Source organism: Schistocerca serialis, chromosome 9 (assembly GCF_023864345.2).
Source record: "Schistocerca serialis cubense isolate TAMUIC-IGC-003099 chromosome 9, iqSchSeri2.2, whole genome shotgun sequence".
Classification (NCBI taxonomy): Eukaryota; Metazoa; Arthropoda; class Insecta; order Orthoptera; family Acrididae; genus Schistocerca; species Schistocerca serialis.
In genome coordinates, this window is record NC_064646.1 from 136,991,426 (window position 1) to 137,063,514 (window position 72,089).

General features: G+C 39.1%; 1 protein-coding gene across 1 annotated transcript; it reads left to right on the top strand.

The window, feature by feature from the left end:
• Positions 1 to 9,399: 9,399 nt before the first annotated feature.
• Positions 9,400 to 49,793, top strand: LOC126419326 (lachesin). Its single transcript, XM_050086510.1, has 7 exons — positions 9,400 to 9,631; positions 13,481 to 13,722; positions 21,023 to 21,279; positions 33,389 to 33,652; positions 42,818 to 42,957; positions 47,927 to 48,044; positions 48,759 to 49,793. Exons 1-7 carry the CDS (start codon positions 9,586 to 9,588, stop codon positions 48,778 to 48,780), a joined length of 1,089 nt encoding a protein of 362 aa, XP_049942467.1. The 5' UTR covers positions 9,400 to 9,585; the 3' UTR covers positions 48,781 to 49,793.
• The last annotated feature ends 22,296 nt before the right edge of the window (positions 49,794 to 72,089 follow it).

Below are 72,089 nucleotides of genomic sequence, written 5' to 3' on the forward strand. Positions count from 1 at the left end.
AGAAACTGTTAGTTTGCACATGTTATCACCTTGCTGTTCTGCTGTGAAGTGCCATATTGTGCGTTGTGTACTCTGGTTTTATATCTTATGCCCTTCCTGTCTACATTGACAATATATGGTCACTGCGAACCCTGACTGGTTGAAGCTCGCAACCGACGTTTCTGGTCTGGCAAGTTAAAGGTCATCGATTCTGCCTTCAATATGTCCTGGCTGGTTGAAGGCCATCGCCGCTTCTGGGTCTCTGCTCATTCAAGGTCACTCCTGGGTCCACTTTAGATGTAGCTGTACAACGATTTTCTCGCCGCGAAAATCGACAAGTTGACTATCCTTGTCCATAATACGCAGCTTCAGATAGTCCGAAGCGAAAATTGTTATTTGGAGGTAAATAACATTGGTAGGGGTCTCAACAGTTTTGTACCCTGAGAGATGGCAGGGCACTCTCACTTTTGATACTGTGTCATGCTGCTTAATGTTCATAGGGAAGGTGATCTTTATTACTTGGTTTCTACATTTGATACGATCTGACTTTATTCATATGTTGAAACGGTTGGCGGTAGTTAATGCTCTTGCTTGTGTGCTCTGGAGAAGGCATAGCAGCAGGATTTACCTGTGTTCAAAGGAAGAGGGTGCCGAGTTAATTGGCAGCAGTAAAAGCATATGGTGGCTGAGAGCTGAGGGGAGCTTTTTTTCTGCGGAATGGATGGGTGTACCTGGGTGGAAATGTTTGATGACAACCAAGTTCCCCAGTCTAACTGTGCAGACACATGAGATGGCGCCAGTTGGTCAGTGGCCGCATCCAGATGGGCTGACTAGCGCCAAGGATTTGCTGGAGCTTTGACCAGAGCACTGTATGATCTGATGGCCAGCAATAAAGCAGAGTACGGGGCCTTGTTAGGTAGAAAGCGGATGAGATGGCTGAGAGTTTTTGCGAATTCCACGGGACAGGGTAGTGGGGCCCAAGCGTCCACGCTATGCTACAAAACATATATTTGAAGGAACGAGGCTTTTAGCGAGTTTATGGCCGTTTTTTAGAAAGTTCAAAATGGACGCAACAAGGGAGATAATGACGTTTTTATGGAGGGCTGTGGTTCAATCCAAGTCATGCTCTTAGCAAAGACACAGCGTAAATGCGTGGGAAAGAGGGCACAAAGCTGAATCTTTTTTACTTTTATCCTAATTAATTTTTAAAGTCGCTGGTTGGTCATATCTGTGTATGGAGAGCAGGTGGGAGGTCTCCCAGTTTCGAATGCCGAGCTGTAGCTCGTGATTGGCTTGTGCTAAAGTGGGTGTGGTCTAAGCATACAAATGCACTATGCTACTGAGCCGCAGAGGAAAGCTGCAGAGAAAGGGAAGAACATTCAGGTACTGGCGCATCACTAGGTCTTTACCTACATGGTGAGACTTACGTCCTTAGTTAGTGCGCCACTTAGAGCCTGTACCAGTTACCATCTGAGCTGTCAGAGGTAATGCTTCTTGCTTTACGCACACGACAAGTTGTGTGTGGGTGTACTTACTTGTTTTGAGTCGGCCGTCTATACGTTTTACATATTCCGTTACGCATAGTTGTGTCACAGAGTCAAATTGGTTTGTCAGACCAGCAGACAGGTCCACCTGTACACTGGAATCCACCGTGGTTTCAGAGGCTCTTAGGGAAGTATCTGCGTTCTGAATAGCTGCACGCAAGACCTCGTGCTTGCATATTTCCGGGCACGAGCCGTTAAGAACACATTGCTGCTGTCCGTGACTGCACTCGGCGGACGCTTTGTGCTGTGCCGCCCTCACCTGCAGAAGCGTAAAGTATTCGCTGCCTCGGCGTAGGGCTCCAATACATGCTTCTCGGCACCCCGTCCTTTGGATCCATGTTTTTCTTTGTGCAACTGTTGAGTATAGATGCTTAATAGTAGCATAGTTTTTGGACCATACCACAGATTCACTTTTATGAAGTCAGATAAAGCTATTAGTTCTGGTTAGTGCGGGTACGTTGATCCCCATTTGATCACTTTGTTAACCATAGACTATATATTATTGAAAACGATTGTCAGATAAAATGTTTGTATGGCATTTCTTTAGCCATCATTTGACAGTTGATATTAAGAAAGAATAAATCAGTTGTTATTTAGACCACAACTCCTCCCAGTATAAGTTAACATGAACCGCTTCCCCTTCCATTGCCCATTTCAGTTAGTTGTTCGAACTCCTAGATGGACTAAACCTGGTAACTTCCGACCCTAGGCGCGCCCCTAGTACACCATAAATTGAAATACATCCTCCTTATTGTACCTGATTTCCTGTTTTGTTATTTAACGGCAGCCCTGGATGCCCACTCACAAATCCTGACCGCTTGGACTCCTGCACACTGCTACCACGAGGCATATGTAACAGCCGCCTCCCCCTTTTCCCAAACCCTGTATACATTTATAATTGGTGACCAGAAGTGGGGTCATATACATTTACAGTTTAAAATAAGATACGTAATAAATTAACAACGAACAGCTGGTAGCAGAAATCTATGTAAACATATTTCAAATCGAGCGAGGTGGCGCAGTGGTTGGCACACTGGAGTCATATCCGGGAGGACGACAGTTCAAACCCACGTCTGGCCATCCTGATTTAGGTTTTCTGTGATTGCCCTAAATTGCTTCAGGCAGATGCTAGGATGGTTCCTTCGAAAAGGCAAGGCTGACTTCCTTCCCCATCATTCCCTACTTTGATGGAACCGATGATCTCACTGTTTGGTCCTCTCCTCTGAATCCACCAAACGTACACTGGTGGTGTCGAAAATTAAAGAAACAAACCGCTCTTTCCCCGTCCTGTGTTTAATTCACGATATAATCATACAAACTGTCTACAAAATTTCCATATGATCGTGTTCTGCACGGAACATGGCATTCTGGTCAATGGACAACCACACCTATGACGACGTCAGGCCACCCATGAAACGAGGTACTATTTTCCGGATAGCGTCGTATCCACAATCGCTGTGTACACAGCCACAGTTGGCGCAGTATGGCACAGAGAAGATGCCTACCAGACTCTCAGCGGTGGAGGGCCAGAGGAAGAAGGGAAGCAGGACAGTCGCTTACTAATGTGTCCTAATGGCTTAGTGTGAATCGTCCTGTTGTTTATCGGATTGGTGACGGTGTATAGAGACCGAAACTGTATCCAGAAGACCAGGGCAGGGCCAACCACGTGTGACTTCAAAAGAGAGGATCGTTATTTGGCTGTAAGTGCAAGACAGTACAGCCTTGGTACTGCATAACAACTGGAAAGTGAGCTCTCAGCATCCATGGACGTGTTGTAAAGAGGCAAAAGTTGTGCAGAAGGCTTCACGCAGTGCCCTTTGTTGTTGGAGACCTGCTGTATGTCTACGTCTGACGTGTCTACACAGAAGGGAACGTTTAGAGTGGGGTCATCAACATGCCACCTGGGCGGTCGAACAGTGGCCCAATGTTGTTTTCAGAGATGAGTTCTGATTTTGTCTGGAGAGATTCTCAATGGATTTGCATATGGAGGGAACGTGGAACACGATTTTGGGACCCAAAGATTGTGGAAAGAGACTCATATCAAGAAGTATCCCTAATCGTGTGGGCAGGGATTATGTTTACCACTCAAACACCTCTTCATGAAACTGTAAGTTTAAATCATCGAGCTTTAACTGCTGTCAGATATCATGACGAGATCTTGAGACCTCTTTTGCGGTTGTTGCGAGAAGCTGTGGCCCCAAACTTCGTACTGATGGACGATAATTCTCTACCTCATAGAACACAGGTGGTTGATGTTTTCTTGGAAATGGTAGGTATTGTACACATGGCGTGGCCTGCTCGCTCTCCTGGTTTGAACCCCATAGGGCATGTCTAAAAAGCACTGTGAGATGGCTTGCAACACGTCAGCATCCACCAACCACTCTCCAAAACTGGGAGCAGCTCTGTAGGAAGAATGGGCGTCATTCCCTCAACATGGGACTGATGACATCATTCATGGCATGCTCCATCATTTTCAGGCCTGTACTGGAGCCAGAGGTAGTCACACCCCACACGGAGCACATTAACCAGTTGTCAGAATGTGTGTGCAAATGCGTTAAGTCGGAAAAAAAACTAAAAACATTTTTGTCTACCATTATGCATGTTGCAATTTTCTACATTCTGTATTCTTACATAGTTTCTACTTTACTACTACCTGTTTATACTGTTCTGTGGCAAAATAAAAGCACCCTTACAAAATTTCCGTTTGTTGTATTAATTATGCACACCAGTGTAGTTCAAGTATACTAAAACCGCCCATTTAGACGTACTATAGGCAGAGGACCAACTTCCGTCGAGGTGATATTGAATGCCTAAATCTTGTATTTATCACTGTAATTTTTATTGGTATCTCGCTTAACAGGTAAAAACACTGTTGTCTAGATATTCTGAAAAATTAGAACGATGACTCCTCCTCATTCAGCTCCTTATATAAAGTGTGGAACTCTCTTTCACAGTCTCGATTTTTTAACATTTTTCCAACCCATACTGTTTTTGCTCTGTATTCCTCATCACCAATCATTCCTAACTGATTTAAACTAAATTTCGTCATTTTATGACGATCTATCATGTGATTTTGAATAGAGCTGTTTCTCAGCAACTGTATTCAATTTTTAAACAAAGGAATTTTATAGCCAACCTGTTGCAAATAACTTTGGTGCAATTGACCTAGGTTTCAACATCTACTAGGGTTTCCTTCATCATAATGAAATTATTGATGAATTCTATACATAATGCATAGAAATTAATGTATCAGAATAAAACAATCTTAACTAAGATGAAAACTCCTTATGCACAAAGGTTACTTACATAAAATTACATTACAAAAAGCAATGGTCGGAGTTTAGAGCAGCTATGCTCAAGTCAGATTTGAAATAAAATACATTCCAGCCTTGTCACGTATGTCTAGCTAGGAATAACATCTGACTGATTGGCCCAGAGGCTTATATTGCTGCCTCAAAAACAATATAAGGTAGCACTGCCAGTCGGGCGTGGATAGTGACATGTGTCAATGCGAAACATTATAACGGAAACTACTGAAAAATCACAGTTAATTATAAAACCAAATTAAAGGGAAGGGAGCTTAATGTATTTCTGATGTTACACAGTTGTGAAACAGGTGAAGTATAGTAGCCATCTATTAGGCTTTACAGAAATTACTGTTACGTAAAGGACAGAAAGTATAAAAAATTTATACAAACAGCTGTACAACCAAGAAATATCTGTATGACGTTAGCTACAGTAGTGCACATCTAAGATTCCAAGAAAATGATAATTCAGAACTAGAAGCAAAAAATATAGTAAAAAATAGGGGAATCAAAAGGCTGCAAGTAGTGGATTAAAACCTCTGAAAAAATTTTGGTTAGGTAATTGTAACTGTCCATTGAGATGAGGCCATCGTTTGGAGACATATGCTTGAAAATCTCCTGCTCTTTGAGTATGTCCAGTATATGACCTTTCTTTTCTCTATACAAAACGGAAATTTCTTCAGTTCTTTTCGGTTTCTGATTGGAAATTAGCAGGCGATCAGCTAAAGTGGAATTACATACATTAGTACCTCTTTTTCCCAATAAATTTTCTTTGTACCTGACACTAAAAGCTCTTCCAATTTGTCCTATATAAGAAACGGGACATGTTTCTCAAGTGATTTTATATGCTCCTGAATTATATATAGGAGCAACTGTTGACTTGAGATTGTGAACAAGATTTTATGCAAATTATTATTAGTGGAGAAGGTAACTTTGTATCCATATTTTTTAATAAGAAAACGAGGAATTTTATAAGAAACAGGGCCTAGAAATGGAATCGAGAAAACATTTTTGTGCTCGTTATTGTCAGAAACAGCACTGACGCCTGACGTAGTTACTTTAGTGTCACTTTTAGCTTTGAAGATCTTGTTAACTATTAAAGGATCATAGCCTCTATTAACAGCAATAGTTTTTATTATATTCGTCTCTTTAGTGAGCTTATCAGGTGTCAAAGGTACAGAAACTGCACGATGAATGGCTGACTGGAATAAAGCTTTTTATGGGACTGAGGATGCACTGAAAAGCGGCCACAATTTGATCTGTATTAGCAGCAGAATAATTACTGAGGAATTTCTTTTCTAGTGAATTGATGAAAATATCGGTTAGGATGTCTGCCAGTGTGTTACACATTGCCAAGTCGTCAGGCTGATGGTACAGTTTGCCACTGAAAACAGAATAATTGTATTTTACTATTATTCTTAGCAAACGAACTAGTCAGTGATTTGCTCATCAGAAATATCTTTTTTTAAAAGTATGCAGGTTTTTAAATGGTGTCAATGGTAATTTGAATAAACAATGTAGTTATCTTGATCACACTGCAGATCTTTGATTTTACTGACTATATTTTGACTACTGAACACGGAAAATTATTTTGAAAAACAAAGGTTTTTTTAAATTTTATCATCGAGAAACCTTGCTAACTAATGATATGCACTGTTCGTACTGTCCAGAATAGCGGATATCAATGGTGACTTTTGTGTACTTTAAACTGGGAACGCAATTTTAGGGTCTGTGGCTCTAAATTCCAATCATTGCTTTTCGGAATGCAATTTTATGTAAGTAACCTTTGCACGTCATGACAACTGTCATCTTAATCAAGGTTTTTATTTGTCATTCTTAATTTTCTGTGTAATATTTTATGGGATTCTTCAATAGTTTCATTCTGATGAAGGCACCCGTAGTAGGTGCCAGAACCTAGGTCAATTGTACCAAAGTTATTTGCAAAAGTTTGGCTGTAAAGTTCCTTTGTTTAAAGGTCTATCATATACTACGAAATAAAGTCGGTATTGCACGGTGATCCGCAGCGAACGGTACTGGTCTAGCGCGACAATCGTCTAATGGTAGAATGGATGAAACTACAGAAATTAGCAGACACATTAACCGCGCGCCAGAATAGAGAGCAATTCTAAACTGCCGTAAATCCGCCCATGCGCAGTAGGTTGCGATAACTCGCGCATTCGTAGAAGGGTGTACCACAGTACTTTCTGCTTGTTTGGTTATTGTTTGGCGGCTAGTGGCTAATTTCAGATTTTTGTGTTGAGGATTTTTCGCGTTGGGGATATTCTGCATTTTTATCAATAAGTAAGTTTCTTAAATGTAGAAAAGATTTTTTTTTTTTTTGCGGTACACTCCTTTATACCAGCTGTTTGTGAAAGAATTTTTTCTATTGACAGCTTCGTATTCTAGAAATGAAAAGGAGCAAAGAGGCATTAAGTGTCTTAAATCAGGCACACAGCGAGGAAAGGTGTGTGCATGGCACACTGTATCATAATAACATAGTCGGAAATCGTTTCTTTCCGAGTAATATACATGTAACGTCATACAGTGATTTTCGATTTGTATCGTAATGCCTTAGTTTACGAAAGTTCAGGTTTGTTTTGATTGCATCTCTTGCTTGATTTCAGCATACCAGAAAAGAGAAACTGGCAGTGAAAGGGAGAAAGTCCTTGCAGTTTGCCCCGGTGCGATGGACGATGGCATAGTCCAAACTTGGAAAAATAACACAAGTTCACCTTTAAGTATTGGTCCTTTTGAACTGTTGCAAATTGCAGTGCATGTATCCACAGCAACTTTTGACTTTTGAAATGATGGGCTGTGCTATTCTGTGGCTAAAAGCCAGACTCTTAAAATATTCTCCATTCACCAGGAAAATGTTACAACCAGCCTGCAACATAACAGGACGTTCACCGGTATTTTATCAGTGATCTAGGCTGGTATGATCACAAAACGTATAAACATATAATTTATACTTTCGAGAAGATGAGATAGCCTCCCTCATGACCATGTTACACTTTCTGATTCCATCTTCTATCATAGACAGCAGCTTCTCATAACAGGACATGTCCATCCTAACGGAGTACCAAAATTCTTGCAGATCTTCGGGCCTCAGTTCTTTCAGTAACAGTGAATATATTCCCCTGTCCTCGTCCCTTCTTTTCAGCCAGGGTCGAACCCAACAACGGCTGACTTTTCGTTTTCGTCGCCGTTGTGCTCTAATCCGAATATTTATCGTCAATACCAGGGCAATAGCTCCAAAAACAAGTGGATCCTACATGTGAAATATGTTGTATAAATGTAAATTTCTATATACCGGGTGATCAAAAAGTCAGTATAAATTTGAAAACTTAATAAACCACGGAATAATGTAGATAGAGGGGATTGATTGAGTAACGTGTTGTGGACCGACGAAGCTCATTTCACGCTCCGAAGGTCTGTCAACGCCCACAACTGCAGAATTTGCCTACCGAAAATCCTAGAACTGTCGTGGAAACTCCATTGCACGACGAGAAAGTCATGGTATGGGTTGGATTTCCCACATCTACCGTTATCGGGCTTTTTTTTCTTCGAGGAAATGCGTGATTCTGGTTTTGTAACTTCTACTGTGACGGGTGAGAGGTACGCCAATATGTTACAGAATCGCATCATCCCCAGCCTGGCTGATAAACACCTGCTGGAATGTACGATGTTTATGCAAGATGACGATCCACCCCATATTGCTAGACGCGTGAAAGATCTCTTGCGCGCGTCGTTTGGTGATGATCGTGTGCTCAGCCGCCACTTTCGTCATGCTTGGCCTCCCAGGTCCCCAGATCTCATTCCGTGCGATTATTGGCTTTGGGGTTACCTGATGTCGCAAGTGTATCGTGATCGACGACATCTCTAGGGATGCTGAAAGACAACATCCGACGCAAATGCCTCACCATAACTCCGGACGTGCTTTAAGTGCTGTTCACAACATTGTTCCTCGACTACAGCTATTGTTGCGGAATGATGGTGGACATATTGAGCATTTCCTGTAAAGAACATCATCTTTGTTTTGTCTTACTTTGTTATGCTAATTATTGCTATTCTGATCAGATGAAGCACCATCTGTCCGACATTTTTTTGAACGTTTGTATTTTTCTGGTTCTAATAAAACCCTATGTCATTCCAAGCATTTGTGTCAGGTTGTACCTCTGTATCTACATTATTCCGTGATTTATTCAGTTTTCAAAAATATACTGACTTTTTGATCACCTGGTACATGTACGTGTGTAACCAAGAGTCGTAATATAAAACTGTCGAGTCTGTAATTCAGAACAGTACTAATATACATAAGCGAAAAACAAAGGCTTCTGGTGAGTATGTTATGAACCAGCTGTAACAACTTGACGTTCTTTCGACTTTGACGTGCCATATAGTGTGACTACTCAGGAATTCCTCTGACCTTCGATGTTCCAAAACGTGGCAGGACGTTCAGGGAAGCGTCAATCCAGCGATATTCTTCCCTCGGACTGTCTTGGTTGTTCGCTGACATTATCTTTGATCGATCTAACATCTTTGATTTTGTCTGATGATTCAGTACTAACATCTCTGCAACTGGGTGTGTTTGGTCTCCGCCATTTGTCAAGGAAGTGTTTACTTTTGTTTTGTTGCAAAACCATAGCAACTGTTAGGAAAACTGGTGGTGTAGGTGTGGGAAGCGGTTGGTTGTTGGCTAGGTCTGTAGGTGTTGATTGACCGCATAAGAAATTTATTTTTCGATTTTGACTATTAAAATGGATTTACGGCTGTATACGATTTTCTTCGGTTTCTTCACTGTTGGTAAGTTTAGTCTTTATTTCTAGTTAACGCAACCTCTTATAAATAATTACCTGTGGCAGTCAACGAAGAAAAATTTCGCAGGTTTATGATACAATATAATATTTTCATGCACCTGGAGTTTTTTAGTTTTTATGGCTTTCGTGCTTATGTATGATTTTTGTACTTTGAACTGGACACCCGCACATGCAAATTTTTATGTATAAGAATTCCTAGGGTCATATTTTGCGAAACTATTTGTATTAGTACACTTTTTGCGACGAGGAATTTAGGCAAATAGTTGCAGACAATACTGTGATTACCAACATATCTAAATTTTTTTTCGTCTAGTGGCGCATGTTTATAAATTTCGAATCTTGTTTGCTGTGTGATAATAGAATCAGCTGTCATTTACACTATTAGCAATTGATATCATGAGTGCCTAACCACATATTTTCCCTTCTCCAACTGGTACGACACTGGGTAAAATTAGATACTAGTACGTGAACAATCATATCGGAAACAACGATGATATTAAGGTAATGGAAAGTTTATCTAATGTTAGATACTAATTAAACTTTAATCAACACATTTTCCAACTTTGAAAGCCATGGTAACATCAACGTACAGATAAATTTAAAGCTGGGGAAGTCACAGCTATGGTACTTATACATAATTGATTGACAATTCATACAGTAGAACAGTGTTTGAATAGAAGTATTAAATCTATTATAGCTAATAAAAACTGAATGAAAAGTCCAATAGTCTGCTTGAGTCGATTAGAGACTCAACACAATTTGTGTACAAATTTTAAGTTACATCTTCCATTAATGCTATGATAAAGGGAGCCACAGAGTGACAGTTGGCATAGCCAGCCAAAGTTCTAAGACCACTTCATTCGATAAAATCTGTGTCAATAATGAGTGTCTAGTCTACGAGCTTCTGGACGTTAATCACTGCACACACTCCAACAACACACAGGACGCCTCGTAACTTTCATTGTCAGCTGCTATGATTATTATTGTTATGTTTGTGACAATTACTCATACGCATGTCAGCTTTTGGACTCAATATTTTTCTGGTTAGCGTTTATGAGGGGCATTGTTTGATGCTTGACATAGGCCTACAGAGCGACTTTAATTGGTAAAGTGATGACAGTCCATAATTTTAGCAGATTGGACATCATCAGTTTTGTATCACACCGACGTAGGCAAAATGAGTAACATATTAATTAACAGAGAGGTAGCTAGTCAGAGAACTGTTATTGCAGATATTATAATTGCAAACGGATGAAAATTTTTGAAGGAAATAATAACTACTTATAGACCATGCTGAATCAGACAAAACTCATCATAAATGCCTTTACGAGGAAGTGTTAACAAGTAGTAAAAATTCAGAATAGAAAACGATAAATTTAAAGGGAAGAAAGGGGTTGACTAGACATCCTATTTCAACATATGTGTTAGGAAGCACAACAGCTGACAGCACAAACAAAATTGTCCAAGATACCAATGTAAACATTCTGATAATTCACAAGAAGAACTGAAACATTCTTAATTATGCTTACTGGAAGTAATGCAAGATGAGACATAGAGAACTATTTGAGGCCTGGAGATGGTGCCATGTCAAAGAAATGGCTGTAGCTGAGGAGTTGTGACACACAAAGGAAAATGCAGAATTATTTGCAGAATGCTTACAACAAAAAAAGTTCTTGAAAACTGGAACAATGTTGAAAGGATTTACTTCATAAGAAAGGAGACAGATAATACGTAAGTAATAATAATAATAATAAAAACCCCATTGGCCTTTTCTCCACAGTTACTCACGAAAATCATCAGAAAGTACATGAAGGGGCCCCTTTGGTTGTAGTGAGTGAGTCATTTGCAAGCCCTGGCTTGAGTGTTAAATTCAAATGGTGGCAGGTTTGTTTGGGTGGGGAGGGTGAGGTTTCATAAATGAGATTGTTTTCTATTAATTGAGGTGTGTGTTCGTATTGTTTCTGTGTTTTTAAAGTGATTTGTGAATTGTGTAATTGTATTACTGTTGTTTGGTCTCTTTTTGTGTGTTATCCATGTGTCTCAATCCCACATTCATGGGGAAGTTGGCATCTAATACATTTGATTCTTGGTTTTGTTGAACTTACTTTTGTTTTGTAAGTTTTAGTCTCTGTGTATTGGTATTAGTGTTTTAAGTTGTGCGCTATAGATTAGCTGATGTTGTCAGTACCACATTTTGTTAGTTTTCACGATTGTTTCGCCATGTGTATTGATGTTGCTTCATGGCTTTTTGTGGTATGGCCTAGGATTTTTGGGGTCTAGTGTAGCAGGGGATACAACCCGTCGGCTTTGGACAATGACGTCACAAGTCGCCAGAGAACGGTTTACCATTTTCGCTTTTGCTGTTATGTTTCAGTTTCGTTTTTTTACTGATTGCTTAATAAAGTGGATCTGTTTATTCTATCTCGTGATATTTTTTTTTTAAAGCCAAAAAACACTTATCAGCTACTGAAGGGAGCTACAACACTAAGAAGAATCGCTTCTCGTTTAGCGACTTGTGGCGTCATTGTCCAAAGCCGACGGGTTGTATCCCCTGCTACACTAGTCCCGATTTTTGTAGTGGTGTGGGTCTTTCTAGATGAGATATATAGCTTAACTGATGTTTTCAATACCAATTACCATTTGGTTGCTTGTATTGTGCATTTTTTGCTTTTTTGAATTATTGTTTGATCTTGTTTCTATCGTGGCATGTATATTTTACTATTAATGTGATTTTGCAATTGTTATCTTAGATATTTGTTCTTGCTCAAAACCCCTATTTTCCTTCAGTAGTTCCATTAGCTTCAATATTTATTAATAAGAATTTGTGTGATTCTTTACTTGATGTCTATATGATTGTACCATAGAAACATTTAAGGTTATTGGTCTCCATTTTGAAATAATATTTGTGCTGCATCTTGAGAGTTGGTATGACATTGGTCAGAGCTGACAGGTGATTTTGAACGAAATGGTTTGTTCACTAGCAGCGTATGGATATAATCAGTGACATCTATAAAAGATTAACTTTACTGTGGGGCTACATAGTCACTTAAAACATCCCTCAAATGTAAAAATTTTTTAATTCTGATCTTAATTTACTTTCCTCTTCCTATATCTTGACACATAGGTCTACTGACAGTCCATGTAGGATTCCAATGTAACTCATATCTTCTTGATTAAATTTCTTTTTACTCATTCTGTACAGGAAAAGAGGAACATTAGGACTAACATCCCATCAACAGTAATGTTATTAGAACTTGTGCATAAACTCTGATTGAGGAAGGACGAGGAACGAAGTTGGCAATCACCTTTCAAAGAAAACATCTGAGCATCCACCTTAAGCAATTTAGGAAAATCATGTAGACACTAAATCTGTTTGACTGGATTGGGATTTTTGAGCCAGTGTTATCCCTGGGACATTGTGCTAACTATTCTACATGGGAGGCATTACAGTTATCAGTTTTGTAGCCATCACTCTGTTAGTGTGCAAATCTCTAAATTTGGGTCTTCTAGTCTACACACATTTGTGTACATGTGGGGAAGTTTCTGTGAGTTTATAACATTTTTGAATAATGGTGTGCGTTGTGGGGAAATTTGTGGCCTTATTTGAGCAGCTCTTTTCTACATTGTAAACATTTCTTTAAAGGAGGATTAGTTTTGCCCCATAATGCTATTTTATAAGGTTACAAGGGACTGGAAGTACAAATATGTGACATTCTGTAGTGCATACTGTAGAAATGGCTCTCACCGCAGAATGAACTCAATTGAATTCTTGAGAAAGATTAAATATTCTCCAGGACATTCAATTTAATTAATGTTAATTGTTTTGTTTAAACAGTTTATGCTCAGCGGACACCTACAATATCATACATATCACAAGAACAAATCAAAGATATTGGTGGCACTGTGGAACTTGAATGCTCAGTGCAGTATGCCCAGGACTATCCTGTGCTATGGATGAAAGTGGATCGTAATAGGCAAGTTGATCCCTTACCTATATCAACTGGAAGTTCGTTGATTATTCGTGACAGCCGATTTGCTTTGAGGTATGATACAGCAAGTTCGACATACACCTTACAGGTAAGTACACAAAGAATGTGTATCACATACGATATGGAGATTATTACTATTATTTTTGTTAAAAATATTGGCTTCAGATACTAATGCACTGCATAGTGTGGATAACTGCTGGTGTTCCTGGCTTCACAATTACTGTATCCTCCAGATAAACTTTAAAAACAAGTACACCACATACAGAAATGACAATAAGATGTTAAATATAAGGAAAATGTGTTGTGACTGTAATCTGCTTAACCCAGGTAGTCCTGAATTATTATTATTATGGCCTGATTTTGTCCTACACACAGCAGAACATCCTGCAATTTACATAGGAGACTTCAATAGTCACCATGAACTTTGGAAGTACTCTCAAAATGATGAAAATGGGAGCATGCTTGCAGAATGGATCGAAGAGAATAATCTTCATCTAGTGTTTGATGCCAAAGATCAAGGCACTTTCAGGTCAGCTGCTTGGGACAAGGATTCAAATCCTGACTTATGCTTTGTTAGCTGCAACGAAACTGGCTTTCCCATCAACACCACAAGGAAAGTGATAGATGCCTTTCCTCACAGCCAACACAGACCTGTAATAATACAAATTGGCTGCACTGTTCCTGTCATACGATCAACTTCGCATGCTCGATGGAATTTCCAGAAAGCTGACTGGATGAAGTTTTCAACGGAACTGGATAAGACCATTCGATGGATACCTCCATCACATAATAACTATCAACGCTTTATTGGTGCAGTAACAGCAACAGCTAAAGAGTGTATGCCAAGAGGATACCGAAAAGAATATGTTCCAGGATGGAATGAGGAAAGTGAAACACTGTACCAATACTTCCAGCAAAGTGGTGACCCAGAGATAGCTACGGAACTATTGTCCAGCTTGGACGTGTCTCGGAGGCAGAAATGGGCAGAAACAGTCAAAACTATGGACTTTATCCACTCGAGCAGGAAAGCATGGAGTCTTCTGAGAAAACTGGGAGGAAGTGCACCAGCATGCAGAAAAAATTCCGAAGTAACACCAGACCAAATTGCTTCCCACATCATTACCACCTCAAGAGTACCTCCTGACAAGAAACATACAAGACACATCAGACGACAGCTTCGTGACCTTAAAAAGAAGGCATCTCCCTCATCTGAGTATACCCATCCCTTCACAGTTTCAGACATTGACTCTGGACTGAAGGACCTCAAACCTCTTAAGGCACCTGGATTCGATGGTATCCACCCAGAATTCCTGATCCATATGGGAGGAAAAGCTAAGAAATGGCTGGCAGAATTCTTCACTGACATCCTGCTGACTGGTCAAGATAATATCTGTTCTGAAACCTGGCAAACCCAGCAACAGGGTAGAAAACTATCGCCCCATTTCCCTACTCAGCTGCTGCTACAAGCTTTTTGAAAGGCTAATATATAACAGAATAAGTAGCGCTATCTTAGAGAACGTTCCAGTTGATCAGGCAGGCTTCAGACCAGGGCGTAGCTGCTGCGACCAAGTATTGTCTCTCACATCCTTCATAGAGTCAGGATACCAAATGAAGCAGAAAACATCTGTGGCATTTGTTGATCTAACTGCTGCCTTCGACACTGTGTGGAGGGAAGGCCTTATCTACAAATTTCTCCGCATCATACCCTGCAGAACAATGGCTCGACTGATTAACAGCATGCTAAGTGATCGGAAGTTCCAGGTAATCACTGGAAGCAACATAAGTAAGGAGAGGAAGCTGAACAACGGATTGCCTCAAGGATCAGTTCTCTCACCCTTACTGTTCAACCTATAGTCTATCTGATCTATCTGACACTTCGTCCAGAAAATACTGCTATGCCGATGACCTGGCTCTAGCCGTCAAACACCAGGAAATGAAGACAACAGAAGAGATTTTAGCCAATGACCTGTCTGCATTAGACAATTACTTCAAAATCTGGAGACTCCAACGCAGTGTGAGTAAAACAGAAGTGTGTTGCTTCCATCTAAATAACCAGTTGGCGAACGTAAAACCGGAGGTAAGTTTCAGAGGCAGAATTCTTCATCACAACTGGAACCCAAAATATCTTGGTGTCATCGTGGATCGTACACTATGCTCAAACAACACCTTCTTAACTTAGCTCAAAAGCTGAGGACTCGAAACAACATCCTCCATAAGCTATGCGGAACTACCTGGGGATCTTCAGCAACCACCCTGCGAACTTCAGCTCTGGGCTTGGTATACTCAAGTGCTGAGTATTGTGCACCTGTTTGGATGAATAGTCATCATACAAGGCTTGTTGATACCCAGCTGAATACGACAATGCGCATAATATCTGGCACAATCAGATCTACTCCAGTTTATTGGCTTCCACTGTTGACCGGTATAATGCCTCCTGATCTACGCAGATGTACTGCCCTTATGAGAGAATTCCACAAGATCTCCAGGAATTCTAACCTACCCGTGCATAGCGACCTGCCACTTTTAAATCGCAAGAGACTGAAATCACGTCATCCAACTCTGTGCGATGCTGCTGACATGGTTGCTAAGAATTTCAAACCTCTTGAAGAATGGAAAGGTCGGTGGGAAGCAGTGACAGATGAGCACCTGCATAACATCTTCTCAGGTGCTAAACTTCCAAGTGGATTCGACTTACCACGCAAGACGTGGTCTACTCTCAACAGAATCCTTACCAGCCATGGGCGATGCAAGGATGCTCTCTTTAAGTGGAACAAGCTGCCTGATCCAGCTTGTGACTGCGGGGCTCCGTACCAGACTGTTCACCACATTGTCAGTGAATGCAGGATTCGAGCCTATCACGGCGCCAAAGAGGACTTCCTGCTAGCAACTCCAGATGCAGTGCGCTGGATTGAAGGACTGGATATTCAGTTGTAAAGACAAACTTAAGTTTCTTGTGTGTCAATATGTACATATGTATATGTAATTTCATGATATGTCTGTATTAGCCATACGCTAAATAAAATTATTATTATTATTATTTTTTTTTTTTTTTTTTTTTTTTGGCAAAGTTGATTTATATCTTATCTACATTCATTCACAAGGTTGTAAGGAAGAAAGTAAAAACAATTTTGAGTATTTATTTTTATTTAGTATTTCCAAAAATGGGCGTCCTTTCAGAAGGACGTAAGGACAATAAGGGAATACGTTTTTGAAGTATATGACATTTCAAAATTAACTTGTTTTGGTTTTTATACTTTCAAATAAACATAAATAAATTTGAATTATGGGCTAAAACAGCTAATAAATACAAAAAACAAAGAAAATAACCTATAAACTTATTTTATGCACTAGTAGGATAAGACAAAAAGCAACAAACATGAAGTGATTCGTCACATTTTACGCACATAGTAGTAGTTTTTTTGTGGCAACTTCGACATTTCAGCTGCTTCTTCTTTTTTGTTATCTTGTCTGTTGGTAATTCAGCAACATAATGTTCTCTTCCATCAAATGTAGAATCTAAGTTTTGCCCTCTTACTAGGATGTCCTCTTCTGGTAGTGACTCTTTTGTTACTTTTAAGAATTGCAGTGACAATTTGATTACGAAACGTCAGATGATCTATGGATTCTTCGTTGTGCTTGTGAAGATCCCAGGCATTTTGCTCTGCAATGTCTATAAAATGTGCAGTGATCGGGAAATACCACTTTTTCCCTCTTATAGAGCATCTAGATTGGGATACATTTCGGTCAGCTCGATCTATGACTCCCATATGAGTATTGTAGGAGTGTAATAAGTTAGATTGAGCCAGGCTAATCCTTTTCTTTGTTCCCTGGAAAATCTTGCTACAGAGCAGAGCCAAATAATATATCCACCACTTGTGCCTCCACACCAAAATTTGAACTTCTGAACAATCGCCTAGTCTATTTCTCTTGGCTGTGTACTGATTTGTGTAAGTGACCATCATTTGAAGCACTTCGTTATCAAAAAACAGTTGGAAATATTCAAAAGTGTTCGCCCTCTCTTCATTGCAACTGTGAACATTAGAGGCCATACAGGTGTTGGATTAACTTTTTCACCACTTTTCCAGTTATATTTCTTGAGTTTTAGAACTTTATTCTTCGATAGCCTTGCTGGTTCGTTTATGGTTGTTGTTACTGTTGCCGTTTGTGTACTGCTGGAGGGTCCTGGAACATCATCAGAGGTATAGGATTGTTTCCTTGTTGCATTCACAGCATTACCATTGGTAGAAATGGTCAAATCACAAAGTGCAGTAGCATTGAGCTGACTTGCTGGTAATTTATCTACACTTGGATTTTCTTCAGCACCCGAATCTTAATCTGTTATGTCATCAGTTGAATTTAGAGGAGGGTGTAATGTTACATTCACACCAGTATTAGGTATTTCCTCATCTTTTGATTCTAATATGTCCAAAAGTTCCATCAGTGTACATCGTTTTCTGTGAATACAAAATGACAACATATTACCCTGACGTCCTTCTGGAAGGACAGTTGAAAATATTATTGAATTACAACTGACAAAAACTTTCAATCTTAATATGAACCCCTAGATAATATAGGTTAATTTTTTAAGATGTTATATGACAAGTTTCAGAATTATTGACGCAATATGAAAGAAAATATACATACCCATCAATGACAAAGTCAGTCAGTTCATCCATGGTAAAATCGGCCCTATTTTCAAGACACTGTTTCTCACTCACTATGAACGACAGTGGCAAACTGACTGTCGCAGCGTGCAACTGACTCTGCCTACTTCATATAACAATGCGTCACAGTCCGTTGCAACAGTGCATTATTCGCAAAAATAAATAATTTCAACAGTGAGTGATGTCGTCCTTCCAGAAGGACGTCAGGGTTATCTGGGTTAATGTTTGAGTTGCTTTATCCTTTCTGTAAATTCAGCCAGTACTGATGATGTTAAGGAATGATAGGTTTAAGGAGATAAAATACCGTATTTACTCGAATCTAAGCCGCACTTTTTTTCGGTTTTTGTAATCCAAAAAACCGCCTGCGGCTTAGAATCGAGTGCAAAGCAAGCGGAAGTTCTGAAAAATGTTGGTAGGTGCTGCCACATCTAACTTCTGCCGTCGAATATATGTAGCGCTACACAGGCATCCTTTGTAGGCACAAAGATAAATACTGGCGCCAAAACCTCTGCGTCAGTAAATAAAATTAAAAAAAAAAATTCAAGACGAGCTTTTTTTCTCCGTACGAGTTTCGACCACTGCATTTTCATACATTATCCAACGAAGTAAATACAAATTCCGTATTGTTCATCTTCGAATTTCAATGTACTACGAAAATCCGACTGGCAATACTGGGATTTTTGTCAATATGGCCAACTCTACGTTCTGAATTTTTTCCTGACACCTGTGAGAAGAGATGGTTGCTAATAGGAACCTGATGAAATGCGAATCACATGCAGTATTCTCTTCACCATAAGAATAATACGAATATAAACATTTTGCCATGTATTCTTTTGTGTTTGCTTCTATCTCATTTAAATCCTGACTGCCAAATAAACTACGAAACTAGAGTGAGACAACAGCAAACGCGGAAGAATATACGTATCGTGTCATGTTTATATTCGTATTACTCTTATGCCTAGTAGTGATACAGTCAGAAATGAAGCACGGCAATTGACTAGATTTTTAAATCTAAGATGACTAATTTCTGTGCAGAATTTCATATACTAAAGAAGCGGCCGCAAAGATTTTCAAACGGAGGAAAATATTCGCCAAACTCTCGTTCAGAACATGTTTTATCATACGCAGTCTATTATTTGGTTCTTGTTGATCATTATCAAAGAAAGCAGCAGTGTAAGTAACAACAAATAGCAGTGTCTTGCCATTGTTTCGCTAATGAGACGATTCCTCTCTTTTTTTTTAATTGTAGGCGGCGGTAGCGTGCACAAAAGCAAGCCATGCCGCGAGCGGCGACAAGCTGTAAACACTCATTATCAGTATGCGACAAACAATGCATGACACAGAACAGTTATGCATTTTCAGCTTAGAGTGACGTAAACACCTATAACATAGAAATCGGCACTTATCAGAGCAAAGCTAAATAAGCAGTCGATTCAAACCAGACGAAGCACGTGAAAAAGGAAGGGTATCCGCATAAATACGGACGGAGCGCCTGACGCATAGCAATGGCTACCTGGTAAAGCTTAACTGCTAAGCTTATGACTCGAACTAAACTACTGTAGCTGTATCGTCATTCATTCGACCTAAATTGTGTCTCATATTACAATGGACCAACTTTGTTTCGATTTGGAGATGCGGCCTAAAACTTTTCTCTCCCCTTGAATTTCGAGCCTCAAATTTCAGGTGCGGCTTAGATTCGGGAAAAATTTTTTTCCTTAATTTCGAGTCTCATTTTTCAGGTGCGGCTTAGATTCGAGTGCGGCTTAGATTCGAGTAAATATGGTATACACTTTTTAAAACCTGACTGCTGTCCACATTTGTGTTCCATAAAGAAGAAATTTATGTTTTTTTTTTCTGTGGAATGTGTGCTACTATATGGTTAACTTGATTCATAGTGCATGGTTCAGTTGCAGGTTACCTATCAGCTTCCAGGAGCAACAGAAAATTGATTTTAAATATTTCACATAAAAAATTAAGGTGCTGTTGTAAATTACTTATTTAGAGGTATAATCTTACGTTGGAGGTCACCTCGGTAAGACAAGTGTTACACTTATGGGCTTTGTACATAACTTGAGGCTGCATAACTCAGTGCACCAGTTACCTAGGCTATATTCATCCAGTATTTGAGAATGAGAGCACTTAGCAATTTTAAATAAATTTTATACATAATTTCAAACCTCTACAAAACTTTTTTTCTGGCATTGTCCTTCCCAGAAGACATGAAAGGGAGAAGGGTTTATTGCTTGCTGCATTTACATTGTTCATGCAGTAAAACATCAGCATTTGGGATGATGATGTAATTTAATACTAAATTTACTTACAGCACATTTTTCAGACATTATCCACGTACACCACTTAATGCACATGCAAAATTATATCATTGTATGATATGCGGGAGGTGTGACACCATAAGCATCGAGATAAGGGAGAAAATCAGCTTTTGCTTGAAACAGAGCACAAGTTGCCCAAACTATACTTGTTGGAGTTTTGACAGTGAGAGCACTTAGTGACTTCCAGCAAACTTAAACATGGTTTCAAACCATTTCTAAACTTTTTCTCAGTTACATGCTCAATGTCAAATATTCCATACATTAACTTATCTGTAAAATATTTAGCTGTATAAAACAAATTTTCTTTTCACTAGTTTTTTAGTAGTGCGTGCCACAAATTGGCACAGTTACAGGAAATAAAAATGAGCAGTTTGTAATTGTGCATGATTTTCAGATAAAGGACATTCAAGAGACTGATGCTGGTTTTTACCAGTGCCAAGTGATCATTGGTTTGAACAACAAAATAACAGCAGAAGTAGATCTTCAAGTCCGCCGTCCGCCTGTAATTTCAGACAACTCTACGCGCTCATTAGTTGTAAGTGAGGGACAGGCTGTAAGACTTGAGTGTTATGCTGGAGGCTATCCTGCACCCCGTGTTTCTTGGCGTCGTGAGAATAATGCTATCCTTCCTACTGGAGGTTCTATATATAGGTAAGAGAAACTGAAATTTCTGGTATTATTGTTATGTTCTACATATTTTTTGCCAATACTCATATGTCAACCACGTATTTCAAGAACACATGGGGAAAGGAACAGTAGTGAGTACAGAAACTAGATATGATGAGATGTAGATCAAATGTGACAAAACCTGGTTTTAAATGTATCATTGTACAATATGTGCAGTGACACGCATGTACTATAGTTTGGTTGGCACCAACTGTTGTCCTTATATTACACGTGCAGGATGTCAGTAAACTTTTTTATTGCCCCACTTACTGGATAAAAGTAAAACTGTGTCTCACAAAGTTACTTCTTCTTGTAATGTCATGACTCAGAGGTAATAACTGATACATTATAGGCTTGGTCAAAAAGTAATTGAAGATTGCATCGAAGTGTGGAAAAAACTGTTGGCTGCTGACGAAGGGACAGAACTGTGGTGGAACTGCTTCCTTTGAAAGGTGCTAGAAGCAATGAGAGTTTGTGTGGAAGGATGCATAAACTATTTGATCTGTTAGGTGTTTGTGTTTTGATGCAACACTTTCGGGTCTAAACTTTTTGGTCATGGTCCCAGTTACACACATTATTGCATCATAATCACACTCATGTCTATATCCAAAGGCAGAGTCATCAGTGAAATTCAACACTCAGCATTGAAATCACATTTATTATGAACATCAGAGCAGACCTGACCAGGACAGAGAGTGCAGCTATTTATAGAAACGTCAAATATTCCAGAGTATACAAGCATAAGATATTTCAAGAACCTTCTAGAAAAGATAAATACTAAGTAACAAATAATTGCTGGTGGTCAGGTTTGAAATGGTGAAACACTGCATGCGGCCAGCAACACCAACAACTACGCCACACTGCACACTACATACCTTGTGGCATTGCTCCTCTCCTATAGAAACAGCAGTCTGCCTTCAGAAGTTCTCATTGGAATTGATTATAGCACCCTGGGTCTAGATCTCGTCAGTGGTCCTCTGTATAGTGACGCTGTCATGTGAATGTGTTCTGGTCGTGTTGTTACATTCTCTTCACTATGGTGAGCATTAAAGGTAATACCTCCCATCGTTGACGTGCGCCTCTGGCTGTAGTAGATCTTCATCCAGAAGACGTGAACAGTGACTCTGCTCTTTTGTCTTCCTGATGAACAGTCATATTCCTTGACTTCATATGCATGTGTCCAACAGGCAAAGAATGATATGATATGGCCCAAGTTGCACTTTAGAAATTTTTCTGACAGTCCTACTTTCTGCACAGGTGTAAAAATCTGAATCAAGTCTCCTGGGCTATATCTCACTGCCCAGTGTGTGGCGTTTTAGCATTCTTTTTTTCTTATGGGTGCCCAGGATCCATATGCACTCATCTTTGCATAGGACCAATCCTCTCATGTGTAGTTTCTTGTTCTGGCAAGAGGGCCATTTTTGTGCAACGTCCAGCTCGTTGCCTAAAATTTTAAGGTGACAGTTTTAAAGTATTGTCAGGGTGGCTGGCTCACCTGTGTTTTTGAAGTGATCAGCCAGCCACATATTCCTGTGAATCTATTTATTTTTCCTCTTGTCTTACTTGTGTTTTAGTTGACAGTTTTAGAACATCTGACCATTCTTAACGTTGCCATATGTGTTAGCTAGTGTGATTGTGGAGGTGCTCATAGATGAGATTGGGAAAGAGTGTGTGATTGCTTTTTATTCTCTTTATCACATTTTCTAAGTTTAAGCCACATTAGTTTCTACTAATGTTTGTATGTCCAGTTGAAATGGGAGTAGTGTACCCATCATTGTTTCTGCCTCACGACCTTGGGGCAAAAAGAACAGTGTGAAGCTTAAATAGTGCCTTGATTTGCTGTGTTATATTTGAACGTCATGGTGAGCAGTTATTGCATCCTAATCTGTCTGTTCAGCATCAATATACACCAAAGGCATGTCTGCCAGTGTCTTATTAAAGCATTATTGTGTGGGGCCATTTGTCTATGGATGGTAGGCAGTTGTCATCCGGTTGATGTTGCAATATTAAAATTACCTCCAAACATAGTCTTGACTGGGAAAACTTCCATGCTCAGAGACCATTGCACAAGATCCTCTGTGCTTCAGAATGATCTCTTGCAAGGAGCTTCACACACTCTGTGGCCTCTTTAGATGGCACAGCTTTGGTGACAGACTATCATCCACCGATTCCCATTTGTTGAATTCGGGAACATCCCCAAGAGGTTGGTTTGAACTCCCTGAAATAGTGCTGCTGCAAGTTAGTTTGGTAATTGGGGCACATAGTTCTGTCATCGGCTTTCCTTATGTAGTGTCTAACAGACCTGACCTTCTTCTGACTGTGTCTAAAGTCTTCATGCATCCCAGGTGACCAGATGTTATAGCATCATGGAAATATAGGGTGTACATGAAGTCTGGGAACATTTTCAATTATTTATTGCACAAGAACTAAACATTGGACAGATGTCGTACATATTGCATTTTGAAGGGAAACTCTGAAAGTTTCTTTTACAAACATTTGATATGCAAACCATGAGTGACCTGGTAGATGTCAATACGGTAATTCAATTCTTGCCATACCCGACCCAGCATGGCATCATTGACTGTGGCAATCATTTTCCGTAATTCTCTCCCGGAACTGTGCAACATCATGTGATTGAAGCAGTACATACACCAGATCTTGAATGTGTCCTCTCAGAAAAAAGTCACGTGGAGTGAGATCTGGTGACCGGGGAGTCCATTTCATGAAACAGCTGTCCCCTTCTGTAGCATGGCCAATCCATCGATGCGGCAGCTCTGTGTTTAGGTTACCATGAACTTCGAGGAAAATGGGATGGGGTGTCATTGGAGCCATTTCGAGTTCATGGGATGAACGACACACCGATTTCTTTCGGTTCAGGTACCCATGAACTTCGATGAAAATGGGATGGGGTGTCATTGGAGCCATTTTGAGTTCATGGGATGCACGACACACCAATTTCTTTCGACTCCTTATGAATGTGTCTCATACGTGCTCCACATTCACTTCACTCACACTGAGACGTCCGCTTCTCTTTGCCGGGCACAAGCAACCTGTCATAGCAAATTTGTTGTGCCAGTGGTAAATGGCCTTCCTTGGTGGTGGCTTCTTACTGTACTTGGTTCTAAACATCTGTTGGACAGCTGAAGCATACTTGTTTTTGTCAAACTCCAACACACAGAAAACTTGCTCCGCACCTGAACTCGCCATGTTTGCGACTAGCGCTAACTATCAGCAAATTACCAAACTACACTGTGGTGGTATAAACTTTCCGGATTTCTCTTCAAAAGACATATGTGTGATATCTGTACAATGTTTGGATCTTGCGCAATAAACAATTGAAAGTGTTCCCGGACTTTATGTACATCCTGTACTTAAGAATAGCTGGCTGTGGATGAGCTGGGATGACAAGCAACCACTATGCCCCATGTGATTGTAGTTTCTCTTGTACAATGCTTCATTTATTAAATGGAATTTTCCTTTGCTGGCTCATGCTGCTTCATGGTTGTCTGGTTTTCAGTAGTGCTGGATCTTCCTTGCGTTCAGCAGCAAAATCATTCAGTGCAGTGATGACTGCGATTTCATCCACACTGCTGTGCTCTGCCAAAGGATTCTTTGAAATGCTGTTGACATTCTTGTATTTGCATCCAGTTTTGTATATCACTGTGATGTCATAAACTTGAAGCCTTAGTGCCCGTCTTACCAGTTGACCTGATGGATTTTTCAGGCTAGCGTAGAAAATGATGGTCCATCAGAACGGTGACTGGTTTGCCTTATAAACATAGTCAGAACTTGCCAATAGCTCAAAACATGTGCAAGGCACTCTTTACTATGGCGGGGTACAGTGGAGCCAGGAATGGATGCCCAGTAGCCATCCAATGTTTTGTTGTCAAAACATCATTGTTAAAACATCCATTTATTGTTTGTCAACTACAACAATTATGATGATACTTGGAGAAGTCAGTGCACCCACAGCATAAACTGTACATGGACTGTGAGGAGGCACGGCCGTCACCGGCCAGCCTGACAGGTTGCAGTGTTGTGCAGCCGGCGGGTGATTATGCCAGACTGGAACAAAGGTGACATGGCTCATGGCAGCAGCAGTGTTTGCCCACATGAGCAGAGGTAGACAGTAAGAAGTTTGCCTGCAAAGGCAATGGTGGCCAAATGACTACACAGCTCCAGGCTTGAATGGTAGACCTCCAGAGTAGAATGCTGGCAGCAGGTGAGGTAGGGCCGAGGGTGACCCACTGTTTGGAGGGCACTAAGTCCACAGCGTTGGACTCGGCATGAACAACAGGGCCACAGCTAGTAACAGCAGCAAGGGTGCTGATAAACTGTGATACCTCTGACTAGAAGTAAGTATTATTTATATGGGATTGGGCCATTGTTTTCTCTCTCTCTCTCACCGGTTTCTGTCACATAACCATAACCAGGACCATGGCTCAGACGTGAAGCAATCAGGTTACCAATGCCACAGTGGCTCTTCTTTTCCACTGCATCGTTGATGTCATGACTCTGGTTCCTATGCTATGTGGTAACTGCTCGGCCCAGCATTAGCTGTGGAAAGTTTCTCAATACTGTGGAAGTAATAGCTACCACATTTTCAGTGTCTTCCTGAATTTGCAACAGCCAGCTTTGGTGTAAAGTTCTGTCTCAGAATTGTTGTTATACAGTGTTAAGTGTGGAGAATACGTTAGCCTCCTTAAGGACAAGGAAAGATCTTTCTTGCACCTCATTCCAAGAAAATTGCTCCGCAGTAGTTGTTGCATGTTGCTTGTTACAGAAAACATTTATGGATTGCTGCTAGCATGAGCACATTCCGAGAAATACATGTTGCTTTCGGCAGGATGTATTTCTCATTTGCTTCTTTGAGCACAGTCACTTTTGTATCACAGAGTATGTGGTATTCTTTAAATGATGACAATAGGCATTCAACATTACGGAAAGGGAAGCCCATGAATCAACTAATTCACAGACATGTTGACTATTGACGATGACAGTAGTGAGATTTCCTTACATCTTGGTTACTGTCATTGATGGATTTGCATATGAGCTGGCTTCACCTCCATAGGTGGTCGTCTCACTCAGTTTTCCTGAAGTAGGTGGCTAGATGGGTGGCTGATACGTCTGTACAGAGACTGGGAACTGCTACAGTGTGGGAGTGAACTTGTCCAGGGTGCGGCAATGGGCTTCATCCCACAGGTTGACTATAATCGTCCGCGGTTGGCTGGCGTGAATAAAACTGTTGTGACGGTTGATGTACAAGGGTGTAGTAGTCACTGAAAACTCACCTTCTTCCTCTGGAGTAGCGTACGACACATCTGGGTTGTCCACAGTGAAGACGCACTGGTGTGGTGTTCTCTGCCCTCCAAATACCTCTTCTTCTATGGGGCATCATACGTTGTGTGAGAGTTGGTTGTACCTGTGTTAGTTGGGTACTAGGTTGTTGTTTGATAGCAGTGTCATCCAAGTTGGTATAGTCCATTCTTTCTGGCCTTTCATCTGATGGCGGAGGTAGGTGCATAAGATCGATGCACCTCTTCAGCATTCTCTGTTACCTTCTGATGTGCTGGGTCAAACACGGATGAATGCCTGATGTTCAACGGACTTAATGCCGGCTTGGAATCCATTGCTCCACTGAAAATATGCACTGCCCTGCTCATATAGATGATGGCTTTTACATTGCCTAATTGGAGTCACACTGATGTAGATGTTGATAAGTACCCAACTTCTCCACGAGACTGTGTCATATCATGACCACATTCATGTCCAAATTTGAAAGCAGGGTTGTCAGTGGAATGATGTAAAACCCGTAGCACTGAAATCACATTTATTATGAACAGTGACTGACAGCCAGATCAGAACAAAATTCCTGGACAGAAAGTGCAGCTATTTTTAGAAACATCGAATATTCCAGAAAGGTAATATTTAGATAAACATTGAATATTCCAGAATGCTGATATTTAGACATACATTTAATATTCCAGGATATACAGACATAAGATATTTCAAGAACCTTCCAGAAATAGTGAGTGTTAAACAACTGATAATTGCTGGTGGTTGGGTTTCAGCTGGTGGTGGTTGGGTTTCAACTGGCGACTTGCAGCTCCCCAGCCAGTTATGCTAACCACCATGCCACAGTGCATCATAGCTTACAACAATATTGTTAGTACGTTGTAGTTTTGAAACAGTTGTCAAGCTGAGATGTCTAAACCCAAACTGATTGTAAACCCCCTAATTACCTGCGTCACCTCTTCATTACCTTTTCTTTCATCCAGCTTCTCCTAATTTGCTCATGAAGAAAATTGTTGTTTGATGGACAGGTTCTGGCTTTATCAAGATTTTCTGATGTCTAGTTTTTCACAAAGTACAGACATATTATGTCTTCCAGTGTTATCTGTTACCCTTGTATCTATACATTTTTCTCAGGATAATGTAATGTACTCTTATCTGCATTATAAAATCCCATTCAATTAATGTGGCATATGAAATGTTCAAACTAGGAACTTACACTTAAATTTTGTTACCTACATGTACTGCTCCTTGCATACTTAAATGTGTTTGTACTGAACCCATTTACTTACTGCTCTGCTGATAATCCTTATTAATCATAGAGAAGGTGCATTATTTAATGTTAACATTAGCAACACATGGTGTATTATGTACCCATTGATGATAAGTGGCTATTTGTTGGTACTGCTTTATCATTTATTGCAATGCAGTGTTAAATCTTACAGTGATTACACATAACATTTAAGCTTGTGCTTAACAATAGTTATGTTATAAATGCCAATTTGTTACATTGGAATAACTTACTTGCAAAATAATTGTCTTCAATCTCGGGTGAATGCACACTGCATTTCTTACAGAGTATGTTTAAAAATGACTTATGCAAACAAAATCATTTTAAGAACTACATTGTTTTGTTGTGGAGCTAACTTGTCTTTCCTTGAATTCCACATCTGGCTTTTTTTCTTCATTAACTGCTCTTGTATATGTGTCGCTTAAGCTTTGCAATAATGCAGATACGTGCTAACATAATTCTTTAGAAAAACTCTACGTGGATGTTTCTCATTATTTTAAACACCATCTGTGTATTCTTATTAGCTTATATTAACTATATTCGGTAGTGCATAACATATAGCCTCTGTCCCTCTTGTCATTTGCGTCACTGAATATTTATTGGACATTTTGTGAAACAGTATCAACCCCCTTCCCCTCCCCTTCCCTGTTGTTTTATTGTAATCGGGTATAATGTGAAGCATATTAGTTCACTCATCTTCGTAGTACATTGTGAAAATTAGTACATCACATTTTTTACGTCCAAGTGCGTATGATACCATAGTATCTTTCTGGTATCCGAAAACTGCTGAACCGATTTCTCTAAATGATTTTGTTTCATAGTGGAGAGAGCACCAGCAGATAACTAATACACCAGTTGTCTATTGTCACATTTCTATTTGTGCCTTTTATCAGCTTGGTTATTCTACACACAATATCAAATGACTTATTAGAAGCACAAAATGGTCGTTTGGGCAGTTTGCCACAATAAGCTTCCAACAAACCAGTGTAAAATCACATCACACAGAGCAAATATTTTGATGCCATATTTAGCTGGTTTGTTGGGAATTTATTGTATGAAGCTGGAATGACCTCTGAATGTTTCTGTGTGCTCATTAATAGTAACAAATTCCCCAGGATTGTAACTGTTCATGCAGTTTTTCACAAATGCCTCCAGAGAGTTCCTAATACCTGTCAACCCATGTTTTACATCTCATATCCCAGTTTCTTTGTCATCAAATCTAATAGACCTGAGAAGTAATAAAAATCTCTTATAACTCTTGCAGAATCTCAAAACAACCATTCCAGTTCCATCATTTGACCAAAGTTCTAATTGTGTGGTTTCCACCTTTGAGGCCAGCCAAATGAAGAACACACAATACTGCAAATTTGATGAGTTTCTATCACACAGGAAAGGGATTATAAATGTGTGGGGATTTTAATGTATATTTCTTGAAGGAATCGGACAGGAAGAGTAATCTAGAGGTGCTTTTAGCCACTTACAATTTGGTATCAGTCATAATTTTCCTACTAGAGTTGTTCAAGACAGCAGTACCCTTAGAGATAACGTATTCACTAAACAAGAAGAAGTTAAGAAGACACATATCTATCCAGCTGTAAACAGATTGTCAGATATGATACACAGTTAATCACACTATATAACTTAGCTCCATGTACTGTACACTAAAAAACTGTGAGGCTCATTAATGACAAAACTAATGAAGATTTTAGAGAAAGCTTAAAAAAGGTAGACTACGGTGAATTTTACAAATCTAATGCTAACTCTAAGTTCAATGTACTTTTTTAATCCATTTGAATCCAATTTTTGTAAGTAATTTTCATAAAAAGATAATTAAATGTAATAACGGTGAAATATTAAAGAAACCTTGGATCACTGCAGGTTCAGAGTTTCTCCACAACAAAAAAATGGCTTGTACAAAACAGCCAGAAATACTTTCTTATTACAAACCCTACTGTAACATATTGAGAAAAGTTGTAAAAAAATCCAAGAATATGTACATCTTGTCTGAAATTGACACATCATATAACAAAATAAAATCAATGTGGAATTTTGTTAAAAGAGAGACAGGGGAAAGAAGCCACACTATTTCTGTTACAGAGAATGGGAACATTGTGAAACACAGTTCAAGTGTAGAATATTTTCCAATAATTACTTTTTACACATGGGTGACACAATTGGTGCACAAAGCTCAGCAGATAAAGCACAAAAGGACACTGAAAACAGAGGACATTTAGTGAAAAAAAAGTTAGTCTCATATCTCCATATGATATATGAAGATCATTCTGACCCTAAAAAGGAAAAGTTCATAGAGGATGGATAATATCTCCAATAAGACAGTAAAAAGTTGTGACATTACAATACATACTATTTTTAGTCACTTACATAATGCGTGACAGAGTCAGTGTGTTTTCCCAGAAAGGTTGATCAGCTATTTATACATTTATGGAGTACATAATAAATGCTTTAAATGATAAAATATTACCATTTGGTATCTTCTGTGATGTATCAAATGCATCTGATTGTGTCAATCATAACATACTAAGTTTCTACGGAATATGTAGTTGAATGACAGATTTAGTTCTTATTTAACAAAGATAATGCACAAAGTTACCATAGGCAGCTCAAGCAACACAAAGGGGAATGACAATTCATCTGTATGGAGAGTACCAAAGGGTTCAATCATTGCAGTTCTTGCTTTATGTCATTGATCTACCATTTTATTTGACTCAGGAAACAGAACTAGTCCTGTCTGCAGGTGACACAAGTATTGCGATGCCAAGCAAAGAAAACACAGAAAACAGTAAATGATGCTTCTGTTAAAATTATAGAGTGGTGTTTGCACTTTGGCGGGGGAGGACACAGTTCACCCAGTTTTGTACTATCAAAGCTATTGCACCTCCTATTAACCTAGTATACCAACAGGTAATAATAAACAGGGTAGAAAATTCTAAGTTCTTAGGTGCGTATACTGATAATAACTTAAACTGGGAAAACCATATAGTAGAGCTACTTCTGGCATAAGAATGATTGCCAACTTTGGGGATACAGAAAAGGTCAGGTATTTTGTGTATTTTAATTCACAGATGTCTTATGGAATAATGTTCTGGGTAACTCTTCACTTGGGCAAAAAGTATTCATTGCACAAAAGAAAGTACATAGAATTGTGTGTGGTGTTCACACACATACATCTTGCAGGTATTACTTCCAGCAGCTGGGAATATTAAACCACAGCCTCACAGTACATTTATTAACTTTCAAAATTTGTTATCGACACTAAACCCAACTTTGAGAGCAACAGTGATATTCTGAAGTACAATACAACAAAAATAAATGATCTGCATTATGCTTTAATGAATACAACTTTGGTACAGAAAGGGGTGAAATTGCAGCTATAAAACTCTCTGACAATCCACTTGTGGAAATAAAATGTCTGACAGATAGCAGAAATGTTTTTAAATGTAGATTAAAACTGTTTCTCTTAGATAATTCCTTCTACAATACCATACAGGAATTCTATTTTTTTTAACTGTAAATGGTAAGTGGAATGCAGAATGGCAAGTCATTCAAATGCAGAAACAGACAATGCCAAAATTAATCTGGTACTGATTACTAAGTACTGGCATGAGATACATCAATGCTCTTTAAGAGTCAAGACCAGTGAAACATGCATAATGTTCAACCATGGCTGCTACAAAAAACACTTTTACACTGGCTTGTTGGCATTCCTATTATGCAACTACAATAAGAAGAGAATGCAAACCACAGCACAATTAACTGTACAAACAGATATGATGCTAGAAATATATTACTACATCTACTCAATACAGGCTGCTCTCTGATAACTTCTACCACCATGCTGCCATGATTTTGTGTGTGTGTGTGTGTGTGTGTGTGTGTGTGTGTGTGTGTGTGTGTGTGTGTGTGTGTGAGAGAGAGAGAGAGAGAGAGAGAGAGAGAGAGAGAGAGAAACACAAGTGAGTTGGCAGTTATAAATGTGTGCATTTCACATTACATACATTGATTCATGTACAAGTGAGTTGGCAATTGTAAATGTGTGCATTTCACATTAAATACATTGATTCATGTACACATATGTTCACAGTTGCATACATCCCTACTCAGATGCCAAATTAAATTAAATAAGTTTAATGAATCAAAGAAACTTTGGTTAATCGTAGAGTTGGCACACTGGCATATTTTATACATCACAGTCACCCTCTGCCCTCTAATGGAAAAATGACATGCCTTACAGGTATCTAACTGTTCACACCTTTCTAGTCATTGTTTAGCTTATTTTTAATTGTGTCAAAGTGATTGCAGCATCAATGGGTCAAGGGCAACAATTTGTAATTTTCAAATTACCCTGTGGAGACCCATATACTATAACAATCACAAATCTTACCTCTCCCATTAGTACTCACAGGCACATACTTCTACCTCCTGATCTATACAGAATTTACTTATTTCCACATTTTTGTATTTAGATTCTGCTGCTCCTTTGTCCATATTGGATGTACATGAATATGCAGCTAAGGTTCATGATGCTGTATATCACTCAAAATACTGTTTTCTCCTCTGTTGGTGTATCTTAGTAATTCAAGCACTGATGTGCAGTTGGAGAGAATAATGATTGGATCATCCAGATGACTCTTGGTGTATGGAAGTGCTCATTGTATGACAATAATCTCTGCTGTCATTGTTATTTCTTTAGGCAGTATGAATTTCTTATGCTGTGACAACTGCTGACAATATAAGCATAATCACATCCGTCTTTATTCTTCAAAGATTACCTCTTTGCCTTTCTACAGTTGGAGGGGTGCTGAATCATTTGTGTGTTTCATAGTCAGACTGCATGTCTAATACAGCTTCTGGTTCTAAAATATTGAATTGCTAACTTGAGACATAGTGATAAAGTTATTTTTATATGTAAGCTAGTTATCGCATGTTCCACAAGAGGAGTAGTATTTTTGTTGAGGCAGTATCCGTATGTGGAACAGAAGCGAACTAAGCTATGAATATCTGGCACTATCTGATCTTGTACATGCTGCAACCATTTTAGCAAAAATTTGCATTTAATTATTTGCAGCGTAGGTGTAAAAGTGGCTCATTTACCTCAGTTAAGAGTAGTTCGTAGCAGCTTGAAGTCAATAGAAACCAAATTATTTACCCCATGCATATGTTTATGACCTATGAAAGCATGGTGATGTCTTACCGTAATAGAGTTAACTGAAGGCTTTTATTAATAGAGATAAATCACCTTGGTATTAAAAGATGGTATTTATTCTTCACCACTATATTTCTTAACTACATGAATGATGCCACTTTCTTGTACATTAGTCTAAAATTGTATTATCACTGTAATCAATTACATCTGTTCTCTATGTCTGCTGTCATAAATTAAAAGAAATTTAACATATTTTGTACAATGTTTCAGGTCAACTGTGAAGTTGTCAGTAGTTACTATTAGCAAAGATTTTCAGAAATAATTCCTCTGTATAATTTCTGTTACAGAGGGAATGTCTTGAAGATTTCCAGGATTGGGAAAGAAGATAGAGGTACTTATTATTGTGTGGCAGAAAATGGCGTTGGCAAAGGAGCACGGCGCAACATAGCTGTTGAAGTGGAGTTTCCACCTGTGATAACAGTACCAAGACCTCGTCTTGGGCAGGCTTTGCAGTATGACATGGACTTGGAATGCCATGTTGAGGCTTACCCACCTCCTGCCATTACATGGTTGAAAGATGAAACTGTCCTTTCGAACAACCAGCATTACAGGTTCGTACAGTTCACGTCATCTACTGTGTGTATTTGATTGTTTTACAGTCTGGTGATCTTGTAACAGCAAAACTGCAAACCAAGTTCTCTATGATTGTGTCCAGTGTGCCAGTGTATGATTTCCTCATGCACAACCAGTGCTCATTTACTGAGTATGTCACTGACTTTGCCCTCACTTGTCACTTCAGTGCATGTGCAGACTATGGTAGCCGAAGAAAAGAAAATCTCTAAATAAACTTTTAATCAAATAAATACCAAGCCACACTATACTTGTGAGAAGCCACCCAATCTTTACGAGACATATTGGCCTTTTGTTCTTGGAAGTCCATACATAGTGAATGAGGGAAATGTTAAATGAACTATATCTGCCCAAGGATCACGGGGAAATCAGCCAGTACTGTGTGACGAGGAGATACAACCAATCAGAAGTACAGTGAAATTGACAGAGAGAGATTAGCAACAGGCATTGGAAAAACAGACTGTAACAATGATCAGAGAGTACTGAAGTGTATACGTTGCAAAATTGAACAAAGTTGCTGGAGAACACATGAAGCAACATAAATAACATTAAAAGACTGTAAACAGCTTCAGCTGTTACTGAGATTGTGAGAAAAAAAGAGGTCACAATAAGGCTACATAATTAGAGGGAGAGAAGTACCGTATTTACTCGAATCTAAGCCGCACTTTTTTTCCGATTTTTGTAATCCAAAAAACTGCCTGCGGCTTAGAATCGAGTGCAAAGCAAGCAGAAGTTCTGAAAAATGTTGGTAGGTGCCGCTACAACTATAACTTCTGCTGTCGAATATATGTAGCGCTACACAGGTATGCTTTGTAGGCACAAAGATAAATACTTTCGCCAAAACCTCTGCGTCAGTAAAAAAAAAAATTCTCCGCCCCGAGTTTCGACCACTGCGTTTTCATACATTATCCAACGAAGTAAATACAAATTCCGTATTGTTCATCTTCGAATGTAGCAGAATTTCAATGTACTACGAAAATCCGACTGGCAAGACTGTTTAGGATGTTTGTCAATATGGCCAACTGTACGTTCTGAATTTTTTCCTATAGTTCAATTCATTTATCTTGGCGGTTCGCGCATGCCCGCCCAGACGCGGGAGATTGCAGCGTTGCCAGTTGTACGCGGCCAAGAGAAGCAGCGCCGTAGCAGTGTAGTTCTCAAACTTACGTTTTGGGGGGAGAGCGCAGTTTATGAAGTAAAGCCACCACGGCCGCATTAAACCTTTCGCTGCTACAGAGACGTGCTCCCCGCATTCCACGCCGTGCGCGATTTTGTAACCACTGCACTGCTCACCTGTGCAGACACATAGTGTTCCGACTGCTTTGACACACTTATCATTCGATTTCACAGAAACTATTTGGCCCAAAAATTTGATTTTGACACATCTTCTTGACTGATACCTTCCCCCCATAAATGACTTAATTTTGTTTCGATTTTCAATGCAGTTATATTGCAGCATTAAATGTAGTAAACCATTGCACGAAATTTTGAAGAGTTTGCAGAGGTAAAGTTCATAGCGTATACTTTCCGTATGTTCGATTGTAGTTACCACAATGTTGAGAATGAAATGTGGACAAGATACCTAAATTTCATATAAAATTTACTGTAGAACAACATCTCATTTAATTTAAGTACCAGATTGGTGTCGTATGTAATATTGAGAAATATTCCGTCTTTCGCGACTGTAATAAAAGTTTTATTTACACCGGGCGCGTTTGACTTTATTTTAAAGCACTTCAATCAATCAAAAGGAAGTACACAAAATACGTTAAACAAAACTGTGGACTTATAAAAACATTAGGACTTGAATATACTGTGTATCAGTGCTCTGAGCTATGTCGAGTATAATTTTTGTGTGTGGCACACACAAAAAGCATTTATTTGCTAAAACACTGATCGGCCGACACAAACGTTGAATATTGTGTTACCTCAGCACAAAACTACGAAAGGTGACTTGGCAATGAAGGAGACAAAATGCTGTCCAATGAAGATGCTTCAAAAGAGAAAAATGCGTCTGGTCTAAATAAGACGCTTATTACAGTTGCAGAAGAGGAATATATTTCAATACCATTGGTAAAATTGCAACTGTGGAACAAAAACAAGAAAGAGAACATGAGTATTATTGTGTATGTGCCTTACCCTTCATTGTTGTCAATCGCTGCGATAGTCTTCTGCATCGCTGTAGTCAGTGTCGCAGTCCGAATCATCAGGTCTTAGAGTTATGACGATGGGTTCAAGCAGATTGTCAATTACAATTTCCCTGTCCATGTCCTCCTCCTGTAGCCTTTGTGCATGCCGAACACATTCAGCCCATGCTGAAGAAGTAATTCTGTCAAGTGCTTCGTGCAGAAGCCTTTCTGTATCGGCAATTTTAAATGTCACGTTTCGTTCTGCGACATACCCTTTCACTTGTGCCCAAATTAACTCTATCGGATTGTATTGGCAATGGTACGGTGGCAAACGCAAAACTGTGTGTCCATGTTCCTGTGCAACACAATCGATTTCATAAACTTTTGTGCGAGGCTTATGAAGCACTACAAGATTCAACATTTCAGCACGAGTTTGATTGGCAGTATGTGGAATATTTTTACTTGCAAGCCATAACATGATATCGGCTTTTTTTGTACTTGTTGTGGGTGTCTTGTCAACAACAACAGAGTGATAACTCGCATTGTCCATTACAATCACCGAGTTTGCAGGCAAGTAAGGGAGAAACTGATTCCTAAACCACAATTTAAATGTCTCAGAGTTCATTTCGGAATGATAATCCCCTGAATTTCTCTTTTTTGCCCGGAACACTAATTTGCTTTCTGGAATGAATCCAGAAGCAGAACCAGCGTGAAGCACAATTATTCGTCCACCTTTACCAACTGGTACTTTAAACCCACCCAAACCATCACTCATTTTCCAACACGCTTTCCTTGTGTGATTTTGGTTCACCCATGTTTCGTCCAAGAAAAAAATGTTCTTATTCCCGGATTTTCTTACTTCAATAATACGTCTTAAAAACTGTGCCCTTGAAGCAGCGATATCACTACGTTCCATTAAAAACTTTCTTCCGTCATTTGTATGTACATATTTGAATCCAATGTTTTTAAGTATTCTATTCATTGAAGTCATGCTACCTTTAAAATTTATGGTTTCACGCATTTTCACAGTGATTTTTTTTACAGTAGGAAATTCGCCTGTGTTGTACATGTTGAGCACTTCTCGTCTTAGAACATCTTTGTCGAAATTATCTAAATTAGTTACAGTCCTCTCACGAGTGCGATATTTCCCTGGCGATCTGAAAAGTGGGCTTCCACAGGTCTCCGTAGATAACTTTCCTTCATTGGCAATCTGCTGAACGGTTCTCAAGCTAACGCCTGTCGCTTCTGCAGTGCGTTCCTGAGATCTGGCGACATCCGTGATAGGTCCACTGTTTTCTGCTTCGCGCTTGAAAAAAGCGTGAATCCGGTAAATTATGTCCCTCGCCTGTTTATGGAGAGTTTGTCGCTTACCACCATTATCAGCCATGACAACTTGCAACAAATGCGATAAAAATTCACAAAAGAATAACTACAATCACATTTAACACTCGCACTCGCCAAGACATTCCCAGCAGACCATTCAGAAAACTACTGAACACTCATTGGCTGTCAGCGGATGCGTGACGTCAGGTGCGTAGAACGAGCCTTAAATCGACCGCAGTCGTTCATGGTTCCAACTATACAGAGTGTTCATTTTAATTGGAGACATTGAAATATCCGTAAATCTACACATCGGATCAAACAAATTTATAACTAAATTTTTTTTGTCTCAGAGGGGGACATCCAATGATACCAAATTCGACGAATTTGTAGTCAAATTTGTTATAATTGGATGTCCCCTTCCGGGAGGAACTAATTTTCATTAGGATTTCTTTTGGCTCTGTGTGTCGTTTTCAAGAGATTTCAATGTCCCCATAAAATGAACACCCTTTATAACATAAACAGTGTTTATAAATTGGGAAATATTCTATCTTTAGCAACTGTAACAAAACTTTCTTTATACCAGAGTCATTTCGCTTTTTTCTAAAACGTTCTGATTAAAACGAAGTTGGCGAAGTACACAAAACTGAATTTTGGACGTAATAAAACATAAAACTAAAATATATTGCCAGTGAGGCACAGTGCGCAAACATTTTGTTTTTGTCACAACGGACAGCAAATACTTGCCAAAACATAGATCAGTCGACGAAACCATTGAATATGATGTTGCCAAAGCAGCGAAGCAAAGAATTCCATCAGACAATCAAATAGCTCGGCAACGTACGAGCCGAAATTCTGCTCTAAATAATACTTTTAATACTGCCGCAAAAGAATATATCTCAATATGAATAGTAAAACAGCGACTGTGGAAGAGGCGATATACAAACAAAACGGGTAACATGAATATTGTATGTGTGCCTTTTCGTTGTTTTTAATTGCTATGAAAAGAAATATTGGAGGAGAAAATTACAAAAACTGAAAACTTATTATGATTATAATGAAGCACAGGAAATTTCAAAACATTACATTCAAACGAATAAAATTCATTAAGTAAGACACTTCGCTATTGTTTTTAAATAAATAAAATATTTAGTATGCAATAAGTCTTGAACTCAGAATCTTCCGATTAGCAGCCCAACACCTTAACCATTACGCCAACGCAGCTACTCATTTCTAGCATCTCCTGGAGCACTCTAAACGTTTGCAAAATACCGACAAACACTGTTGGGATGACTACGAATTACTCACGTTGCGTCGAAGTACAATAGGAAATAAACAATTACCGCTGTTCTTTATTGCGAAAAAGCGGTTCGTGAGACTGATACAAACACCTTTCCTTGCTATCGCCTGAATTAGGAGGCTTATTGTTTGTTTGGTTTAATTAATTAATAGAATATGAAGCAATTGGTGTAAAGAATGCTTTTTCCAAACTTTCTATAAAAGAAAGTCTGCTATCAAGACATTGCTTTTGTTCAATTACTTCATTTTTGACTGAACGTTTCTAAAATTGAAGACACTCGTCCGTGCTCTGCACTGCAGTCGAGATCTGGCAACGTCGTTCTCTGTTCATTGGCTGACTGTGATTTGTGACGTCAAATGCGCAGAACGAACCTAAACTCGGCCGCCAAGATATATGACGCGCACCTTACCAGTGAGAAGAGTGGTTGCTAATAGGAACCTGATGAAATGTGAATCACATGCAGTATTCTCTTCACCATAAGAATAATCGAATATAAACATTTTGCCATGTATTCTTTCGCGTTTGCTGCTATCTCATTTAAATCCTGCCTAATAAACTACGAAACTAGAGTGAGACAACAGCAAACGCGGAAGAATATACGTATCGTGTCATGTTTATATTCGTATTATTCTTATGCCTAATGTGATAGAGTCAGAAATGAAGTATGGCAACTGACCAGATTTTTAAATCTAAGATGACTCTAATTTCTGTGCAGAATTTGATGTACTACAGAAGCGGCCGCAAAGATTTTCAAACGGAGAAAAATTTTCGCCGAACTCTCGTTCAGAACATGTTCTGAAATATGCAGTCTATTATTTGGCTCTTGTTGATCATTATCAAAGAAAGCAGCAGTGTAAGTAACAACAAATAGCAGTCTCTTGCCATTGTTTCGCTAATGAGACGATTCCCCTCTCTCTCTCTCTCTCTCTTTTTTTTTTTTTTTTTTTTTTAATTGTAAGCGGCGGTAGCGCGCACAAAAGCAAGCCGTGCCGCGAGCGGCGACAGGCCGTAAACACGCACTGTCAGAATGCGACAAACAATGCATGACAGTACAGTAATGCATTTTCAGCTTAGGATGATGTGAACACCTATAACAAAGAAAACGGCACTTATCAGATCAAAGCAAAATAAGCAATCGATTCAAACCAGACAGAGCATGTGAAAAAGGAATGGTACTCGCATAAATACGGACGGAGCGCCTGACGCATAGCAATGGCTACCTGGTAAAGCTTAACTGCTAAGCTTACGACTCGAACCAAACTACTGTCGCTGTATCGTCATTCATTCGACGTAAATTGTGTCTCATATTACAATGGACCAACTTTGTTTCGTTTTGGAGGTGCGGCCTAAAACTTTTCTCTCCCCTTGAATTTCGAGTCGCAAATTTCAGGTGCGGCTTAGATTCGGGAATTTTTTTTTCCCTTTATTGCGAGTCTCATTTTTCAGGTGCGGCTTAGATTCGAGTAAATACGGTATGCAATGAAGAAAATAGACCTTAATAGTCATGGCAGCTGCATTTAAAGGAGCTAATGTCAATAATCCATCACATTTGCTTTATATAATTAATTTACATGAATTTTGGCAGCAACATATGCGATTATTCTCACAAAAATATAAATCATTAATAATTCTGTAATTCACATGAATTTTAATGTGGTTGTTGTGCAAAAAGGAGTAGAAAAAGCTTATAACTGCAATACTCACAGTACAGGAGATAACTACTGCCAGTGATGTGTCATATTGCTGTTTGTAAGAATAATCATTCAATCTAGTTATTATGATAGCAAACAGATGCTGGCTCTTATTGAATGACACACTTGTTTGACTAAAATCATTATAGATTAGGCCAGATCATTGTGAAACACACACAAACACCTAAAATGTCAACATTTCAAGCGACTGTGCAGTGGACCTCTTCAGGGAATTGACAAAGGCCCTTGTAAACCTATGGACATATTTATTGTTGAAGATTATACTGCAGAAATTACCCCACAAATCATGAACATGTAGCAAACTCTTGTGATGTATGAAGTTTTACAGACATTTAGTTGATGACAAATCATGTAACAGACATATTCTGAAACTTTTGAAAGCATGACAGATTCCTGGGAATCAGAGTTGCTTAGAGGGAAGTATTATTTATACCAGGAATGAGCATCTGGGCAGTCAGCCAGGAAAAAGTTGCGTGTCACAACTAGAATCTAAAAGCATTAGTATTGTAAGACTCGCCAATGTAATTAATAATAGCTTGACATCTCAGATGATGGAGGATGTTACAGTTAAGCGCTCCTGCTCTCTCCAGTTTTGCTGCAAATGGAAGACTGTCCATGTGCTGTTTGCACCAAGTAATTGTTCGTGGTCAGGTTATTATGGACTTATCATCAAAATCCTTGAATTATGCCAAATTCCAGGTGTTTGCCTCTACTCCTTGCCCCGACTGGCTTGATGTGATGTGCTATGAATTCATTTCTTATGCCAACCTCTTCATCTCGGAATAGCCTAGTGTCCTCAATTATTTGTCCCTCCAGATACCATTTTCTGATACTATAGAGTTCTTTTAACTGGGAACACTCTTTATCTAGGCTACTCTGCTTTTATGTTCTTTTTGCTTTGTCTGTTGTTATTTTGATATCCAAGGTAGTAGAATTCATTCCATAGTTTGTGCTCGATAGACTGTTTTATCTAGCAAGTTTTCTCAGTTTCATTAAGCTTAGCAACATCCAGGGATTCGTATTATCAATATCGCTTCACCCTGTATCTTAATCCGACTCTTTTATTGTATTTGCTTCACCGCTTCTTCTATGTATAGAGTGTGAACAGTAATGGCAAAAGACTGCATCCCTACATTATATCATATTTAATTAGAGCACTTTGTTCTTGACCTTTGTCTTATTTTTTCCATCTTGGTTCTAGTACATGTAGTTTATCACCCATCTTTTACAATAGCTTATGTCCGTTTTATGAGGATTTCAATCGTTCAATTTTACATTGTTGAACACATTTGATAGTTCAACATATCCTGTGAATATGGTGTCTTGCTTTCATTACCAAGGGCAATATCAAGAAATGCCTCTGTGGTGCCTTTACCTTTCCTAAAGCCAATCGGATTCCCACCTAACAGATTCTCAATTTTCTTTTCCATTCTTCTCTGTATTATTTTTTGTCAGCAACTGGGATGCATGAGCTGTTAAACTCATTGCATGATAGTTCTCACACTTAGCTGCTCTTGGTATCTTTGGAATTATGTTGAAGATATTTTCCTGAAGTCTGATGGTTTGTTTCCAAACTCATAGATTGTAAAAATCAATCTGAATAGTCATTTGGTTGCCACATCCCCCAGTGATTTTATAAATGCCAAAGGATTGTCATATGTGCCTTTCACCTTACATGGCCGCAAGTCTTCCAGAGCTCTCTTAAATTGTGACTCTAGTAGTATACCCCCCCCCCCCCCCCCTCCCCCCGTCATTGATACTGACTCCCATTTCCTCTTCTGTCACATATTCAGCTCCCTCGTAGAGGCTGTCAATGTACTCTCTCCATCTATCCACTCTCCCCTCTGCGGTACATATGTTAAAGGTAGAAGAGCTGCTGGAGTGTCCTTTTTTACCATTTGGTTGTGAAGGGTACAGTTATGCATGCCTTAGCTATCAAATGATTCTCCTTTGTAATGACCACTTCTAAGATGTCTAGAAATATGGTGCTCATCATAGTCCAGTTTTAGTTATATAGTTCTACAACTCGAGCCCCTCTTTCCTTTTGTCCTATTCAACTCCACCCTCATATACACTGAGATGTCACTGTAGTTGAGACAGAAGACTTACTTTTGGAAGGAGTGGATTTCAGATACCCGCCCAAGCATCCAGGTATATATTTTCTGTGGTTTTCACAAATGCTTTAAGGTTAATACAGGGATGGTTTCTTTGAAAAGGACATGACCTATTTCCTTTTTACATTCTTGTCCAAGGAGCTAGAGTGGGATGCACTCAGCCTCGTAAGGCCAACTTAGGAGCTACTTAAGCAAGCAATAGCCACTGCGAGAGTTGGAAAACTGAAAATTGTTGGGAGAGCAGTGCTCTGACAAAATATGTTCCAGTAACACATCCAAATACTACACATATCTTTGTCCATTAAAAACTTGAGGTGTGTTTCTGATGCCTTTGTCATCAATAATCTGTTAAACCGTAATCTTCCTTTACACAGCCCTGGCTTTTGCATGCAGCTCCATCCTCCCCTCCCCTGTCAAATATTTAAATTCTTACATGTGTACTATGTGCAATATATTTTCATGTGCTTCAAAATTGACAGCAAACTACGAAACCAACACATCATGAGATCATGTGGTTATCCCTTGATATTGCTTTATTTGTGTGAACCTCTTCTGTTTCCCTTTTTTACAGCATCTCACATTTTGCAACTGCTGATGAATTTACTGATACAACACTCCGTGTGATAACAATTGAGAAACGGCAGTATGGCAAGTACCAATGCAAGGCAGCCAACAAACTGGGTGAAGCTCGGGAAGAAGTGGAGTTGTTTGGTGAGTCTTCTATGGCCTTCAGTAGTAATATTAGTTAAACAGTACGTGCATGTGTTCTTGTTGGAATCTGCCAGAAAACTCGTGTAGTACAAGAAAGTTTTTGCGATATCACATACGTTTTAAATGCATGTTTCAGTATAGGCTGCTTGTTGCTTATTTATAGGCTAATGATGGCAGAAGCTGTTATTACTTTAAAAAATGTTACACATTGTATTTAACATCTTTGTGAAGCATTTTGTTGGTATGCAGCAAGACTATGCATATGTGGTGCATGTATTACTGTGAAACAGAGACATGCTAGCTTGCTGTTTACTTAAGACCAAGACTTGTTCAATGGTTTGTAGGACATATAAATCTACAGCAAGACCTTACAAAATGTGGTCTTCAGTACCATTGATTGCCTGCAGAGATTACATTCCATCTACAGTTTTGAGGGAGGCATTAAGTCATGAATATATGATAGACTGAAGTGTGAGTTAGTCTCAGAGTTCATAATTCCTGTCATTGACCCCCTTATTAATTAGAGATTGAAAATCACAGTCATTCTTTCTTTGTGACTTACATGACTTATTTTTTACTGGATACTGTCAGATTACTCCTAATCTATGAAGAATGGATAGATAATATGCATATTTGTGGGTGTAGGGGTTTCGTAAGATATCTGGAACAAATATTTTACGGTGTTGCAGAAAATCCAGTACTTCATACATTATTGATTTGTAGTGGATCTGTTGGTAATGTGCAACACAGTATGCTGGATCTTTCCTTGTGTTTGGATAAATAACATATTGTATGTCACGTATCACTATACAGAAAGTGACAGTGGGAGTGTTTTATGAGAAAGATTTAAGCAAGCTGAACAAAGTTAAAATGAGTGTAAGGAGAGCAATGCAAGAAGTGTTGAATGGATTTGATGGCATGAAATTGACAGATGCTGAAGTAATTTCAAGTGTATCTTAGAGGTGGTCCCATAGGGCCGTTACCGTTTGCAATAGGTAAAAATGATTTAGTAGATAATGCTAGAAGCTCCGTGATGTGCTTTTTGTGAACAATGCTGTTGCCTACAGGAAGGTTACACCACCAGAAGGCTGTAGTAGGCTGCAGGAAGACCTGCAGTGGATTGACAATTGGTGCATAGACTGCCAGTTGGCATTGAACATTAATAAATGTAACGTATTGCATATAGATAGATGAAGAGAGCTGTTACTGCCGGATTATGCTGTTGGTGATAAATCACTGGAAACAGTAATAAATGTAAAATATGTAGGAGTAACCATCTATAGTGACATACAGTGGACAGAATGAGAATCGTTGGAAGTCTTTTAAAGAAATGCAATTTATCCATAATCACAGTAGGAAAATTCTGATAAAAGACCACTTACTGAAAGGCACACACAAAAACCAAAAGAACTTACTAGCTTTCGTAATGAGACCTTCTTGAGCTAGAGCACGCGCGAGCAAGTGCATGTCCGCTCCCACCTACCTCCTCCATGCACACTCACGACCATGTGCGTCTGTGCCCCTACATGGTGCTGGCTGAACGCACCATGCCAGGATTGCAGTTCGGCAGGTGGGCTTCAGTGGAGCTCGAAATTAACTTTTTTTTCCGGGGAAGGGGGGGGGGGGGTTTGTGTGGCATAGATGGAGAGGCAGAAGAGGGTTTGGGGAGGGGTAACTAGTGGATTGGAGGCAGTTGGTTTGTTGTTTAGAAATATGAGGGTTGGCAGGACCACGGACTATGCATGTGCTCCACAGGTGTTGGAGCTGGTGGGGAGTGGCACACCATGAAGATAATGTGGAGTTGTGAATTGGGAGTATGTGATACGGCAGAAGAAGGGGTAACTGTTATGTGATCATTCATCCATGAACGGTGTAGCTTGCGAAACACTGATGACAGATTTTTTGAGTATTTGCTCACCAGTCTGAGACCCTCACCAGCATTTTCTGATGAGATGAAGTTCTGATTAATTTTGTTGATTATCTGTGTGTGGCAAATTTCATTGTGAATTTAGCATGTACTGTCATTAACTAATTCATGGTGAGCTGATTATTGAAATAAAATATGTCAAACAACCTGAAGTTAGATTGAACGATGTAAGATTCTTCTGCGCTAAATACACAGTCACAGTTGAGAAATATAGAATTTTATTGTTGAAGTGATGCATGACATATCATAATAGCTTAGTTTCATCAGCTGTATATATGTTGTTGTGTGTACATGTTCAAAAAGATATATATGTTTAGTAGTAGTTACTGATATTGACATTATTTAATAAAAATTAAGTGTAAGACCAGGCCTGGTTCCAAGATTTGTGCTCCTGGTATGCTCACTTACATGAAAAGTGCATCATTGTGTGTCCAGCACTCTCGTCCTTGTCCCACCCTCTGGAAATGTATTTTAAATAATACGATGAAGGTTGCAGATGTTGGGGAAACAGGAAAGCAGCAATCGATGCGTCTACAGCACGATGGTATTATTTGTAGGAGGTGAATGTTGCAGTTCATTTTATGACTAGGATAATATTAATTGAATTAGTTTTCAGTTTTTTATCTTTCTGCTAATGCAGTAAATTCATCTCGTAATTGAAGAAATATACATTCGGCAACAGTAATACAATGAACAGGACATTGAAATATATTTAACATTTTGACAGTGCATTCAAGGCTATTGCTCTTATGTTACCATTTTATTAAAGTCGAGCAGATTGTGGGATTTGACAAACAGACCCTTGAGTTAGGTGTTATAATGCCAGTCTATCAGCTGAAACTGGTGTTAATTGGTTACATCAGTGGCCAAAAGCGATTGTGATTTCACATATAGGGTAGAGTCAGTCTTGAGCTGAGTAAAGTTTTTAATCACTTTGAAAACTTGTTTTCCATAGTTCTAATTTTTAATTGAAAGCATAAATATTCTTTGTTACATCTGTGATAAGAAGGTTCTGTTACGTTGATAGGTAATTCTAATAACTGGTGGTTTTGGCCGTAAAACCGAAGTGAGCAATCTGCTGAGGACTGCAGACACACTTGACCTCTTTTTCTGTTCATCTCTAGGAATGTTGCAATTTTGTCAGAAGATACACTGATGAACCAACATTATGACCACTGCTCACCATGAGACTGAATGCCACCTGGTGGCATTACAGGCAAGTGATGCAGGAAGGACATCATATAATCACAGCAAAAATCAATAGGATATCATTCTAGTGACGATATGGGCCACAAACATGGAAATCCACTGATATAAACATCTTTGACAAGGGGCACACTGTTATGATTTGGCACCTTGGATAGAGCACCTCAGAAATAGTGAAAATAGTTGGCTGTTTGTGTGTTGCTGTTGTGAGCATTTTTGGAAAGTATTTGAAGGATGGTGAAACCATTAATACGAAACAAGATGCCTGTACCTCTTTATAGAATGAGGGCATCAGAGGCTTGTCTGCTCTGTGATGCAGGTTAGGGGCGATCTGTGGCAGATCTGATAGCAGAATACAACGTCAGTGCAGGCAGAAGAATTTCGAAGCATGCTGCCCAGTGAAAGTTGTTGAACATGAGTGTGTAACAGGCAACCTCTTTGTCTTTCATTTTTGATCCAACACCACAATCAGTCATGATTGCAATGGGCATGAGATCGTAAAGATTGGTTTGTGCATCGAGAGGGTCGTTTTAGCCTGATCAGACGAATCACATTTATTGTGACACAAGGTCGACGGTCGTGTTGAGACACACCATCATCTAGGTAAACAGTTGCTTGAACATGCACTGTGCTAACCAAGCAGGCCAGTAGGGGGCTGTATTCTGTTAAGTGTCACATCCACCTGTGCTCCAAAGGGCATTTAGTTGTAATCAGAGGTACATTGACAGCTGTGGACTACATTAACATTGACCTCTAGCAGCCCTTCATACTTGATAATTTCCTCATTGGCTATGGCATCATCCAGTAGGACAACTGTGTGTGTCACAGAGCCAGAACATTGCATGTCAATGTCTGATATGGACCCAGTGGAACACATTTGGAGTGTTATTGGGCACTAGCTCTGCAACCACAAGCCACAGGCCTGAAATTTATTGCGATTATGTTACCTGTGTGCATACACATATTGTTCCACATACATCCAGAAACTCAACAAGGACTTGTCAAAACTATGCTATGCAGTGTCTCTGTTGCATTGTGTTCCACAGGTGGACCAACATGGTATTAAACAGGTAGTCAATTTGTTTCAGCTCATCAGTGTAAGAGCATCATGTGATCTTTGTGGCTGGTGTCGTATAGTGTTCAAGCAGTGATCTTTTAAAAACATAATCACTTGACTTTCAAATAATTTGATAAGTGGGACAGCTCTTATTGTACAATGAACAGTGTGACTTCTCCACTTTTGGATAGTTGTGTAAATGAACAACATAGTATATGTATTGTAGAATGTAAATCTTGTTTAAGAACTCATTTCAGCAAACTTGTGTGCATGTGGCTAGGCAGGGAAATCTATTTGGCAGGCTGACATTGTGGTTGTATTGCTCTAGCAGTATCTGTCTGCAAAATTCCTTTTTCCCCACACCCTACTGTCCTCCACCCCTCTGCACTTGGTGCACTAGATTGGAGTGTGAGCAGAGTTCATTTGTCCATGGAGCACTGTTTGGGCAGGTGTGATTCAAGAGTTTTGCATCTCCCATGTTGAGGGAAAGCCAAATTATTATTGTGTGCTATACAAAATATTATTTAAAATTGTTTTTTGGTGTTCATTTGTCGTGAAGTAGTACTTGTTTTGTTTATTATATTGCCTTCAGTGATTAGAATGCTTGCACTGCATCTGACAGATAGTTTTTGAATATTAAAACTGCTTTTCTTGTGTTTCTTGAGAGAACGACATCTATAGATACAGCAGTATTTTATGCTATTTGTGTCTTGCGGAATGTGCAGTTTGCTTGTTATGTTTACCAAAAACTGGCACATGCTGCCATGTTTTGTTTGCAGAAACCATTATCCCTGTTTGTCCCCCTGCCTGTGGTCAAGCATATGGAGGAGATGCAGCAGAAATATCAACTAGCATGGCTCTCATTCTCATCTCAACTATTATAGTTGCATTGCATCGGTAGGTTTTATTGATGTGTTTATTTTTTACATTCAGTAGTAAGGAAGCATACTTCTTATGCTGTAGCATGTTTATGTATTGATCGAGTGCGTAAGTATTGAGTACTTAATAATACCTATTACAATATACCAGATTTCCTGAATGGATTCTATCTGTAAATCGTAGTTGTTATTTTATCTACACCAAAACAGAACAACATTCATTAATGTCATTTATACAGTTAATTTAATGCATTAGGGTAGCAGACAGTAATTGCAAGGAATCATATTTTTCCAATATAATCTGATCATACAAAATAGGTTTTATAATGGAACACAGTTTTCAGAGAATTCTGTTGCAATAGAAAAATGTAATGTTGCATCATCATGCTTTTTAAAAACAAACAATCTGTACTATGTGGGCAGTACATAAGTAATTGTAGGCATTATGAAAAAGTCTCGATATATTTCCTCAAAACTATGTTTTTATGTGTTATTGTAGTTGTCTAATATTTGATGTGATAAGTGTAATGTATGGAGAGAAATGTAGCTCTATCACCTCTGCCACTAATGAAATAGCTTTGTGTGTTATAAGCAAAATTGTAAAAACTTATTTTGCATTAGTTTTATGTAAAGCCTTCAAGTATTTTGAAAGTGATAGTGATTTATCATAACTACTATGGCAGTTAAAATGCTTGTGAACTGTTACTAATGATGCATTTATTCTTGTTTGCAGAAACCTCAACACCAAACATTAATTTTCGTTTTGTTGTGTGGCCAAATGAAGGCAGCTATATTCTTTTGGATCTTATACTGTTAGTCTTTCTGTGGATGGCAGTGCTTTGTAGATTATCTGACATATAAATATAAGTTGTGGGCATTGATCACACAGAGGCCAAAGGAGTTTCTGCTCATAACATTCCACATGAAATGAATAACATACAAAAACAAGACTTTAGAGGAACTATTTATTTTCGTATGGTAGATATGTTCTATAAGTGTCTCCATTGTATAATAAGATTCTAAATTTGTTTTGGGGCATGTCACACTTACTCTATTTCTTTAATGTTTTGTTTGGTATCTGTACCAAGCAGACAATTGACTTTTTTCTGAAATTATGTTGATTGTGTCATTTTGAAAGTATTATGGAATATTGTGTGACTTGATAGCTTTACTTAGGCACAACATGTGTAGTGGTACAAAAATATGTTTCTTTGATGTGCTATGTGGTAGAATTGTGAGAGTGAGATTTTCTTTGAGAACATTACATTCCTTTTGAAATGCAGCTGCTGCTGCAGCTTTTAATTTTTTTATATCTAATGGGCAGCTAAGTTTTTACTTAATAGCATTACTCATGGCATGTAAAGTTTTTGCATTATTGCCTTTTGTGATGATTCATTACTGTGTATGATATTCGTAACTTTTGTACTAATGTAAATATTAGCTAATCGTACTCTTCCTTATAAAATTTTTGTTTACAAGAGTTCAGTCCATTGTGCAGGCTGCAGTAAAGATTGTAAACATATATTTTAGTCAAATGTAACCCTTTGAATTCTGTAGAAAGGTGGTTCTAAAGCTTATAACTTCATAAAAAGTTAAATCATCAAACAGGTGGAATAGAAAGCTGTGGGTATTGCATAACACAGTAAATGGTATTACCCATTTTTGTAAGTTTAATTTAATTAAGTCTTTCTTAAGATCTGGGCAGTAATAAGACTGATATGGAAGCTGTTTTGAAAACAAATTAATAAACTCAAAATATTAAAACCAACCATTGTTTTTAATCTTTGGCATTTGCAGATATGTGTTTGTGTGTTGGAGATATGTCTTTGCTACAGTTAAATATGTCGTATTCTAAACTTTCTCGTACTTTTAGTTTCTCAAAGCACAACTTTTTGGTATACCAATTTTACTATATTACCCAGTATTTCTTGCTATCACATACACACAGTTTAAGTCTTTAATACTAGCTGCTGTTTTGTCATTTAGATTGAATAGCTAATAAACAGATCGTAAAATATTCAGAATCATGTACCCACTGATATTCATCCGATTAGCATTTGCACGTTTGTTGTGTGGTTGACCTGCACCATGATATGCTTACATATTTCTTGTGTGGGTATTTTCACTTTGTAATGTATCTTTGTAGTATGTCTGCAATATTTATGTAGTAACAACAGTATATGCGTGTTTCCCTTGTATTTATATTTAATTTGTTTGTGTACATATCATTTTTGTAACTTGCTTACAAGTTGGTTGTGGCTATTGTAAACTTTGGTTTTCATTCATAAATTGATTTAATTTTGGTCATAAATTCCATATTGCACAGTTATTACAAGTACCTGCAGCCAAAAATCATTAGGTATTGTATAATTTCAGAGGCAGACGATTGTAAAAGACAAACATTCCAATACGTAAAAGTAACACTGGAATAAATTTTATATGCGTTTTCAGTTTTTCTGTATTAAAACATTAGATAGCTCAAAATATTAAAGTAGGATTTTTAAAAGTAAAGATGTGTCTTATTAGATTCCAAATGAGACACTTTTGATTATATTCAGAGAACAACCTTCCTTACTCTTCATTTGTCTAGCAGAACTACAGCGTAAGAACATTCACACCACGCGCATAAAAGTGGTACAGTTGCTATGTTTCACTTCAAAATCAGTAATAAATCAGCCTAGTGCTTGTGAATGTGAGCAGTGAAACTTTAAGTTCTCAGATTGTAAGGACATTTGGTAACTTACCATGACAAAATGTATTTTTTAACGTGAAACAGTATGGTAAAGTTTTGAGATACAGCATCAATTTCTGTGGACTACAGATAACACTAATTACATAATGTTGCTGGAAAAGAAATTCTCAAAAAATAAATGTTTCACAAAAAGCAGCAACACTTATATTTTATGCCAACAAGAACAACGTATAGTAACCAACACATAAACTGCTTACATTACAAGATGTGTGTTTTGGAGCTTTACCTACCGTTTCTAAACGTGAGCTGTTAACTCTGATGATATGTGTAGAATGCATTGACTTTTCAATTAATTGAATTGCAGAGATGTTTCAGCAATATGTATTCATAGTATGGTATTGTATGTGTAAGGGTTACAGTTATTGTCAAAATTTTAGGTTTTCCAATAATAATAGTTTTAAAGCAGGTACATTTGGCTGCATATGAACTTCATTTCTGTTCTCTAGATGTCAGCCAGAATAAATCTCTAGATTTTGTACTTAATACAAGAGCATTGGCTGCAAAACTGTCAAATATACATGTAAAGAATCTTTTACATTTTTGTAAACTTTCAAAAAAATTCAAACTGTTGTACTGATGTGCGCTGTCTGCTACACAGGTTTTTATTTTATTACTTGCTGCATATTGACCTGTGTTTCATGTGTTAATTTTTGCATCAGAGACAAAGGAGATAAAATATACAATATGTTTATGTGGATCATAACATTTTCCAGATAAGACTGTGGATGGCACAAGGAGGAAAATTATTGCAGTTAAGTTTGCTTGATGATTGTAGTTTGCTTCAAAATGTTTTATGGGATAACTGTGATGGGAAGAGTAAATACGCAGTCATAAATACACTCTTCTAACCCCTCCCCTCTATCTTTTTTAGATACATGAAAATAAGAGAAAATGATTAAAATGTAAATTAGTACATGAAAAAACAAGATCTTTTCCTCCTCCTCCTCCTCCTCCTTCTTCTTCATCTTCTTCTCAGGTGATCTCTTGAAGCCATATAGAAAAGCACTGCAGCTTGTTTATCAAAATTAAATGTTGTTTGTAGCTAGGATTTTCTTTTTTCAAAATATAAGAAAATATGCATTTGTAATGAAGTACAATATGTATTACATAAGTATTAACATGCAAATTGAAAATTTGCCTTGTTGCTCATTGAGTACTGTGATGCCCAAAAAATAATATTGGCAGCTGATTGCCATCTTTTTTTTTACAGTTGTTACTGCCTCAAAGGCATATGATATCCAGTTTATATTTTCATAATGCCAATAACTAGATCTGTCATTATTTTTGTACTTTTATACAGAAATTTCAACAGGCTTTGTTATATTAATCGAAAGAATTTCCTTGAAATGAAATGTAGTTTTTTTGTTGAAATGTGAAATAAAGAGCACAATTTTGTCATTAAAAAGAACTAGCATTTAATATTTCTCATTATTATTCAGCTACCCGCAATTAATTTCATCATTGGTATTTACAAAACAGTTTCCTTGTTGCAATTGTACAGTCAGTCTCTGTAAAGCTTTCATGCTTTAGGATCCTGTAGAGGCAAATTTTTACTAATGTAGTAACAACGGATTGAAAAACTGCCAGGTATATAAAAGTATGTTGCTTCTCAATTGACAATTATTAACAACATCGTAGGGAAATTTTAAAAAATTGAACACTGTAGGCAGTCAGTTATAATTTTTAATCAGAACTCACAACTGTAAATATACAGAGTGGTCATGAAAAGTCTGAAAAGCATGTAAGGTGTAGCAGGGTAAGAACTGCTTGAGATATAATTGCTTAGAAAAAAATTCTATACATTACACTGTTTTGGAGTTAATTAGCATTGAAGTTAGCCAGTCAGGCTGTTGCATGCCCATATTCAAGCAGCCCACCAGAGACGGTGTTGCCAAACATGTTTTTCTTTTGGTTTTGTAAGACCTAGCAAGCAGTACAAAAATTGGGTATTGGATGGCAGTAAAGACTGAGCCCAAGAACTCGTGTATTATCATTTACATAATGAGAACAACTGACAGTTAAGACCAGTTAAGTTAAACTGGTGGGCCACTTGAATTTGTGCCTGTGATGACCTGATTTGCTAGCTTCAATGTTAATTAACTTGGAAATGGTTTAAAAATCACATTTTTTGTTAACAGTTGTTTTCTGGCAAAACCTACCTTGCAACTCTGTTACAAGCTTTTCAGGCTGTTTGCAACTGCCCTGCATAAATAAATGGAACGTACACATACACCTTAACTCTTGCTCTTACCCTCATAACAAGTACCCCCCTCCCACCAGGGGACTCACCACTCTTTGGTAAGCTCATGTTAGGCTACCACGAGGCCCTAGCCTTAGCAGCACCTTTTCCCTTTCTGTACTGCTTGTCTATCCTCTCACAAATCTTTTTCTCCTCCCTTGGGGAATGCATCTGGGATATTTTTGGGAATGTATTCTGAAGTTCCAGTAGCCTGGCATCAGAACAGTCCTCCTGCTGTTTTTTTTTTTTTTTCTCTCCACTTCGGTGTTTAGTGAGGTTCCTCTTTGTTTCTTCTTCCTCTGTATGCACTCCTGAAGGCCAGCCCACACTTCTTGACAAATAACATCTGACTGGGTAACATGTAATTCCCAGACATGAGTCGACAGGAGGGGTTCGCATGTACCTCTGGTATAGGCCAGGCCCAAGGAGGGGTGGCTGCTTGAGCTGTGACCTTCTCAAATTGCCAGTTGTTCCCTCTGTCAGAAGTTCGGGAAGTGGGACCAGTGGTATCAACAGTCATCTAAGATGGGTTAGCCCCCACCCTGAGGAGGCCCACCAGTTGCAAGCAGAATGCCATCTGAGACGCTGGCAGTTGGGGGATTTTCTCCCAAAGAGCCAGTCAGCAGCGCAGGATCATCTGCTAAACAAAACAGAATGAGGCTAAAGATTCCAAGAATATCCCAGATGCACCTCAATTCCTTGTGGTATCACGTACTGAGGATGGTCAGTCCTTCGCTATGGTTAATTCGTTTATTACTCAGAAAATTGTTGATGCAATATCAGGCACTGTAAAATCCTGCTTGTTTATGTAATAGCACTTTGATTTTGGAGACCAGTCGTAATTTTCAAGCCCAACAACTGCATGCAGCTTTGCTCCTCCATGGCCATCCTGCACATGTCAAAGCCCATCAAACTGTGAATTCTTCATGTGGTGTTATTTACACCAGGCTGCTCAATGGTCTGATCGAGGGAGAAATCCAAACTTACTTCTCTGATCAGGGTGTCACTGCAGTCCATTGGGTAATGAGAAAAGTGGATTCAATGTTAGTGCCTACATGCACACACACTTTTCCTCACATTTCATAGAGCAGTGCTTCTATCAAAGATCAAAGCAGGCTATGAAGTCATCACGGTGCAACCGTATATTCCAAACCTGATGTGCTGTTACCTGAGTCAACATTACAACCACACTCGAATCTTCTGTCAAAACATGGCCAAATGTGTTACTTGTGGTAGGCATGCTCAAGAGGGCAATTGCCTGCCTCCTCCTTCCTGCTGTGTAAATTGCAGTGACGACTATGTGATCTCATCCTGACAAAGTCATGTGAATCTTGATGAATGGGCCTTTCAGGAGATCTGGCTGAAGGATAGAGTGCCTTACTGTATCACAAGTTGTTGGCTAGTCGAACACCCTGGTTTTTACCATCTAGCACTTATTGTACCATTCTTGCTACACATTGCTTCACGGAGGACATGGCCACGCAGACTTGCGATCCCAAATTCAATACTGCAGTTGTCTAATTGCCCAGTGTCACAGTAGCATCCCCCATCTCTTTCACCACCTGTGAAACAAGCCATCAAATCTTCACCTCCAGTGGCAGAATCACCTACTACACAACCGGCAGGCCAGAAAAGACAGAAGGAATACTCTTGCAAAGACATTTATGTCTCTCCAGCCAACAAACGTCTGAGTCTTCATCTCCCGACCACAAAGGCTAAGAAGTCAAACAAAGAAACTGGTCTTCTCCTTTGCTGACTCAGAGATTCTTTTCCACAGTGTTGCCACATGATACCCTCACACGGCTCACCTCCGTATCACCAGTGCTCATTGCCAACTGTTTTTCTGTCCTGGAATCAACAGGCCGACCTAGAGAAACTGCCAACATCTTTGTAGATCTCAGGATCCTTCAGTCTCTGCACCCTGTAGCAGTGAGTCTTTGGAGGCAGGCACTCGACAACCACTGAGGTGACAATCTTTCATTCTTTCCCGCCTTTCCCCTTTCCCTGTCATGACTCGGCTTCAGTAGAACATTTGTGGCATTTGATCCAACAAGGAGGAATTATGACTGCTCTTGGAATTGTAGAATTCCCTGGTTTTCTGCCTCCAGGAAACGAATTTGCATCCTCATGACCACTTTGATCTCTCGTATTTCTTTCTGGTCCGCTTTGACTCCCCCCCCCCCCCCCCCCCTCCCCTCCCCGTTCCACCTCACTGAATACCTATCTGCAAGCTGTTGCAGTTCACACTTAACTTCCTCACTTCATCTTTTTTCTTTGCAATGTTTGTTAGTTTGTTAACATCTGTCTGTCATTTGGGGTCACCAGTGCAGACTTCCTTCAGCTTATTGGTCAACTCCCTCACCCTTTTTTGCTGTTTGGTGACTTTAATGCATACCATCCCCTTTGGGGCTCTTCCACAACCTGTACAAGAGGTGCTCTCTTGGATGACCTTCACAGTTAACTCAACCTCATCTGCCTTAACACTGGAGCACCCATATTCCTTACAGATTCCATGCTCGCCTACCGTATTTACTCGAATCTAAGCCGCACCTGAAAAATGAGACTTGAAATCAAGGAAAAAATATTTTCCCGAATCTAAGCCGCACCTGAAATTTGAGACTCGAAATTCAAGGGGAGAGAAAAATTATATGCCGCATCTCCAAATCGAAACAAAGTTGGTCCACTGTAATATGAGAGACAATTTAGGTCGAATGAATGACGATACAGCTACAGTAGTTTGGTTCGAATCGTAAGTTAGCAGTTAAGCTTTACCACGTAGCCATTGCTATGCGTCAGGCGCTCCGCCCGTATTTATACGGGTACCCTTCCTTTTCCACGTGCTTCTTCTGGTTTGAATTGATAGCTTATTTTTCTTTGATCTGATAAGCGCAGTTTTCTTTGTTAAAGGTGTTTACGTCACTCTAAGCTGAAAATGCGTTACTATACTGTGTCATGCATTGTTTGTCGCATTCTGATAGTGCGTGTTTACGGCCTGTCGCCGCTCGCGGCATGGTTTGCTTTTGTGTGCGCTACCGCCGCTTTTTTTAAATTTTTTTTTAAAAAGAGGAATCGTCTCATTAGTGAAACAATGGCAAGAAACTGCTATTTGTTGTTACTTACACTGCTGCTTTATTTGATAATGATCAACAAGAACCAAATAATAGACTGCGTATGATAGAAGATGTTCTGAACGAGAGTTTATCGAAAATTTTTCTCCGTTTGAAAATCTTTGCAGGCGCCTCTTTAGTACATTAAATTCTACACAGAAATTAGAGTCATCTTAGATTTAAAAATCTAGTCAATTGCCGTGCTTCATTTCTGACTGTATCACTCTTAAGCATAAGAATAATATGAATATAAACATGACATGATATTTATATTCTTCCGCGTTTGCTATTGTCTCACTCTAGTTTCGTAGTTTATTAGGCAGACCGGATTTAAATGAGATAACAGCAAACATGAAACAATACATGGCAAAATGTTTATATGTGTATTATTCTTATGGTGAAGAGAATACTGCATGTGATTCACAATTTATAAAAGTTCCTATTATAGCAACCATCTCTTCTCACAGATAGGAAAAAATTCAGAACGTAGAGTTGGCCATATTGACAAACAGTCTTGCCAGTCGGATTTTCGTAGTACATTGAAAATAGCTCGTCTTCCACCTTTTTTTTTTTAATTTATTTACTGACGCAGAGGTTTTGGCACCAGTATTTATCTTTGTGCCTACAAAGCGTGTCTGTGTAGCGCTACATATATTCGACGGCAGAAGTAAGTTGTGGCGGCACCCACCAACTTTTTTCAGAATTTCCGCTGACTTTGCACTCGATTCTAAGCCGCAGGTGGTTTTTTGGATTACAAAAACTGGAAAAAAAGTGTGGCTTAGATTCGAGTAAATACGGTATACCCAGTTGTACCTCTCGTTCTGTACTGCCCAGCTTGCCTGTCATCTCAAGTGATCCTTTCTCTCTGACACGTTCTCAAAGCAACCATTTGCTGTGTGCTATCCAATTGCGCACTTCTACCCCACCTACGTGTAAACCCAATTGTCAGCCTTATAAGGCCGACCGGAGGCTTTACTCCTCCCTGCTGACCTATGAGCAGCGTTTCCACAGTTATGATGACCAAGTAGAGTACCTTACAAAAATTATTCTTACCGCCACAGGATATTCCATACCGCACATTTCATCTTTGCTGTGTGATATCCCGGTGCCATGGTGGTCTGAGACATGCTGTGATGGAATTCGCACACGGAGATGTGGTCTCTGCATTTGCAACTGTCACCCTGTGAGCTTTTAACAGCTCCACCACCCCTTCCGTCATGTGGGCCAACATCCAATGGCTCTCTGGAATCAAAGTCGCCTGACCATAGCAGATGATGTCAGTGTGGACCCCACTGTTATTTACAACACCTTTAGGCCGCTATTTTGTGGAGATTTTGAGCTTCATTCACTATCAACCCGCTTTCCTCTGCCAAAAATGAGTGGAGGAGACTCGAGTGATAACCTTCTTGTTTCAGAATTGTGAATGCTACAATGCACCTTTACTATGAGGCAACAAGAGCGTGCTCTGATTTCATTCTGATCTTCCACCCCAGGGTCAGACAATGTTCACATTCAGATGTTGCAGCACTTTTCTCTTGCGGGCAAGCACTTTCTCCTTCATACGTACAATCACATCTGGACAGATAGTAGGTTTCCCAGACAGTGGCATGAAGCCACTATCATATCTATACCTAAGCCCAATAAGGAAAACATATTCCTTCCAGCTACTGCTCCATTTCTCTCAACCAGCTGTGTTTACAAGGTGATGGAATGTATGATTCATGCCTGGCTGATATGGTGGCTCGAGTCTCGCAATTTATTAACCACTGCAAAATTTGAATTTCGCTCATACCATTCTGCAGTTGACCATCTCGTCACTTTGTCAGCCCGTGTTGTGAACGGTTTTCTGCAGAAATACCATACTGTGACCGTGTTTTTTGATTTGGAGAAAGCGTATGATGCCTGCTGGAGGACTGGTATCCTCTGTACTCTCTACACCTGGGGCTTCCAAGTCTGCCTGCCCTGTTTCCTTTAGAAATTTTTAAAAGGTTGAGTTTTCAAGGTATGTGTGGGTTCTGGTGTCTCGGACACCTTTAGCCGGGAAAACTGAGTGCCTCTTGGCTCCATCCACCCTATTATGTCCTATCTCCTGCTGGACATCTCTGGCTCCCTTTTTGTTGACAATTTTGCAATCTGTTGTAGTTCTCCATGGACTTGTCTCCTTGAGCAGTGTCTTCAGTGATGTCTTGATCATCTTTACTTGTGGAGCTTCGATACTGGCTTTCACTTTTCCACTGACAAAACCATTTGTATGAATTTATGGTGAGGCAATCGGATTCTTCCACTGTCTTTACATCTTTGGCTTGTTGCTCTTCCATTCACTGAAACTATGATATTCGTGGGGCTCATGTTTGATAGCAAACTTCATTCGTCCTCCCACTTGATGTATCTCGCCGCACGCTTACTGAGGCCCTCAATGGCCTACGTCTCCTAAGGCCTGTGGAGTGGATCGGACACTCTCCTCCATTTGTACCGATCACTTGTCCGTTCGAAACTAGGCTGTTGGTATTTCATTTATGCATCTGCATGTCCATCCATCTTATGCCATCTGAATAGAATCCACCATCATAAAATCTGTTTTACACTAGCCCAGTTAAGAGTCTATGTGGAAGCTGCTGAACTACTGCTGTCATACCAGCATGATGTTCATCTCGGCAGATACGCATGCCTTTTGTCTGCCATGTCTGGCCACCCATCCTATGCCTCCTCCTTCGATGACTCATTTGACCGCCAGTATGGGGTGTGTTCCTCTTCTCTGTTACCTCCTGGAGTTCGCTTTCGACTAATGCTCTGGCAGGGTAACTTCACACTACTTGCCATTTTCTCATTGGGTGTGGTCCCTTCACCACCTTGGCTTTTTGCGGTGGCCCATGTTCACCTCTGACTCCGTTTGCTTCTGTAGGAAACTACTTCAGATTTGATCTATCGCTGTAAGTTTCTCGACATTCACACGGAACTAAGTGATAGTACTTTTGTGTAACTGATGACCCTTGGACTGACTGGTGTCAGGTGTGCCTTCGCCATTGGCACCGACAATTTTTGGTACACACAGCTAAGCCCTTCACCCTGTATCAAGCCACACAGTACATCCGGTGACACAGGCTTTTCAAATGTGTCATCTGCTCTGATTCTCTCAGTGCCCTTCAGAGACTGTGTGTGCTGTACACAGTCCATCCCTTAGTGCAACGGGTCCAAGAAAGCTTCCACTTCCTCACTCTTGATGTGACCACTGTGATGTTTATGGGGGTTTCTGGTCACATTGGTCTGATGGGGAAATGAGGCTGCTGATGCTGCTGCCGAGGCTGCAGTCCTTGTACCTCGGCCCGCTAGTTCTTCCACTCCTGGTGAACTCCGTGTTGCTGCCTGTCAGCAGGTGGAGTACTTTGGTCTTCCCTTCACCAGAATAAGCTCCAGGGAATTAAACCTCTCCCAGCAGCTTGGCTGACCTCCTCTCGGCCCTCTCTCTGCGAGGAGCTCATTTTAGCTAGGCTGCCTATTGGGCACTTTTGTTTTAGCCATTGCCATTTGTTAATTGGTGATCCCTCATCACTTTGTGCTCATTGTCATCAACCTCTGGTGGTTCGCCATTTCCTCATCAAATGCCCTTTTTCAGCCACTTGCATTCTACTGTATGTTTGCCATCTGAGTTATTGGCTGTTGTAGCGAACAATGTGCGGGCTATTGACCACATTTTACTTTTTATCAGTTGTAGCAAGATGGTGAAGGACATTTAATTTTTAGTTTGTGACCTCCGTTGTGTCTATGACGTATTTTGTGGACTTTTCTCTGAGAGGAAGTCCTTGTTCTTAGCTCTCTTTCCTTCCATCGATTGAGCTTAACATACAGTCACTTTTAAGTCCTTTTTTTCTCTTTGTGTTCTAGTGTCTAACATGGGCGCATATAACCTTAGTTGTTTTTGCACTCTAAAACGAAACAAAAACAAACAAGTGCCACATCAATACCGCGGAAATGCACAAGAGGTAGTTGCTTCTAGAATCGGAAAATTCTTAGTCATGAAACAAAGGCAGTTAGTTAAAGTGAAATAATACGCATATGTACAGTGACAATACGTTGTTCTTCTGATAATGACAGTTCAAACTGGTTTTACATAAACATAAATGTGACTTTTTGAAAATAAAAATTATTTCACAAATATAAAGAATGTTACATATGTTCTTAGTAATTTCTAGCTTTGTGTTTTCAATACATTTTATAAGACTAGGCTACCATACAAATTTAAGAGTAGTTTCAGTTTATGAGATTGGGAAATTGACATTAACCTAAGTCAACTCAACTCCAGGTGCTGAAATCATCATCATCAAACAAAGGAAAATGTGTCCCTATCCCATACATCCTCCCACTACCACCTACTAAAGACTTGTCACAGACATCTTCTACCCCATCAAAAGCATGGTCACATGCGAAAGCAGATATATGAACTACCATCTTAGCTACAACCGTTGTGCCAAGTGCTATGTGGGCATGACAACTAAAAAGCTGTCTTTCCACATAATGGCCAACATCAAACTGTGCATGATAGCCTCACCACTCAGTTGCTGAGCACACTGGCCAACACAGTGTGCTTGACTTCAGCAAGAGCTTCCCAGGATGTGCCATCTGAATTACTCCAACAAACATCAGCTTTTTACAACACATCCTTTGTTATATAATCCCCTGGCCCAAACCTCCGCTTTACTTCCCCCTCCTCCAAACAAAGACTTGATGCTGCACCTAGAGTTGAGAAGATCTAAGAATATCTCTGATAGCATGCTGTGCTGTTGTTAACTTTCAATTATGAAATTTGATCTATAGAGCTCTGACAACAATGGGGCATTGCCGTAGAGACATTTATAAAATTGTGTTATTTTATTGGTTGAGGTAATCCTGCAAAGCTGTCACATCCAGCCCACTCACTGCAACCATCAGGGATCAACTTACACTGACTCAACTATAGCACTCTGCTATACTGTCCCTCACTCCCCCACACCCCTACACAACACCATATGAAGCACTAGCATCTTCCCTCACCTCTTCCTGCTATCCCTACTCTTCCTCAGCACTCGTTTCTTCTGCACACTACCCATCTCAACAAGGATTGCTACTCACCTCAGATGCAGTCGCAGTTGGGCCTTAGTGCCCAGGAACAAACAACAGTAGCCGTGTGTGTGTGTGTGTGTGTGTGGGGGGGGGGGGGGGGGAGATTTTGTCTCCTCCCTCCCCGCACCCATCCTGTCTGCCACTCAGTGCATCGTCTGTGTGGTGATTAGCAATCCAATCCAATCTTTTCATATTGAAACTATTATTGTGTGAGAAATTATTGTACACCAAAGAACACAGGTACTGACTGGTGTATGTTTCACCCAACAATCAATTTAATAAGTCATGGTTGCAAATACTAACACACTTTATGAACAGGAGGGTGAAGTGCCTGCACAAGCTGGTCTGGGAGAAAATAATTTTGGGTTCTGGAGAAATGTAGTAACATGCAGCGCAGTACTGCTCCTGCGACTTATTTTAAAGGATTGGTTGAAGAAAGACAAATATGCATTAGTAGATTTAGAAATATTTTCTGAATATGTTGACTGGAATACACTTAGCGAAATTCTGAAATTATCACAGGGATCAGGAGTCATAGGAAATGAAAGGGAAGAAAGGAGACAGGGTTGCAGCATATACCCCATGTTATTCAATCTGTAAGTAGTGCAGACAGAAAAGGAAGCCAAGGAGAAATTTTGAAAAGGGCTTAGGTCATTTGAATGGGATCAATAGCACCTTGAAAAGAGATTATAACATGTGCGTCAATGAGGGCCATAAGCAGAAATAATGTGATCCTGAGGAAATGAGATTTGGAAACAAAACATTGAAAATAGTAGATGCTTTTTGCTGTTTGAATGGCAAAATATTCAATAATGGCCAAAGTTAAAAGGTTATAAAATGCTGCCTGGCCATAACAAGAAATGAGTTTCCAAAAGAGGGAGATTTGCTAACACTGAATAGAAATTTTGAATTTCTGCTCTAGAAGCGTTTGTGTGGAGCGTATCCTTATACTGAAGGGAACTGCTGATGATAAACAGCTCAGACAAGATGAGAATATAAGCTTTGGGAATATGGTGTTACAGAAGAATACTGAAGATCAGATGGGTGGATTGGGTAAGTAATGAAGAGGTACTGCATCAAATTGAGGAGGAAAGAGCTTTATGGTACAACAGTTGTTACTTCTCTAAAAGAAGTGGTAAGTTGATAAAACATATTCTGAGTAATTGAGAAATAGCTAATTTGGCAGTGGAGGGGAGGGTGGGGGATAAAAATTGTAGAATGAGCAAGGCATTACTAACATAAGCAGTAGCTGTGCATTGATTAAAGAAACTTGCACTGGATAGACTGGTGTTGAGAGCTGCTGACCGCAAGAAAAAGAGAACATGACATCTCAGACTAAATCATTATCCAGCCAAATCATGTGAAGAATATGACAGTGTCTTTAGTGGCCACTTCTCACACTAATCAGTGCTGTTTAGTGCAACGAGGTGAATACCTCTTGTATATTTTGCTGTCAAGCATCACAGCCTACTATTCAGCATTCTGCTCTTAGAGAGTAAAGAGCACTCAGTTTGGTAGTAAAACAGTAATAATCACATCACTACCAACACCATCACATACCTACTGCTCAAAGGAGTTCTTTAGAGGTAGTGGGCCCCTCTCCCAACGTTTTCTGGTGAATTGATAGGCTACAGAAGTGGTTTTCTGTTGTTGATTTACTACCAAGTTGATGGCTTTTGTGAATTGCAGTCAGGTTGGTCTGTTGTTGATGTTCGCAACAAACAAATATGATGTGTGAATTTAGAGTTTCCAAGAATGTACTGCTGATGTAAAGCTCTCTTTGTTTTTCATCTAGACATCAGTGTGGAAATACCATGACATTTTGATGAATTTTAAGATCCACTATCTTCAGGCGAGAGTACGACACTTGTCTAAATTTCCAGCTATTTTAAGGCTGTATACACAATGTGTGCCAGGCTGCACTATGCTGAAGTGGCTCAAGGCGCTGCCAAGGGTGTTCACACTGTGTGGTGCCACAACATGTAGAAGTTACTAGAAGGGAAACATCCAATTTTCTGTAAAAAGTCTTGAACAGGTACAACACTGTGCCACGTCCATTTCTGGACTTATTTTTTATTTGAGTTTTATCCATATTTTTAAGTTGTGGATGTGTCTGCATTGAATGCATAGGAAGTGTGAATAATAAAACTGCCAGTCACAATTTTTTCATGTATTATTGAATCACATGATCCATTTCAGACCCTGTTGGTCCATTGTCGGGGGCAAGTCATTTCAATACATTATTTAGTCCTGTCCTTGAATGAGGTGATACAAAATATTTATACTTGTTGTGAGAAGGTTAGAGGTTAGGTTTGTAATTTGCGTATTAAATGATGGAAAGTGTGATGAACCAGCTGATGATGGAATTCATGTGATCTTGGAAATGAGTTTTGGAACCTGTTTTCCCTACAAATTAGGTAGGACAACTGGGACATGACACCCAAAATTCAACCATAGTGGAATACATATAATATCTGTTTCTGCACTGTGAACTAGAAGTGTCCTAATTTATTATTAGTCGAGAATGCAATTGTTATATTGTTTTTTTTAATAAATTAGCAGTTTTTTGTAAAATGGGACCTAGGTATGGGATGCTGGAAAATATTTTCCCTTCTTCCTTAGTGTGGCAATTTTTTGCCATATTTTTGTGTGTAATTATTGTTTCAGTTGTGTATTCATTGTTTATGCCAACACTTATCACTGTGCCCAATTCTTTCTTAGGGTTGTTTTCTTCTAAATTAAGTGAATGTGCTCTGTGTTTCATTGTCCTAAATGCTACCTGTTTGTGTTTAGGAGGATGGCATGATAATTTGTCTATTGTTATGTATGTGTATGTGTGTGTGCTGAACTTATGTTTGTGTTGGATGTTGGTGACTGGAAGATCCAGGAAATTTAAGCTTTTTTGTCCCTATGCTCTCTGTGGAATTAATATTTTTCTGGGAAGAGCTGAATAATGTAAGTAGCTATTCAATCACCTCTTTTGTACCATCATGTAGCAGCAATGTATCTTGAGCATACCTCCATTAATATACCATTTTTCGTTTATGCCTAATATTTTCTTTTGGAAAATTACTTTCCAAATTATTGACAAACATATCTGCCAGGAAACTTGATATACCACTGCCCATGGCAAGCCTGTTTCTGATAGATGATATTTCCCATTAAAGATAAAGATGTTATGTGGCAATGTCCTTGTATCAGATATTTCAGAAATTGACAACTTTTCATGTTTTACTAGGTTTTTAGAAATTATCTCTATTGTTTCTGCAGTTGGTACATTTGTAATTAGGTTAGTTTCTTCAAAAGAATCAAACCTAGGACCTGTAGGAATTTATTGTTATTGTTATTATTATTATCTCTATTCATCCTAAGATCATCTCACAGTATAAGAACTGTCAATACAATTGAATACAATACAAATCAATAGCTCAAAAGTACAACACATAGAATAAATAATATCCCCTATTAGGATAGGACAGATGGTCTATGGAGACAGGACAGGTGGTCAGCCATGATCTTTGTTAAGAAACCATCCCAACCTTTACCTTAGTGCTTTAGTAAAACCACAGAAAACCCTAATCAGGATGACTGGAGAGAGCAACTTCATCCTCCAGAATATGAAGTCAGTCAGTGTCTTTAACAGTTGCACTGCCTCATTCAGTTGGTTCCTATTTGTACAATGATCCTAAATTTACATGCAACTTGTTTTAGGTAAAACATAATGTAAAACAGTTTTGTTTTTTTATCACTGCACATATTAAGGACACTTGCTGAAGACACCTGGACTGCGAAGGTGCTACTGTGCCCCTCGCACCAACTCTAATTTCTTGAAAAATCAGGTCGAATGCTTGCAAATATTCAACTGTGCTTCTTAGTCCACCTGAAAAACTGAGTCAGTAGCCCCCATGATGAGTGAGATGTCGAATTCAGGAAAATGACAATACATTGCTATTGTGCATTTTACTTCCTTGTAAAAGAAGTAAACTGTGATCATGTTGTGAAATATGATAAGGTGTTGTAGTTATCCCCTTTCATTACTACCCACTACTCTGAGGCCTCTTAAGTAATCTTTAATTGTGTTATGTGCATTACTTATGAAGAATATTTCAGCTGCATTTATAAATAGGTGTATTTTAGTAATCTTTGTCAGGTTTCCTTTCGGCAATTCCCTGATAGAAAATTACATAAGTAGCTCTTTATAATAAGCCACATCACAACTTCTAGCTATTATCCTTATGGCATTTTTCTGAAATTTAAAAACAGTGTCAATGTTTTGTGCCTTTGATTCCCAGAAAAGAATCTCATAGCCAAGAAATAAGTGCACGTAGGCATAGTATGCCACCACAAGACATTGGCTATTACAAACTGATGTTTAAACCCTGGAGCACTGCATGCTGATGACATTCTTTTAGCCGGTATGTTTGTGTGTCCATTCCATGTTAGCTGACAATCGATTTTCATCTCTAAAAGCTCTGTGTTTCTTATACAATCTATAGATTTATCATCTATGCTTAGTGTGAGAGTTGCTTCCCCTCTTTATAGTGAAGTGTATACCGTTCGTATTTTTATGTTCAGTGTTAATTTATTACACATTGCCCAGTTGTAAACATCTTTGAGCATTTCATTTGCTTTCTCTAACAGGGCTTCTGGTGTTATATCAATGACTATGATGTTGCAGTCATCTTCAAAGAGAACTTTTCCTCCATGTATTATACTGTCTTAAAAGTCATAGATGTGTATTAAGAACAGAACTGGACCTAATAAACTACCCCGAGGAACACCTACATTTATATGTAACCACATCTACATCTATACTCTACAAACCACCTTGAGGTGCATGGCAGAGGGTATGCCCCACTGTACCAGTTATTTGTGTTTCTTCCTGTTCCATTCACATATGGAGCATGGGAAGAATGATTGTTCGAATACCTCTGTGCTTACAGTAATTATTGTAATCTTATACTCATGATCCCTGTGTGAGTGATACTGATATGTAGAGGATTGTAATATATTCCCAGAATCCATCATTTAAAGCCAGTTCTTCGTACTTTGTTAATAGACTTTCTCATGATAGTTTACATCTATCTTCAAGAGTCTTTGAGTTCAGTTCCTTCATAATATTTGTGACACTCTCCCATGGATGAAACAAACCTGTGACCATTCATGCTGCCCTTCTTCATATGCATTCAATGTCCCCTGTTAGTTCTATTTGGTAAGGCTCTCACACACTTCAGCAATATTCTAGAACTGGTCATGTTAGTGATTTGTAATCACTCTCTTCTGTAGGCTGACTGCACTTCCCCAGTATTCTATCAATAAACTGAAGTCTAGGAAATGCTTTACCCATGACTGAGCCTATGTGATCGTTCCATTTCATATCCCTAACAGTGTCTCACCCAGATATTTTTTTTGTCTGAGTTGGATGATTCCATCAGTGACTCACTAATATAGGATACTACATTTTTTTCATTTTGTGAAGTGCACAGTTTTACATATCTGAACATTTAAAGCAAGCTGCCAATATTCAAGCCGCTTTGAATTCTTATTAAGTTCTGGCTGAATATTTATGCAGCTTTTTTCAGGTAGTACTTCATTGTAGATAACTGCATCATATGCAAAAAGTCTGAGGTTACTATTAATATTTTCTGCAAGGTCATTAACATACAAAATCAACAGCAAGGGTCCCAACACACTTCCATTGGGCACTACGTATTTACTCGAATCTAAGCCGCACTTTTTTTCGGTTATTGTAATCCAAGAAACTGCCTGCGGCTTAGAATCGAGTGCAAAGCAAGCGGAAGTTCTGAAAAATGTTGGTAGGTGCCGCCACAACTAACTTCTGCCGTCGAATATATGTAGCGCTACACAGGCATGCTTTGTAGGCACAAAGATATATACTGGCGCCAAAACCTCTGCGTCAGTAAATAAATTTTTAAAAAAAGGTGGAAGACGAGCTTTTTTTCTCCGCCCCTAGTTTCGACCACTGCATTTTCATACATTATCTAACGAAGTAAATACAAATTCCGTATTGCTCATCTTCGAATGTAGCAGAATTTCAATGTGCTACGAAAATCCGACTTGCAAGACTGCCTGGGATGTTTGTAAATATGGCCAACTCTACATTCTGAATTTTTTCCTACCTGTGAGAAGAGATGGTTGCTAATAGGAACCTGATGAAATGTGAATCACATGCAGTATTCTCTTCACCATAAGAATAATACGAATATAAACATTTTGCCATGTATTCTTTCGTGTTTGCTGTTATCTCATTTAAATCCTGTCTGCCTAATAAACTACGAAACTAGAGTGAGACAACAGCAAACGCGGAAGAATATACATATCATGTCATGTTTATATTCGTATTATTCTTATGCCTAATAGTGATACAGTCAGAAATGAAGCATGGCAATTGACTAGATTTTTAAATCTAAGATGACTCTAATTTCTGTGCAGAACATAATGCACTAAAGAGGCGTCTGCAACGATTTTCAAATGGAGAAAAATTTTCGCTAAACTCTCGTTCAGAACATGTTCTATCACATGCAGTCTATTATTTGGTTCTTGTTGATCATTATCAAAGAAAGCAGCAGTATAAGTAACAACAAATAGCAGTCTCTTGCCATTGTTTCGCTAATGAGACGATTCCTCCTTTTTTTTTTCTTAAAATTGTAAGTGGCGGTAGCGCGCACAAAACCAAGCCATGCCGGGAGCGGCGACAGGCCGTAAACACGCACTATCAGAATGCGACACACAGTAATGCATTTTCAGCTTAGAGTGACGTAAACACCTATAACAAAGAAAACGGCACTTATCAGATCAAAGCAAAATAAGCAATCGATTCAAACCAGATGAAGCACGTGAAAAAGGAAGGGTACCCGTATAAGTGCGGACGGAGCGCTGACGCATAGCAATGACTACCTGGTAAAGCTTAACTGCTAAGCTTACAACTCGAACCAAACTACTGTAGCTGTATCGTCATTCATTCGACCTAAATTGTGTCTCATATTACAATGGACCAACTTTGTTTCGATTTGGAGGTTCGGCCTAAAACTTTTCTCTCTCCTTGAATTTCGAGTCTCAAATTTCAGGTGCAGGTTAGATTCGGGAAATTTTTTTTTCCTTTATTTCGAGTCTCATTTTTCAGGTGCGGCTTAGATTCGATTGTGGCTTAGATTTGAGTAAATATGGTACTGAAGTTACTTCTACATCAGATGATGCTTCTCCATCCAAGATAACATTCTGTGCCCTCCTTACCAAAAAATCCTCAATCCAGTCACAGATTTCCCTTGATACCCCATATGATCATACTTTTGGCAATAAGTGTAGGTGTGGTACTGAGTGAAATGCTTTTTGTAAATCAAGAAATACTGCATCTACTTAACTGCTTTGATCCAAAGCTTTCACCATGTCATTTGAGAAAAGTGTGAGCTGAGTTTCACATGATTGAGATTTTTGGAATCCATGCTGGTTAGCATTGAGGAGGTCATTCTGTTTGAGCTACCTCATTATGTTTGAGCTCAGGATATGCTCTAAGATTCTACAACAAATCAGCATCAAGGATCTTGGATGGTAGTTCCATGGATCACTTCTACTACCCTTCTTGTAGATGGGTGTGGCCTGTGTTTTTTTTTATGAGAATAGGTCATGGCTTTTTTAGGTTATAGCTAGAAGAGAGGCTAACTTGGCCGCAAATTCAGTGTAGAATCTGACAGGCATTCTGTCAGGTCCTGGAGCTTTGTTCAATTTTAACTATGTCACTGTTTCTTAACACCACTGACACTAATACTTCTTTCATTCAACTTTTCAGTGGTGTGAGAATTAAACTCAGGGCAATCCTCCTGGGATTTCCTTTGTAATGGAATGCTTGAAAATGGAGTTAAGCATTTCGCTTCTGCTTTGCTACCCTCATTTTCAATTCCTGTCACATTTGCTAGGGTCTAGTCACTAACTTTGATGCCATTAACATCCTAGAATTTCATTGAATTTTGTGAAATATCATTTGACAATATTCTACTACGGTAGCTATTAAAGGCATCATGCATTGCTCTCAACTGTCAAACGCATTTAATTCAGTATTTCTCTATCTATAACCCTACTCTTTGTTTTGCACCTATTATGTAGTAATCTCTGTTGCTTTAGAAGTTTCTTTAAAGTGACTACATATGATGGAGGTTCCCTCCCATTATGAACTGTTCTGCTGGGTACATATCTGTCCAGTGCTCCTGCCCTGTGCTGAAAGTTTCATGTTCCTCACTGAGATATGACACTACTGAATTTTAATCTAGTTTACTGAACATATGTACCTTTTTGCTTGTTTCAGTTGTCCTCTGTACTTTGGTAATCATTGTTGCCACAGCAGTGCCGTGGTCACTGATACCAATTTTGATGTGGACATCCTCAAAGAGATCAGGTCTTTTTGTTGTCATTAGATCCAATATATTTCCATCATGAGCGGGGTTCTGAACTATCTGTTCTAGAAAGTTGTCAGAGAAGGCATTCGGTAATGTTTCGCAGGATGACTTTTCATGTACACCACTAAAAAGAACTGTAATTTTCTCAGTTAATTGTTGCATTATTAAAGTCTCAACCGATGATTACAGTATGAGTGGGAACTATGTACAAGAGAACTAAGTTTTTCTCTAAAGTTTCTGGTTACATCAGGAGAAGACTCTGATGGCTGATAGAAGGATCCAGTTATCATTTTAAGCCCATCCCTGATACTGATTCTTGCCCAAACAATCTCACATGCAGCTTCAGTTTCTATCTTGGTGGATTTAAGTTTCTTGTCTGCTGTGACAAATACACCACCTATTTCCCATTTGCCCATCCTTTTGATACATACTTAAATTTTTCCCAAAGATTTCACTGCTACCAATGTTAGATTTCAACCAGCTTTCTGTACCTAGTGTTATGTGAGCTTTACTGTTTTTCATGAGTGCTTCAAACTCTGACACTTTGTTGCAAATGCTTAGACAGTTTACCATTAGGATTTCAATACTCTCACCTGCGAGAGGCATTTATTTCGATCTTACACTGACACTTCCAGGTTTTCTACAGCTGTCATTATTGGAATTGGATGGAGAATCACGTAATCTAAAAAACCCCACTTACATTCAGCTACCTGAGTAGCAGCCTCTGATGTGTAGTGTACACATGACCCATTTAGGGGGACCCTACAGTTCTCATCCCTATGGCACAAGTCCAGGAAGTCGCAGCCTAGCTTGTCACAGAACCTTTGAAGCCTCTGGTTCAGTCCTTCCACTTGACTTGGAACCAGATGGCCACAATCAGTTCTGGGGACAATGGTGCAAATTGTGAGCTTTGTTGAAACTCAATGCGAAACATTGGTCTTCTCAACCTTCTCCGCCAGTCTCTGGAATGACCCAAGCCTAACATCAGAGCCCAGATGGCAGGCATCATTTGTTCCAATGTACACCACAATTTGCTATTGGTTACACCCTGTTCCCCCAATGGCTACTGAAATAGCCCCTTCAACATGTTGAATGAGGTCTCCAGGTATACAAAATGAGTGCACCTGGTGTCCTTTCATGCCATTTCCCTAAGGGGCACCATCATTTGCCATATGTTTGAACTGCCGATGATTAATAAACCCCTATCCTTTTTCGTTTGTATCCTCTTGGCACCAGACAAAACAGGTTTCCCAAAAAGAGGTGAAGTGGGTCCCAGTGGCTCAGTTTCAGCCTCTGTGAAAGCACCTCAAACTTGTTGGTTAAGTGGATTGGTACAACACCCTGTGTCCTCTCTGGTCTCTGACCACATTGACAGGATGCCTAGATCTACCATTGACATGCTACTCACAGTCAAGTGGATGAGTAATTACAGATCTTGTATGTTCTGCAGAGGAGACAGTATCCAAAGGAGATGATAGTACTTGAGAACCTCTGGTACCAGTATCACAGGTACACAACTTGTGTTATATGAATAAAAAAATTACGTGCACATATATGAATGGAAAAAAATTTAAAGGCTAATATAATTGCATTATTAGAAATGTTCTGCTTGTATGAATTTAGGCTATTTGGACTTCCTCTCTTACATTTCAATTGTAGATGCAGGCAGCCAACTTCAAGGACCCCAGTGCATGACAAAAAATGAAAAAAAATCTTCCTTACTTGACTCCACTTCACGTCAATAAAAATACTTAACACTGTTGTTAAGTATTTTCTTATTCATACACACATATAATACATAACACTTGTAATGCTTCATATTTTAAGCAATACGTCTTGTCCATCCTTCTACATCTGAGAGAGTGAAAACAAAATCATGTACAAAGAAAAAATGAATGATGTTTTTATTTTCTTTATTTGTTTGCACCTAACCACGCATTCATAATTAACGTCTTTGCTGACGCTTATGGTTGATTGCTGTTTCATTTCTTTTTTTAATAAAATTTAGCCTTACTATATCCTGGGGGTCTTGCACCATGTACCTACACAATTGCCCCCACACTGTACATTGACATGTTATGGAGACATACAGTGTTTTTGCATGTACATATTTAAATTTAAATTTGCCGATAGAGGTTGATGCCCATTTTTTGTCAGCTTCTCTTTCATTTAATGGAATGGATATGCCAGCTTATCTTATATACATTAAAGTTCTACAAGAAATTGGAAGATTGTATACATAATATGATACTTCATTACATATTTGAATTTGGCATGCTGACAATAATGTTCAGTTTGCTTCGGCCTTGCTGCTGGGTTTTGCGCTTGCACACTAGCAGATTTGGTGGCTAAGCGCTAGTCGCTAACAGTCAGCATGCTAATTGCTACTGTCGCACGTGTGTGTGCTCATTTTCTTAGTGTTGATTTCACATTGAGTGTCACACTTTTACCTGAGTAT

Excerpts from the sequence above, each read along its gene's own strand:
- LOC126419326 (XM_050086510.1), top strand. The coding sequence starts at position 9,586 with ATGGATTTACGGCTGTATACGATTTTCTTCGGTTTCTTCACTGTTG. Across the intron at positions 42,958-47,926 it reads GGAAGAAGTGGAGTTGTTTG|AAACCATTATCCCTGTTTGT; the intron begins GTGAGTCTTCTA and ends TTTTGTTTGCAG. Across the intron at positions 48,045-48,758 it reads ATTATAGTTGCATTGCATCG|AAACCTCAACACCAAACATT; the intron begins GTAGGTTTTATT and ends TCTTGTTTGCAG.